At 48.2% G+C, this 72,089-nt stretch overlaps 3 protein-coding genes and 1 pseudogene across 3 annotated transcripts; 3 read left to right on the top strand and 1 right to left on the bottom strand.

Moving 5' to 3' along the window:
- Positions 1-35,943: 35,943 nt before the first annotated feature.
- On the top strand, positions 35,944-36,867 carry LOC123117559 (uncharacterized). The gene has a single exon (XM_044538287.1). The coding sequence runs from the start codon at positions 36,182-36,184 to the stop codon at positions 36,569-36,571; it is 390 nt and encodes a 129-aa protein (XP_044394222.1). The 5' UTR covers positions 35,944-36,181; the 3' UTR covers positions 36,572-36,867.
- Positions 36,868-45,018: 8,151 nt separating this feature from the next.
- On the top strand, positions 45,019-45,384 carry LOC123117558 (uncharacterized; annotated as a pseudogene).
- Positions 45,385-58,014: 12,630 nt separating this feature from the next.
- On the top strand, positions 58,015-59,009 carry LOC123117556 (uncharacterized). Its single transcript, XM_044538286.1, has one exon. The coding sequence runs from the start codon at positions 58,296-58,298 to the stop codon at positions 58,692-58,694; it is 399 nt and encodes a 132-aa protein (XP_044394221.1). The 5' UTR covers positions 58,015-58,295; the 3' UTR covers positions 58,695-59,009.
- A 7,232-nt stretch (positions 59,010-66,241) lies between these two features.
- Positions 66,242-68,671, bottom strand: LOC123115234 (uncharacterized). Its single transcript, XM_044536451.1, has 5 exons — positions 68,653-68,671; positions 68,276-68,405; positions 66,737-66,961; positions 66,500-66,618; positions 66,242-66,330 (listed from the first exon to the last, which is right to left on the bottom strand). Exons 1-5 carry the CDS (start codon positions 68,669-68,671, stop codon positions 66,242-66,244), a joined length of 582 nt encoding a protein of 193 aa, XP_044392386.1.
- Positions 68,672-72,089: the final 3,418 nt, after the last annotated feature.

Here is a 72,089-nt window from a genome sequence, read left to right as displayed (position 1 = left end):
CTAAGTTTGTCAAAATCCTACCGAGTGAAGAGCAACCATCTCACTCGGGGGCTTAGCTGCAGTCCAAGCACTCGCCTAAGTTATAAAAATCCTACCGAGTGAAGAGCAACCCTCTCACTCGGGGGCTTAGCTGCAGTCCAAGCACTTGCCTAAGTTATAAAAATCCTACAGAGCGAAGAGCAACCCTCTCACTCGGGGGCTTAGCTGCAGTCCAAGCACTCGCCTAAGTTTATCAAAATCCTACCGAGTGGTAAGCCAGACTTCCACTCGGAGGCTTAGCTGCAGTCCAAGGACTCGCCTAAGTTTGTCAAAATCCTACCGAGTGAAGAGCAACCCTCTCACTCGGGGGCTTAGCTGCAGTCCAAGCACTCGCCTAAGTTATAAAAATCCTACCGAGTGAAGAGCAACCCTCTCACTCGGGGGCTTAGCTACAGTCCAAGCACTCGCCTAAGTTATAAAAATCCTACCGAGTGAAGAGCAACCCTTTCACTCGGGGGCTTAGCTGCAGTCCAAGCACTCGCCTAAGTTATAAAAATCCTACCGAGTGAAGAGCAACCCTCTCACTCGGGGGCTTAGCTGCAGTCCAAGCACTCGCCTAAGTTATAAAAATCCTACCGAGTGAAGAGCAACCCTCTCACTCGGGGGCTTAGCTGCAGTCCAAGCACTCGCCTAAGTTATAAAAATCCTACCGAGCGAAGAGCAACCCTCTCACTCGGGGGCTTAGCTGCAGTCCAAGCACTCGCCTAAGTTACAAAAATCCTACCGAGTGAAGAGCAACCTCTCACTCGGGGGCTTAGCTGTAGTCCAAGCACTCGCCTAAGTTACAAAAATCCTATCGAGTGAAGAGCAAACCTCTCACTCGGGGGCTTAGCTGCAGCCCAGTGCTCGCCTAAGTTATAGAAATCCTACCGAGTGGTAAGCCGGGCTTCCACTCGGAGGCTTGGCCGCAGCCCAGTGCTCGCCTAAGTGGACTAAAGAATAAGTCGATTGCAGTAAAGGCGCCTTGCTTTGAACCTGCAAAAGACATTTCGAGCCAAAGGCAATCTTATCAAGCACCAAATTCAAGTTTGAATCGATATCTAAAGGAACCGAAAGTGCTCAGGCGTTAAGCCTGTTAAGGTTTATCGGTTACAATTCCACTCGGCATACCGAGGCAAATTTAAAGCGTCGAGCCAGAAGAAGTTTTTTACCCCTCCTGTGGAGGGCTGGAAGGTGCAACGAATTCATCAAGCTCGATTCCGTCGGCGATCCGAGTGGCAGCTGCAAGGAAAGTTTCCATAAAGGACCTGAAGTCGTGTTTCTTGGTGTTGGCCACCCGAAGAGCCGCCAGCTTCTCTTCTCGCGCATCTTTACAGTGGACTCGGGCCAGACACAGAGCAACATCTGCACCACACCGAGCCGAGGACTTCTTCCATTCCTGCACTCGACCAGGGATCGTGTTCAAGCGGGCCATCAGCGACTCAAGGTAATTCTGAAGTGTCTCCTCAGGCCAGAGCGTCGAGTCGATGCGAGATGTGGCGGCCTTCAGCCTTGCGAGATAGTCCACGACAGCTGCAACACGGGACTCCAATCGGAAAACTTCCATGGCAACTTCGTCGTTCACCGGAGAATTGACGGGGTCGAGGTTCAGCTCCAGCCGACTAGTTTCTTCTTCAAAGTTTTGACAAAATTCTGCAAGGGTGATCACTAAGTCAAAGGGATGGTCGAATGGAAAAACCACAATTGGAAATGTTTGCCAAGCATAAAGGTTTACCTTCAAGCATAAGAAACAGCCTCTTGGCAAGACCACTCAGGAAGGCCTCCAGATCGTTTTTCTTCCCAGTCAACTTATTGACTTGGTCGGTCAGGGCAGCTTTATCAGTTTTTAGTCGACTGACCTCCTTGTTGGCGATCCCAAGAGCAGCTTTCAGATTGGTATTGTCTTGTTCAAGCTTGGTGACTGAAGCTAACTTCTCGTCAGCAAGCTTGATCTTCTCAGCTAGTTCGAGGTCTTTCTTCTGCTGGGCCTCCCTTACCTTACCTGCAAGTTACAGCAAGATCAGATTTTGAAACAAGCAAGGGGAAAAGCAGTCGTCAGGGTCTCACCAAACATACCTTCGGTATCCTCCTTTGCCTTCGTTAGCTTCTCCTGAACCAGCTTCAAGCTCAGCTCGAGTTGAGTGTGCTTGTGTTCCAGCTCAGAGTAGCGAGCCACAAGATCACAAGAGTTCTGCGAAGAACCAATCGACTAAATGTCAAATATAATTCACTTCCGAGTGAAAAAGGAAAAAACACACGTTTCTAAGACTACAGCCGAATACAAGCATTCGACCGTAGTCTCGGGGACTACACCCAGTGGGTGCACTCAGCGTGCCCTCACTAATTCTGTTGAAGACAAAGTCGACCAGTCGACCTCAAAAAAAAAGAGATGTATTCTTTAAGACTGTGATCAACTGCAAGCAGTCGACCACAGTCTCGGGGACTACACCCAGTGGGTGCACTCAGCGTGCCCCCACCGGTTCGTGAAATCCAGTCGACATAGTCGACTGACAGAAAGATTGACATCATAAAGCCTAAGGCCGACTGCCAGCAGTCGACCTTAGCCTTGGGGACTACACCCAGCGGGTGCACTCAGCGTGCCCCCGCTAATACGGAGTTTAATCGACAACACCCAGTGGGTGACTACTATAAATTCCGGAATGGAAAAGTTTTTGGCAGCATATCCAACAGAACAAACTGTGGTCGACTGACCTGAACATTGCTCTGGAGGGCAGAACTGGCGTCATAAGCTGCCTGGCTCGCGTCCCGGATGGTCTTCAACTGCTCCATCATGATTCCCGCCTAGCGTATGGCTTCCTTCGCCGCGCCAGCTTGGTCCTCTGGGACGTGGTGCGTCGTGAAGAGGGAGGGCTGCGGAGCACTCAACAATGGATCTGCGAAGGACACTGTGTGTCGAGTGGTGTTCTCTTCCTCCGCAATCAGAATCTCAGGCGCCGTCACATCCTGGGGCACCTTACTGGCGGACGCTTTCCTACTCCTCCTGCGCTTCAGTGGTTCTTCATCCTCATCATCATCAGGGAGATTGATAACAGTATTGGGTGGAGCTACGGAGAAGAATCAGGATCAGAGATCGCGAGTCAGTCGACTAAGAACGGCGTTAAGAATAAAGTACCTGGGTTCGAAGTTGCTGCGTCCTCCATCTCGTGATCATCAACCCGGGCTGAGGTTTCAGAAGTAGCAGCACTGCAACTCCAAAGGATCAGTCGACTAACTTCAGCGTCGACCAGAGACAAAGTTCACACAAAATAAGAAGACTTAAGCAGCACGATTACCCTGATATGGTGGGGATGGACACCTTCATCTTCGGCAGGAGCTTGATCGGCTTCGACAAGGCCGCCCTGGGCTGCTTCGGCGCCTTTTCAGTCGGCACCGGAGAGGTGGTCCGAGGGCGCTTGGTCGACTGAACAACGGTCGCAACCCCCTTGCCACGTTCAGACGAAGGGTCGTGGACAAGCTTCGACCGCCTTTCTGAGCGCGGTGGTACGACCTCCTCCTCCTCTTCTTCCTCGTCCTCAACGTCATCGTCATCGCCGTCGTCATCATCATCGTCGTCGTCATCCTCTGCAACGTCCGAGTCCCATTCCTCCTCTTCCTGGCTCTCACCCCCGCTCGCCTCACCCTCCTCAGTCGGAGCTTGTGCCCCATTGGGCATCGAGTACAGCTCGGTGAGAGCCTAGCAGATATCAAGACAAGGATCAGTCGACCAATCGGCAGGATAAACGGAAATGAATGCGACAAGAACACAGTGGAGAGCAGAGCAAGTGTACCTTGTTTGGATCGCTGTTGTGGTCGAGTGGAGGAATCCTTCTGGCTCCGCGTGGGTTATCCTTATTCCCGGTAACGGCTACCATCCATCTTTCCAGAGTGACATCGTCGACTGCTTCTGGATGGACTCTAGTCTCATCTTCAGTCCCACAGTACAACCACATGTAGTGGCTCCGGAACTGAAGGGGCTGGATGCGACGCCTAAGGAAGACCTCCAGGAGATCCATGCCCGTCACTCCCTCCCGAACCAACTGCACCACGCGCTCCATCAACATCTTCACGTCAGCTTTCTCCTCCGGAATCAACTTCAGAGGGGAGGGCTTGTTCACTCGGTCCATGGTAAACGGAGGGAGTCCACTCGACTGCCCTGGCATCGACTGGACCTGGCAGTAGAACCAAGTCGACTGCCAGATTCTAACGGACTCGGGAAAGGTCATGGGCGGGAAGGTGCTCTTATTCCTCACCTGGATCCCCAGACCCCCACACATTTGGACAACTCGGGTTTTCTCATCACCTGGGCTCGCCTTCTTCACGGTCTGAGAGCGACACGTGAATATATGCTTGAACAAACCCCAGTGCGGTCGACAGCCCAGGAAACCCTCACACATGGACACGAACGCGGCAAGATAGGCAATAGAGTTTGGGGTAAAGTGGTGGAGCTACGCTCCAAAGAAATTCAAGAAGCCACGGAAGAAAACACTCGGCGGCAAGGAAAATCCACGATCAACATGGGTGGCCAAGAGCACACACTCACCCTCTTCTGGCTGGGGCTGCCACTCCTTCCCCGGAAGCCTCGCAGCTCCATGAGGGATCAAGCCCTCGTTGGCCATGTCGAGGAGGTCATTCTCTGTGATGGTCGACTGGATCCAGTCTCCTTGGACCCAGCCCTTCGGCAGGCGGGATCTGGACGAGGACCCGCCGCGGCTGGTGGATCTCCCCTTTGCCTTCTCCGACGCTGACGCCTTCTTCGCACGTTCCAGCGCCGCCGTCTTCTCCTTGGCCATGGTTGTCGGCGAGATGCGCGAAAGGAAGTGGTGCGGGGGCGAGAGCGAGCACGCTGGGCGGGGAAGAAGGAAGCAGAGAGAGAGAGAGAATGCTGAGGCACAGTACAGAAACCCTCGCCGGGCGCATTTATAAGGTCCCTTCCGAGTGGATGACAGGTGGGCTCGGTCAATCTAATCATATCAGGAACAGTTATGCAGACGGGATACATGGCGAAGAAAGCGGCGCGGAGATCGAGGCGTCTATGTCCCGTCCCATCCGAACACCGCGGTCCGTTCCGCTTCGCGCGCGTCCCCAAATTTCGCATCTCGCGGAATCCGCGAACAGCAGATCAGACTGTCAGACACGGGGTTTCCCGCGATCCGTCGGTCGGAGATCGTCGAAGCCCGAAAGATCACTCGACGAAAGAAGAGAATGGATCGAGTCGACCGAAGACAAGTTGCTCACTATCGACGAAGAAATTCTTTGGCCCAGAACAACGCACGACCAGTGTGCAAAGGTTAATCGGAAACGACATCAACTCCTTCCTCACTCGAAGCCTCAATCCATTCGGGGGCTAATGATGGGGACATGTACCTAGGGTAGGGTCATGGACCTGATCTAAGTACCTTACTCAAGGACACCCTTAGAAGAGGTCGCCTTCCAGTCGACCAACGAAGGACTCACTCGACTGACTGAAGGACTCGACCACGAAGATTCACTCGACCACCAGGAGGTCAAGAGGCACTCTGCACTGCAACGGCCTGTAATTAAGTAGGCTTTATGATAGTAAAGACACTTTATGTGGGGCGTTACCAGTAACGCCCCAGACTTAACTCACCTTAAACCCTCTCCTACGTGGGCTGGCTGGGGTCCTGGCACACTCTATGTAAGCCACCCCCCTCCACAGGCAGAAGGGTTCGGCATCTTGTAACTCATATACTCATAATCCACTCGACCGCCTCCGGGCTCCGAGACGTAGGGCTATTACTTCCTTCGAGAAGGGCCTGAACTCGTACATCCTTTGTGTTTACAACCTCTCCATAGCTAGGACCTTGCCTCTCCATACCTACCCCCCACTCTACTGTCAGGCTTAGAACCACGACAGACATCCCTCCAGTCATCTAAGTATTACATGATCCGAGTTAAACTAGACCGTGTCCGATCATCACGTGAGACGGACTAGTCAACATCGGTGAACATCTTCATGTTGATCGTATCTTCTATACGACTCATGCTCAACCTTTCGGTCTTCTGTGTTCCGAGGCCATGTCTGTACATGCTAGGCTCGTCAAGTCAACCTAAGTGTTTGCATGTGTAAATCTGTCTTACACCCGTTGTATGTGAACGTCTGAATAAAACACCCGATCATCACGTGGTGTTTTGAAACAGCGAACTGTCGCAACGGTGCACAGTTAGGGGGAACACTTCTTGAAATTATTGTGAGGGATCATCTTATTTACTACCGTCGTTCTAAGTAAACAAGAAGCAAAACATGATAAACATCACATGCAATCAAATAATAAACGTGACATGATATGGCCAATATCACATAGCTCCTTTGATCTCCATCTTGGGGCTCCATGATCATCTTGTCACCGGCTTGACACCATGATCTCCATCATCATGATCTCCATCATCGTGTCTCCATGAAGTTGCTCGCCAACTATTACTTCTACTACTATGGCTAACGCGTTTAGCAATAAAGTAAAGTAATTTACATGGCATTTCTCGATGACACGCAGGTCATAAAAAGAATAAAGACAACTCCTATGGCTCCTGCCGGTTGTCATACTCATCGACATGCAAGTCGTGAATCCTATTACAATAGCATGAACATCTCATACATCACATATAGATCATTCATCATTCATCACAACTTTGGCCATATCATATCACAAACCACTTGCTGCAAAAACAAGTTAGACGTCCTCTAATTGTTGTTGCAAGTTTTACGTGGCTGAATTAGGGTTCTAGCAAGAACGTTTTCTTACCTACGTTAAAGCCACAACGTGATTTGTCAACTTCTATTTACCCTTCATAAGGACCCTGTTCATCGATTCCGCTCCAACTAAAGTGAGAGAGACAGACACCCGCCAGCCACCTTATGCAACTAGTGCATGTTAGTCGGTGGAACCTGTCTCACGTAAGCGTACGTGTAAGGTTGGTCCGGGCCGCTTCATCCCACAATACCGCTGAAGCAAGAAAGGACTAGTAACGGCAAGAAAGTTGACAAATCTACGCCCACAAGAAATTATGTTCTACTCGCGCAAGAAGAACTACGCATAGACCTAGCTCATGATGCCACTGTTGGGGAACGTTGCAGAAAACAAAAAAATTTCCTACTCGTTTCACCAAGATCATCTAGGAGTTCATCTAGCAACGAGTGATTAGATGCATCTACATACCTTTGTAGATCGTGCACGGAAGTGTTCAAAAGAACGGTGATGATTTAGTCGTACTCGACGTGATCCAAATCACCGATGACCAGCGCCGAACGGACGACACCTCCGCGTTCAACACACGTACGGGACGGGAGACGTCTCCTCCTTCTTGATCCAGCAAGGGGGAAGGAGAGGTTGATGAAGATCCAGCAGCACGACGGCGTGGTGGTGGATGCAGGGCATCACAGCAGCAGGGCTTCGCCAAGACTACGAGGGAGAGACGTAACGGGGGGAGATGGAGGCGCCAGGGGCTGGTATGAAATCCCTCCTCTCCCCCCCACTATATATAGGGGTGCCATGGGGGGGGCGCCGGCCCTAGTAGATGAGATCTACTAGGGGGGGCGGCGGCCAAGGGGAGGTTTCCCTCCCCCCCAAGGCACCTAGGGGTGCCTTCCACCACATGGACTCTTCCATGGTGGAAACCCTAGGCGCATGGGCCTATAGGGGCTGGTGCCCTTGGCCCATCTAGGCCAAGGCGCACCCCCTACAGCCCATGTGGCCCCCCGGGACAGGTGGCCCCACCCGGTGGACCCCCGGGACCCTTCCGGTGGTCCCGGTACAATACCGATAACCCCGAAACTTGTCCCGATGCCCGAAATAGCACTTCCTATATATAATTCTTTACCTCCGGACCATTCCGGAACTCCTCGTGACGTCCGGGATCTCATCCGGGACTCCGAACAACATTCGGGTTTCTGCATATACATATCTTCATAACCCTAGCGTCACCGAACCTTAAGTGTGTAGACCCTACGGGTTCGGGAGACAAGCAGACATGACCGAGACGACTCTCCGGTCAATAACCAACAGCGGGATCTGGATACCCATGTTGGCTCCCACATGCTCCACGATGATCTCATCGGATGAACCACGATGTCGAGGATTCAATCAATCCCGTACGCTATTCCCTTTGTCTATCGATATGTTACTTGCCCGAGATTCGATCGTCGGTATCCCAATACCTCGTTCAATCTCGTTACCGGCAAGTCACTTTACTCGTACCGTAATGCATGATCCCGTGACCAGACACTTGGTCACTCTGAGCTCATTACGATGATGCATTACCGAGTGGGCTCAGTGATACCTCTCCGTCATACGGAGTGACAAATCCCAGTCTTGATCCATGTCACCCAACAGACACTTTCGGAGATACCCGTATTCTACCTTTATAGTCACCCAGTTACGTTGTGACGTTTGGCATACCCAAAGCACTCCTACGGTATCCGGGAGTTACATGATCTCATGGTCTAAGGAAAAGATACTTTGACATTGGAAAACTCTAGCAAACGAACTATACGATCTTGTGCTATGTTTAGGATTGGGTCTTGTCCATCACATCATTCTCCTAATGATGTGATCTCGTTATCAATGACATCCAGTGTCCATAGTCAGGAAACCATGACTATCTGTTGATCAACGAGCTAGTCTACTAGAGGCTCACTAGGGACATGTTGGTGTCTATTATTCACACATGTATTACGATTTCCGGATAACACAATTATAGCATGAATAAAGACAATTATCATGAACAAGGAAATATAATAATAATGCTTTTATTATTGCCTCTAGGGCATATTTCCAACACCGCGACGTTTCGAAAACGTCTTTGGTGCCTCTACTTAAACCATTTAACTGAACTATCACGTAGTTATCAAAACGTGTATGTCCGATGTTCGCAACATCAACAAACGACGTTTGGGGTTCAGCACATTGAGCGGTGCATTAAGGACATAAGCTTTCTACTGATCGCATAATCGCTACTATCAACTTTCAACTATATTTTCTCTAGGAACATATCTAAACAGTGGAACTAAAGCGCGAGCTTACGACATAATTTGCAAAGATCTTTTGACTATGTTCAGGATAATCAAGTTCATCTTATGAACTCCCACTCAGATAGACATCCCTCTAGTCATCTAAGTGATTACATGATCCGAGTCAACTAGGCCGTGTCCGATCATCACGTAAGATGGACTAGTCATCATCGGTGAACATCTTCATGTTGATCATATCTACTATACGACTCATGCTCGACCTTTCGATCTCTTGTGTTCCGAGGCCATGTCTGTACATGCTAGGCTCGTCAAGTTAACCTAAGTGTTTCGCGTGTGTAAAACTGTCTTACACCCGTTGTATGTGAACGTAGGAATCTATCACACCCGATCATCACGTGGTGCTTCGAAACGACGAACTTTCGCAACGGTGCATAGTTAGGGGGAACACTTTCTTGAAATTTCAATGAGGGATCATCTTATTTACTACCGTCGTTCTAAGCAAACAAGATGCATAAACATGATAAACATCACATGCAATCAAATAGTGACATGATATGGCCAATATCATTTTGCTCCTTTTGATCTCCATCTTCTGGGCTCCATGATCATCATCGTCACCGGCATGACACCATGATCTCCATCATCATGATCTCCATCATTGTGTCTTCATGAAGTTGTCTCGCCAACTATTACTTCTACTACTATGGCTACCGGTTAGCAATAAAGTAAAGTAATTACATGGCGTTGTTTAATGACACGCAGGTCATACAATAAATTAAGACAACTCCTATGGCTCCTGCCGGTTGTCATACTCATCGACATGCAAGTCGTGATTCCTATTACAAGAACATGATCAATCTCATACATCACATATCATTCATCACATTCTTCTTGGCCATATCACATCACATAGCATACCCTGCAAAAACAAGTTAGACGTCCTCTAATTGTTGTTTGCATGTTTTACGTGGCTGCTATGGGTTTCTAGCAAGAACGTTTCTTACCTACGCAAAACCACAACGTGATATGCCAATTGCTATTTACCCTTCATAAGGACCCTTTTCATCGAATCCGTTCCGACTAAAGTGGGAGAGACTGGCACCCGCTAGCCACCTTATGCACAAAGTGCATGTCAGTCGGTGGAACCTGTCTCACATAAGTGTACGTGTAAGGTCGGTCCGGGCCGCTTCATCCCACAATACCGTCGAAACAAGATTGGACTAGTAACGATAAGCATATTGAACAAAATCAACGCCCACAACTACTTTGTGTTCTACTCGTGCAAAGAATCTACGCAATAGACCTAGCTCATGATGCCACTGTTGGGGAACGTAGCAGAAATTCAAAATTTTCCTACGTGTCACCAAGATCTATCTATGGAGAAACCAGCAACGAGGGGAAGGAGAGTGCATCTACATACCCTTGTATATCGCTAAGCGTAAGCGTTCAAGAGAACGGGGTTGAAGGAGTCGTACTCGTCGTGATCCAAATCACCGGAGATCCTAGTGCCGAACGGACGGCACCTCCGCGTTCAACACACGTACAGCCCGGTGACGTCTCCCACGCCTTGATCCAGCAAGGAGAAAGGGAGAGGTTGAGGAAGAGTCCATCCAGCAGCAGCACAACGGCGTGGTGGTGGTGGAGGAGCGTGGCAATCCTGCAGGGCTTCGCCAAGCACCTGCGGGAGAGGAGGAGGTGTCACGGGAGGGAGGGAGGCGCCAGGGCTTCAGGTGCGGCTGCCCTTCCCTCCCCTCCCTTTATATAGGGGCAAGGGAGAGGGGGGAGGCGCAGCCTTGCCCCTTCCTCCAAGGAAGGGGTGCGGCCAAGGGGGGGGAGGAGTCCATCCTCCCCAAGGCACCTCGGAGGTGCCTTCCCCTTTGAGGACTCTCCCCTTTTTCTTATATCTTGGTGCATGGGCCTCTTGGGGCTGGTGCCCTTGGCCCATATAGGCCAAGGTGCACCCCCTACAGCCCATGTGGCCCCCCGGGGCAGGTGGACCCCCCGGTGGACCCCCGGATCCCTTTCGGCACTCCCGATACAATACCGATAAAGTGCGAAACTTTTCTGGCAACCAAAATAAGACTTCCCATATATAAATCTTTACCTCCGGACCATTCCGGAACTCCTCGTGACGTCCGGGATCTCATCCGGGACTCCGAACAACATTCGGTAACCACATACAAACTTCCTTTATAACCCTAGCGTCATCGAACCTTAAGTGTGTAGACCCTACGGGTTCGGGAGACATGTAGACATGACCGAGACGTTCTCCGGTCAATAACCAACAGCGGGATCTGGATACCCATGTTGGTTCCCACATGTTCCACGATGATTTCATCGGATGAACCACGATGTCAAGGACTCAATCAATCCCGTATACAATTCCCTTTGTCTAGCGGTATGGTACTTGCCCGAGATTCAATCGCCGGTATACCGATACCTTGTTCAATCTCGTTACCGGCAAGTCTCTTTACTCGTTCTGTAACACATCATCCCGTGATCAACTCTTTGATCACATTGTGCACATTATGATGATGTCCTACCGAGTGGGCCCAGAGATACCTCTCCGTTTACACGGAGTGACAAATCCCAGTCTCGATTCGTGCCAACCCAACAGACACTTTCGGAGATACCTGTAGTGCACCTTTATAGCCACCCAGTTAGGTTGTGACGTTTGGTACACCCAAAGCATTCTTACGGTATCCGGGAGTTGCACAATCTCATGGTCTAAGGAAATGATACTTGACATTAGAAAAGCTTTAGCATACGAACTACGATCTTTGTGCTAGGCTTAGGATTGGGTCTTGTCCATCACATCATTCTCCTAATGATGTGATCCCGTTATCAACGACATCCAATGTCCATGGTCAGGAAACCGTGACCATCTGTTGATCAACGAGCTAGTCAATTAGAGGCTTACTAGGGACATGGTGTTGTCTATGTACCCACACATGTATCTGAGTTTCCTATCAATACAATTATAGCATGGATAATAAACGATTATCGTGAACAAGGAAATATAATAATAACTGATTTATTATTGCCTCTAGGGCATATTTCCAACAGTGTGTTCCTCAGGAGATGCTCTGCAGGACAACATCTCTGCTTACTCAAATAAGCCACTTGGAACACATTAAGATAGATATCAACCTGCCATGCAGATCAGGAGAGTAGTGCATCTTCACGGAGTGGGATAATTAAAAATAAGGATACTCTCCTCTCAGCTGACCAACAGCTTGTCTCCCACTTCTACTTCACGGGATCTCCGATCACATAGAGTGGGTTACCACTATGGACAACTCATGCGCTGGGTCTCAAACCCATCTCCATCGATGCATTATCTATCACATTACGTGATAGACCCTTTGTGAAGGGATCTGCCAAGTTTTTCGATGTTTGGATATAATCCAACGTAATAACTCCGTAGTTCCTCAGTTTCCTGACAGATTTTAATCTCCTCTTCACATGCCTTGAGGACTTCATATTGTCCTTAGAACTATTTATCTTGACGATCACAGTTTGATTATCACAGTTCATCAGGATAGGGGATATTGGTTTTTCAACCATAGGTAATTCCATCAATAGCTCACGAAGCCACTCTGCTTCAACAGTGGCAATGTCTAATGATGTGAGTTCTGCTTCCATAGTTGACCTCGTTAAGATGGTCTTCTTGCAAGACTTTCAGGAAACAGTGCCACCACCAAGTGTATAAACATAACCACTTGTGGCCTTAATCTCATCAGCATCAGATATCCAGTTTGAGTCGCTATAACCCTCCAGTACCCTTGGATACCCAGTGTAGAGAATCCCATAGCTCGTAGTGCCCTTCAAGTAGCGCATAACTCTCTCAAGCGCACGCCAATGATCATCTCCCGGTTTAGACACAAACCGACTCAGCTTGCTCACAGCAAAAGAGATGTCAGGCCTCGTGGCACTCGCCAAATACATAAGCGAGCCAATAATCTGAGAATACCTCAGTTGATCTCTAGCAATCCGTCGATTCTTTCGAAGCAACACACTAGCATCATATAGAGTTGGTGAAGGTGTGCAGTCGCTATACCCAAAACGACTCAAGACCTTCTCCACATAGTGAGACTGAAGTAGTGTGATCCCACCATTCTCATCTCTCAACAGCTTGATGTTTAAGATAACATCATCTACTCCTAGATCCTTCATCTCAAAACAGTGAGATAAGAAATCCTTAACCTCCTTGATTAAATCAAGTTTGGTTCCAAAGATCAATATGTCGTCGACATACAGACAAAGAATAACTCCTTCGCCCCCACCATGGCAATAGTACACACACTTGTCACCATCATTTACTACAAAGCCGGCAGCAGTTAATGTTCTTTCGAACTTCTCATGCCACTCCTTAGGAGCTTGTTTAAGGCCATATAAAGACTTTAATAACTTGCACACCTTTCCTTCCTGACCAGGTACTACAAAACCATTTGGCTGATCCATGTAAATTTCCTCCTTCAACTCTCCATTGAGGAAAGCCGTCTTAACGTCCATTTGATGAACGAGAAGACCATGTGAGGCAGCCAGTGATAGCAGCACCCGAATTGTGGTCAGTCTAGCCACGGGTGAGTAAGTATCAAAGAAGTCTTCACCTTCTTTCTGGGTATAACCCTTAGACACAAGTCGTGCCTTGTACTTTTCAATCGTACCATCAGGTCTAAGCTTTTTCTTGAACACCCACTTACATCCTACAGGTTTGCACCCATAAGGACGATCAGTGATCTCCCAGGTTCTGTTAGCCAAGATGGAATCCATCTCGCTACGAACAGCTTCCTTCCAGTAATCAGCATCAGGAGATGCATAGGCTTCTGAAATAGTCCTAGGTGTGTCATCCACAAGGTACACAATGAAATCATCACCAAAGGACTTTGCAGTCCTCTGTCTCTTACTCCTTACAGGAGTTTCATTGTCACCCTCAACAGGATTCTCAACGTGTTCCATCGCAATGGTGGGTTCAGGAGATGGAGTAGGTATCTCCTGATTTGATGAACTTGACATATCCTTCATAGGAAATACGTCCTCAAAGAAAGTTGCATCATTAGACTCCATAATCGTACCAACATGCATGTCGGATACCTCATATTTTATTATCAAAAATCTATAGCCAATGCTATGAAAAGCATAGCCCAAAAGAACACAATCCACGGTTTTTGGTCCAAGCTTGCGCTTCTTGGGAATTGGTATATTGACTTTCGCCAAACAACCCCAAGAACGTAGGTAAGAGAGTTTCAACCTTTTCCTTTCCCATTCCTCAAATGGAGTCATGGTCTTATGCTTTGTGGGAACTCGGTTTAGGACATGACACGCGGTCATTAGTGCCTCCCCCCACCATTCCTTGGAAAGACCCGATGTGTCTAACATGGCGTTAACCAAATCAGTTAGAGTTTGGTTCTTTCTTTCGGCCACCCCATTAGACTGAGGTGAGTAGGGAGGCGTCCCCTCATGGATTATACCATGTTCCGCACAAAACAGATCAAATTCATTGGAAAAATACTCTCCACCACGATCGGACCTAAGCCGTTTAATTGTTTGATCAAGTTGGTTCTCTGCCTCAGCTTTATAGTTTTTTGAAGAAAGTTAAAGCTTCATCTTTTGATTTTAGAAGATACACATAACAATATCTAGTGGAGTCATCAATCAACGTCATGAAATATCTCTTTCCACCTTTTGTCAACACGCCATTCATCTCACAAAGATCAGAATGTACAAGCTCTAGTGGCGCCAAGTCTCTTGCCTCTGCAGTCTTATGGGACTTGCGAGGTTGTTTAGCTTGCACACATACTTGGCACTTAGAGCCTTTGACAGTAGAGATTTTCGGAATTAAATTCATATTGGCTAGCCGCGTCATGCAACCAAAGTTAATATGACAAAGTCGTGAATGCCAAATATCCAACTCATTATTGTGGCAAACATTATTAATAACTTTAGTGCAGATATCTGACAAAGATAGGCGGAACAAGCCTCCGCACTCATAGCCCTTTCCAACAAATTGTCCACACTTGGAAATTACAACTTTATTGGACTCAAAAACCAACTTAAAACCATCTCGACATAAACGTGAACCGCTAATGAGATTTTTACTGATGGACGGCACATGATGAACGTTCTTCAGACGCACGGTCTTCCCCGAAGTAAACTTCAGATCGACCGTACCAACACCTCGAACGATGGCATGTGACTCATTCCCCATCAGCACGGGAGAAGTCCCTGTGGCCTGGTAAGAAGAAAACATGGAGGCGTCAGCACAAACATGCACATTGACACCGGTGTCAATTAACCAATCAGGGAATTGAAATATTGAAAGGATGGTAGGAAAAATACCGTACCCTGATTCCTTCATATCAGTATCACCGATGACAACATTAGCGGACTTGCCGCCCTTCTCATGTTCGCGCTCCTCAAAGCGGTTAGGACACTTCGGAGCCCAGTGATTAGGATCACCGCAAACATGGCAAAGTCCCTTTCCCTTCTTAGGAGAATTCTTCTTGAAATTGGTAGAATGTGATGGCTTGTTCTTTGTATCAAACTTGCCTTTCCCCTGAGTTTTGTTCTTGTTGTTTTTGAACTTATTGGGCTGGAAGTTCTTCTTCTGTACCATGTGGGCACTAGAAGCTCCCTCGGCAACTCGAGCACGTGTGTCCTTTGCTCTCGCCTTCTCTTCAACATCAAGAGTACCAATGAGATCCGCAACGGAAAACTTCTGTCTCTTGTGTTTCAGAGAAGTAGCAAAATTGTTCCACGAAGGTGGAAGCTTGGCAATAATGCCTCCGGCAACAAATTTGTCCGGCAACACACACTTGAAGTGCTCAAGTTCTTTTGCGAGCGACTGTATCTCATGAGCCTGTTGTACAACAGAGCGTTCATCAGTCATCTTGTAGTCATAGAATTGCTCCATGGCGTACAACTCGCTACCAGCCTCCGAGGCACCAAACTTGGCCTCGAGTGCAGCCCACATGTCCTTACCATTGTCAAACGACATATACGAATCCACAATGGAATCATCAAGAACACCCAGAAGAGCGCCTTTAAAAAGAGTATCGATCTTCTCAAAAGCTTCCAGCTGTGCTCGATTAAGATCGCCCTCAGGCTTGCCCTTAGTGGCGTCATAGCAGCCCATGGTCTGAAACCAGTAGACTGCTCTCGTGCGCCACCTCTTATATTGCACCCTCTTAAAGGCAGGCGGCTTCAGATGCGCAGCAAAACCACTCGGAGTAAATTGCCTATAATCAGGTTTTTGGATTGTTGGAAATATGAGCAAATTACTACGGGTTTTAAACCGAATAACCAGAAGATAAATCATGACAGCACTAGCAGAGATTAAACTAATCATGCGAACTAGCATAGCAGATGAACAGATCAGATCTAGGGCACATACTAGAAACATGATTTCTACCATGATCTCGAACACGAAAGATAGAATCACATACGGTGCAGCGGGAGCAGCACCGCCGGCGTTGACGTTGTCGCCCATGTCGTCGAGGATGAGGTTGCCGAGGTCGGAGAAGAAGTCGTCGTTTGCGAAGTCGTCGCTACCAGCAGTCGCGCGGGTGCGCTCCCCAAAAACCTGATCGCCCCTCTCCCATACAGGATCACGAGAGGCGGGGTTCCGGAGGCCTGCTGTCCCTTCTCCCGGTGCACGCCGAAAGGAGGGATGGAGAAGACTTGTTTGGCGTGCAATGATCTGGAACGGTGGTGAGAAATCATACGAAGCGGCGGCGGCTAGCGTAGACATCTGCCTGACTATATAGTGCGGGCCGGATAGATCGTGGGAGTAAACCCCGCGTCCGAGTCGTCACGATCCAAAATAATTGGAAACTGTTTAGTAATTAATGTGTCCGTTAATTATTAATTAATGACTCATTAATTTTTCCCGAGCAGCAAAAATATAGACAACACGTGCATAGCTTTGTCCTCGGCTCGGCTCAATCCCGCAACCCGCGACGCGGCGCGGCGCGGCGTGACGAGGCGTGGCGAGGCGGAGGAGCGCGCGTGTAGGTCTCCTCTTCTCATGCTCATACAAGTGGTAGAATAGCTAACCTTATAAAGAGATGCAACTCTCTCTCAACTTATGAGATGAGACTAAACTTTAGCCTCACTTACTCCACTCACATATATGCATGAATGGGCAAAGAGAATTTCAAAATTTTAGGTGGGCTTTGGACCAAAGGCCTACTAGCAAATTCCAACAATATCAGGCTTTCGGCATGGACCTCAGTCAAAGCTTCAAATCGACCGAGAACTGATGAACAACTCTAGGGTTGACAAGGTCAAACCTTGTCCACGGTCAGTGCTCGTCCACTCGGCCTGTACCCACCGTGACATAAAGACCCTGTTCCTGTTGACCATTACCGTTACAGTAAATTAACAGCACAACGGGACGCAGCCACGTACGAACCAAGAAGGAGCTTTAGTTTTTTTTTCTGATCTGAAGAGAACGTCGTACGAACATGGAGCTTAGCTTGTCTTCACACCAATGTCGTTTCCTCCGCTTGTTCTACTAAAATCAAAATATGCGGTTCCATGTTCGGATTGGCACGCATGTTCAATTTCAGCATGCTTTCACGCGCTACTTTCAGGTTTTATGCGTGCACAAGGACGAGCTCTGAGATGGAGCTTACTGACATGTGCCCTCTTTGTGGTCTCGAGCGCGAGGACACGTTTCTATGTGTTTTGCAGGTGCCCAAGAGCTGTTGATCTGTGGCAAGCCATGGCGCAAGTTTGGCGGATACCTGATGTTAAATCAATCCGCAATACAAGACCGGAGTGGTTCCTGAATCTCATCGCGGAGTGCGACGAGGGTGACCGCCTCAGAGTCCTCATGCTTATGTGGAGATGCTGGCACGTGCGTAACGAGATCCAACATGACAAGGCACCGCCACCCATGGAGGTGCCCCGACGGTTCCTTCAAAGCTACGTCACCTCACTGTTGGGGATCCAACAATACCCGGCCGGGGCCTGGGACAAAGGAAAGATGGTCATTCAACTAGAGGGAGCGGAGCAGCCAATATCAAATGTGGACGTAAGCTGGAAGTCTCAGCGCAAGTGGAGCCCGCCTCCGGAAGGTTGGGCGAAGCTCAACGTGGATGGGTCATTCTCACACGAGGATGGAAGCGCCGGTGCCGGCATGATCTTGCGCGGGCACGACGGTGCCATCATTTTCTCTGCATGCCGTTCGCTTCGGTCATGCCCGGACCCATTGCACGCTGAGTTGGCCGGGTGCACGGAGGGACTCGGCCTAGCTTTGCAGTGGACGGAGTTGCCGATTATCCTGGAGTGTGACAGTATGCAGGCCGTGCAGATGATCAAGGCAAAAGGACCGGATCGTTCCCAGCATGCGATGGTGGTCTCAGAAGTAAAGAGTCTTATGGGTACAAGGGAGTGTTGTGTTACTCACATCTCTAGAGAGCAAAATAATGTTAGTCATATGTTAGCAAACTTTGGTCGAACGGAGAACCGTACTGTGGTCTGGCTCCGCTCTGGACCTGCTAATGTCCCTAGTCTGTGTAGGGATGAATTAGTGTGCTCTTGAGTAATACAATCCTTTTACCCCCGCATAAAAAGGACGAGCTAAACAGTTAAAGCCTGCCGATCCAAAAAGGTCAAAGCCTGCCGATCCAACGGTTATAAGGCAGACCAATTGGTGGTTCACCCCACCCCAACATTGCAGTACCGCTCTATCGCTCTTTCTGGAATAGATATCTGCACGCACACATGCCATGGGCATGCTCTGATATATCCGATAGTCAATTAGCCAAAGAAATGTTTTGTGCTAAGAGCATCTCTTTAGCCTTATCCCTAAAAATAGAGAAGTAAACAACCGAGTTTATTGGAGTATTTTTTATTACAGTCAGTTTTGGTCGGTTCTAGCCGATTCCGTAAATTTAACGAAGTAAAACTTATACTATATGACTTAAGCATCTTGTTGAAAACCTGCTATGCGCCTCCATGGCTAGTGCGTCAATGGTGACCACGCCGGCAACGTTGTGGCCTCTTCAAGTGAATTGCAAAAAACATAAACACTTTAGGCAAGGTTTGCAGGAATCACACATTTACGGAATTGTGTCAAAAAACACTAATTTTTTTCATAATTTTTTACAAAAAACACTAATTGACTGCTTTAGCTCATTTAATGACGATTATAACATGTGGAGCCCACCTTACTTGACGTGGCGTAACGGTTCGAGACAAACGTCGTTATGCTTGTTTTTTTGCCAAAAACTCCTCCTTAAAAAACAAAACAGCCAGCCACCCCTCCCAACACTGATGTCTCTTTCCTCCCGGCCTCGCAAGCTACGCCGCCGCCAGCCGCCGCCATTGACTGATGTTCGATCCGGTGAATCACGAGCGCGCCGAGGCCGTCGGGTCAGCTTGGAGCGGTGGAGGCCGACGTGCGCACGGGCAGCAGCGGCGACGGGCGCGAGTAGCAGCCGCGTCGGACACGCACGGGCACGAGCTGGTCAGCTCGGAGCTCTGAGTGGTGGAGGCCGAGGTGCGCACGGGCAGCAGCGGCGCCGGCCGCGACGGGCACAAGCAGCAGCCGCGCCGGCCGCGCCGGCCATGCGTGGGCGAGAGCACTAGCTCGGGCCGCAAGCAGCAGGCGGGATGGGAACGAGCAGCAGCTTCTGCCCCGGCCGCGTGTGGGCGCGTGCCGCGACGCCATGAGCGAGCGGCAGCGGGGACGGGAATGAGCAGCAGCCGCCGCCGCACCGGCCGCGTGCTGCAACGCCGTGCGCGAGCAGCAGCGGGGACGGGAACGAGCAAGAGAAGCTGCGCCGGCCACTTGTGGGCGTGAGCAGAGGCGCCGGCGGCCATGCTCCAGGTGAGCTGCTCAGGTGGCTCGAGCTCGAGCTCCATCGGCCCAGGCGACAGGAGTCAACGCTGAGACAAATATAGGAGCCGATTGCTTTTTTGATTTTTGAATAAGGGGGTCTTTGTAAAATTACAGGGTCTATTTTGTAAATCTAGAAAAACCCTCACCTAACGGTGTCTATCCTGAACCGTTACGCCACATCATCAATTGCGGGACCCGCATGTCATAATCATGCTCAAAACGATCTAAGCAGTCAACTAGTGTTTTTTTGCAAAAATTAAGAAAAAAATTAGTGTTTTTAGCACAATTTCGTAAATGCGTGGTTCCTGCAAATCTTGTCCGAAGTGTCGATGTTTTTTGCAATTCACTCGGCCTCTTCCGCTATGGTGAGAAAGATCCATCAAAACCACCGGCTCGAACAAATGGGCGCCTTTGGGGAGAACATGTACCGGTCATCTTCGTCGGCGTGGATGCGGACGGGCGGTCGATGAAGGCGAGTGCTGCCGGCGACACACAACGCGCACACTGTGACGCCCCCGATTCAATCGTACACTAATCATGCACGCAAATGTGTACGATCAAGATCAGGGACTCACGGGAAGATATCACAACACAACTCTACAAATAAAATAAGTCATACAAGCATCATAATACAAGCCAGGGGCCTCGAGGGCTCGAATACAAGTGCTCGATCATAGACGAGTCAGCGGAAGCAACAATATCTGAGTACAGACATAAGTTAAACAAGTTTGCCTTAAGAAGGCTAGCACAAACTGGGATACAGATCGAAAGAGGCGCAGGCCTCCTGCCTGGGATCCTCCTAACTACTCCAGGACGTCGTCAACCGGCTGCACGTAGTAGTAGGCACCTCCGGTGTAGTAGGGGTCGTCGTCGACGGTGGCGTCTGGCTCCTGGACTCCAGCATCTGGTTGCGACAACCAGAAAGAAAGGAAAGGGGAAAAAGGGGGGAGAAAGCAACCGTGAGTACTCATCCAAAGTACTCGCAAGCAAGGAACTACACTACATATGCATGGGTATATGTGTAAGGAGGCCATATCAGTGGACTGAACTGCAGAATGCCAGAATAAAAGGGGGATAGCTAATCCTGTCGAAGACTACGCTTCTGGCAGCCTCCGTCTTACAGCATGTAGAAGAGAGTAGACTGAAGTCCTCCAAGTAGCATCTCCAAGTAGCATATCCAGGTAGCATCTCCAAGCGCATCTCCAGTCGCATCGCATAGCATAATCCTACCCGGCGATCCTCTCCTCGTCGCCCTGTAGAAAAGCGATCACCGGGTTGTCTGTGCAACTTGGAAGGGTGTGTTTTATTAAGTATCCGGTTCTAGTTGTCATAAAGTCAAGGTACAACTCCAAGTCGTCCTGTTACCGAAGATCACGGCTATTCGAATAGATTAATTTCCCTGCAGGGGTGCACCACATAGCCCAACACGCTCGATCCCATTTGGCCGGACACACTTTCCTGGGTCATGCCCGGCCTCGGAAGATCAACACGTCGCAGCCCCACCTAGGCTCAACAGAGAGGCCAGCACGCCGGTCTAAACCTAAGCGCACAGGGGTCTGGGCCCATCGCCCATAGCACACCTGCACGTTGCGTACGCGGCCGAAAGCAGACCTAGCCTAGTGGCGTTCCAGTCCAATTCGGCGCGCGCCGCTCCGTCGCTGACGTCTGAAGTGCTTCGGCTGATACCACGACGTCGGGATACCCATAACTACTCCCACGTAGATGGTTAGTGCGTATAGGCTCGTAGCCAGACTCAGATCAAATACCAAGATCTCGTTAAGCGTGTTAAGTATCCGCGAACGCCGAACAAGGCCAGGCCCACCTGTCTCCTAGGTGGTCTCAACCTGCCCTGTCGCTCCGCCACAAAGTAACAGTCGGGGGCCGTCGGGAACTCAGGCCCACCACTACCTGGATGGAGCCACCTGCCCCTTCAGCCCCCATCTCCAAGCAGTATCACCAGTAATGTAACAGTGTAAAGTATATAGTATATGCCCGTGATCACCTCCCGAAGTGATCACAGCCCAGTAGTATAGCATGGCAGACGGACAAGAGTGTAGGGCCACTGATGGAACACTAGCATCCTATACTAAGCATTTAGGATTGCGGGTAAGGTATCAATGATTGTAGCAGCAATGACAGGCTATGCATCAGAATAGGATTAATGGAAAGCAGTAACATGCTACACTACTCTAATGCAAGCAGTATAGAGAAGAGTAGGCGATATCTGGTGATCAAAGGGGGGGCTTGCCTGGTTGCTCTGGCAAGAGAGAGGGGTCGTCAACTCCGTAGTCGTACTGGGTAGCAGCGGTGTCGGTCTCGGTGTCTAGCGAGAGAAGAGGGGGAAGAAACAATAAATATAATGCAAACAAATGCAAGACGATGCATGACATGACAAAGCGTGGTGCTAGGTGTGCCCTAACGCGGTACGAGGTGGTACCGGTGAAGGGGGGAAACATCCGGGAAATTATCCCAGGTGTTTCGTGTTTTCGGGCAGAGGAGCCGGAGGGGAAAAGTTGCATGTTTGCTATGCTAGGGAGGTGTGGCGGACGAACGGGCTGCGTAACCGGAATCGTCTCGTCGTTCTGAGCAACTTTCATGTACAAAGTTTTTTCATCTGAGCTACGGTTTATTTTATATTAATTTTAAAAGATTAAAATCATTTTTAGCATTTATTTTAAATATTTTAATCCAACATTATCCAGAACAGTGCACGCTGACGTCAGCATGACGTCAGCATGACGTCAGCAGTCAACAGAGGCGTTGACTGGTCAACTGACGTGTGGGTCCCGTTTGTCATTGACTATTTAGTCTAATTAATGTTTAACTAATCTAATTACTGTTTAATTAAACTAATTAGTTAATTAGGTTAATCTAATTATGATTAATTAACTTAATTAATTCCTTAATTAATTAATTAATTTAATTATTATTTAATTATTTAATTATTTTTATTAATATTTTTTTTAACGTTTCTGGGGCTGGGCCCCACTTGTCATACTCCAAGGGGCCCCAGTTGCCAGTGGCACATAGGCCACTGGAGCGGGCTTAACAGGCGCGGTCGGGGGCGCTCGCCCGAACCGGCACGGGCGAGGGGAAACACCGGGGCACCGGCGCCGGAGGTGGCCGCAGGGGGGGTGCGCGGGCGGGAGCGCTGGGGGCCAGCACCGCTTGGTAGGGGCGGCACGAGCGGCCGGTGCAGGACGTGGGGCGCGCGCGGCCAACGGCCAGTGGTGACGCCAGGAGAGGGGCGAGGCCATGGCCGAGACGGCCGGAGCAGGGGAGTTAATGGCGCAAGGCGGGGCCGGAGGCCACGGCGCCGGCCAGGCGGCCGGGACGGCAAGCTGCGGTGGCGGGGACGCACGGCGACGTGGTCGGGGGCAACAGGCGCGGGTCGGGCGAGCCCAGTGCGCAGCCGGAGCGCGGTGGTTGTGCGCGGGCGTCGGGACGGCCGAGGTGAGCGCGAGGGAGAGGGGGGAGCTCACGGTGGGGGAGTAGGGACTAGGGCAGTGGGCTCGGGGCGGTCCGACGAGGTAGATCGACGACGGGGGCGAGGTGGCAGCGACGGCAAATGGCGTCGGGTCGACGACGAGGCGAGGCCGCGGCTTCACCTTGGCGCCGCGTGAGGGAGAGCAGGGGCGAGGAGTCCGGGAGGGGCGGCGCCGACGCCGGCTTGCATCGGGCGCAGGGGTGAGGCGGCGGGGCCGAGGCGGAGATGAGGAGGACGGCAGCGACGGAGGGGTGGCTCCGGGCGGCGGCGTCGGGATGGTGGTGATGGCCGTCGACGGCGACAGGGTCGAGGGGGGTGACAGGGATGTCGTGCGTAGAATGGGAAGTCCGGCGGCGTCCGGGACGCTTCGGGCGACGTTGTCGGGGTCGAGGCGGCGATGGCAGGGCGGCGCCGGGAGGAAGCAGAGGCCGGCCGGGGAGGAGGGGTGGACGGGGCGGCGTCGGGCGGCGTCGGCCTCCTCTGGATCCCGATCCAGACCGGGAGAGAGGAGGGGGCGTCGTGGGGAGAGTGGGGTGTGGGTGCAGGGAGTGCGGGAGGGGCGGCGTCGGCGTCGGGCCCGATCCCGATTGGATCGGGGGGGAGAGGGAGAAAGCGAGTGGGGGGCGAGTGGGTGGCTGTCGGTTAGGGTTTGGGGGAGGGAGTGGATAAGGAGGGGGGGTAGCGGGGTGGGCCGGCCGGGCTAGGTGGGTTGGCCCAGTTGGATGGCCAGCTGGGCCGAGGCCCAGTGAGGGGGGGAGGGGCTTTTAATTTCTTTTGTTTTCTTCTGTTTTTATTATTTTCCTTTTCTATTTTATTTATTTTAGTTAGCGAAACAGCTTTACAAAAATATAACTCCTACTCCTAAATTAGCATAACAACATAGGCCACCTACTCCAAAAGTTTGGTGATTATATAAACTAGATTAACATTTGTTTAGTATTTAAAAGCATTTAAAATAATTGTTATGCTGCTGTTTTATTTTCTTTTGAGCATTTAAACTTTTTATAAAAATGTGGTTTCATCACCATAATTACCTATGTATTATTTGGTTCACTCCGAACATTTAAATTTTAATATTTGAAAACTTTTATTGTTTGCTCGATTTTGAATTTGAAATTCGAACTAGGTTCCGAACCAACGCGAGTTTATCCACAGTAACCGAGGTGACGTGGCATCATTAGCGGGGATTACTGTAGCTTAATTACCCGGGCGTCACAATTCTCCTCCACTACAAGAAATCTCGTCCCGAGATTTTAGAGGGGAATAAGGGGGAAAGGTCTGGTTACGAAATCCTAACGAATCCTCTCAGTCTTGGTTGTCCTTCTTGAAGAGGTCGATCCATTACCTTGACATCATCATTTCTCTGCTACAGGTAATCATGGTGATGCCGCCCTTTTCTCGGGAACTCCAACGTACTTACGAATAGGTAAGGGGTATTCCGGCAGAACGAACCTATGCAAGGTTGACTATCTGGTAGCTAACATAGGGGAAGGTGGCGGAAAGTAACTCTCGAACTGGAACTCAAGAAAATATCGAGAGCAAGTAAGAAGGTACCATGAGAAGTTTCAAGCGGGTAGGCAATCATCTGATGCCTGGAACAAAGTGTAAAAGGGGTCCAGAGCAATGGTAATAAGTTTTGTGTCTGATACCAGAATAGATCAACAGGCAAGTGGCTCGTGATCTTTCATACGAAGCCAAGCGTGAGGATTAACTTTAGTAACAGGGGTGCAGGAGAGTCAGGTTTCGATCCTGTGGAACTGTGGGTTATGGGCCCACCATGTGGTTGAAAGTAGGAAGGGGGCCGACATTTTGCACGGTCATGATAGTATGGTGCGTCAAAGGGTAGCCTGTCAGATATGTCGGCAACAACATCGATACCAAGGGCGAGGGACGAAGAGAACCATTTTCCTGCTCGTTGAACGAGGCGGGCCAATAGGCAAAGTTCTCGTCCATCGGTGGTTACCGGAATGTTTTCAACAATAGTAACAGGGTCTTGCTGACAGAGTTGTACACCGAGGTGTTTTCATAAGCAGGAGAACATTACTGCTTAGATCATATAGATCACAAGAAAGGTTAAACAAAACAATGGAAAGGAAAAGGTGATCATCAGATCAAATAGAACAATGGAATGGAAAATATGTTTATACACCTATTTCAGGGGTATATCCTTCCCAAGGACAAGCAGAACATGATAACCATGACATGATATCTAGTAGAAAAGCCTCTAGGTGAGGGGAGAGAAATTTTCATGACATTATCCATACAGTGTGGTTTGGATAATTGAGCAAGAAACGTTTAGCATTGGGCTTCAAATGTTCTTGTTGAAACATCGGAGTACCATAGACATGCTTCGAGATAGAATTGACATGGTCTTCAGGTGAAGATCAAACTTTGGAAACACGAAGGATCCATCAGGAATAACTTGTAGAATAAGTCTTACAATTTCCCCATGGATGAACGGATAACCTTGCTGAAAAGGAATCTATAGTGATAGGTCCTCCAGCCGAGGGGGGGGGGTGCTAGGCATGACATCATGTTACCGGGTCAGCAAAGGATCAACTTCATGACTCTTGGAAAATTGTCCCAACCATCATATCTGACCGAGATTCAGATCCGATTGGTGTCAGGATACCTCAGACTTAGGATACCTGAGAAGAAAAGGTGCAACGCAAATTGACAAGATGACATTGTAAGATTCTTGGGGAAATGAACTATGAAGTGAATTCCGTTATCAAGAGTCCATCATTAACCCAAGGAGAGGACAAGGAGGTGTCTGGTGAACTCAACGGCAATTCACCGAGATTCCTAAAAGATGGGTGTCCACAATTAGTGAACAAGGAGATAACATTTGTCAGATCAAATGATATAAGGAAGTATGCTCGAGGAAAACATACACAATTAAACATTGGTTGAAAGGTGCGCCCGAAATATGGGTTGGGTTGCATGACCAATGTCAGAATGGTGATGCAATAATCAATAGCCTAAGAATGAACTTTCGACCATTAACTTCAAAGAGATAGGGTTGCTAGAAGGAAAGAATCCAAACAACACCGTTCACTTGTTGGTATTAACACGGGGACCAAGAAAGAATGGTGATGGTGAGAAGTATTTCTATGTCAAGAATTCTCAAGAGGTGGAACAAATCTCAGAACATTCTTAACATAAAGGATGGTAATACTCCAAGGTAAAGAAGAACAATTGCTGGATAGCAAGGAACTCAAGGTATAACACCAAACATGAACAAGCTTGTGTTGGTGGGAGGGCAATAAAGTGGTCGACGATAATACAATTCATCGAGGGCAAGGATGGTATTTCTCATCATGAATTCAATTGATATCCTGGATGAGCTCAGAATGTTGATGATCATCACGACACATTTGTCGAGAGATTTCATGCAGATGTAGTCAATCAGCGACGACATCAAGTCAAGTAATGATGAAGTGAAAGGTTATTGGAACCAAAGGTACGACACAAACTCGAAACCGAGCTTGTTGTTCAAGGCGAATTGATATGACGAGGAAAAATCGACGTAAGGTTAGTTCATCGTCGAAAATTGGTGCTCCGAGAATAAGGACCAGGTAGCACCGTTAGAATCGTCACGACAATGATATAGCCAAACAGGCTAGGAATGGCGTGATCGGGTACAAACTCGTACTTATAGAAGCTTACCGAAGAGTTGTTGAACCGTAGTGCGGACTCAGTTCAGTTATCGGTGTCTTTGATTGTTCAATAACTCAGAGCCTGCGAAAAATTGGAATCGGTGGGAAGGTAGCACTTGATGAAGAACTCATAAAAAGTTATGCAGTTCCATGATAATCTCGAGATACCAGGGGGGTAATACTCGACACAAGATCAAAGTAAAGGTTGGACTGGTGTATTGATCCATAGAAGACAATTGTTTTAACTTGTCCGAGAAATGAGATCAAAGAAGAACAATCATGGTCGGAACCACGGTTGCAAAAGGCCAGATCCTAGATATAAGATGAACTTATACCAAAGGAATAATTTATTTAAGAGAAGCTTTAATGATAAGATCTACATCGTGTCCATGGGCATGAACACAAGTTCAAGGTCGACTCCCACTTCTCCAATGCATAACCTTTCATTCACTTCTCACGTTCGATGAAGTTGCAGTGTTGAAATTTTATCTGGTGAAGCACCAGAAGAGTATGACTCGTGAAAACTTTCGGGTTCACACGGTTTAGAGAAGGCATATGTTCAACCCATAGGGGCTTCTTAGAAACATATACCAAATCTTCAGAAGTAATTAACTCAAGCTCAAAGGCAGAGCATGGTTGAGAAAGCAGAGGATACAATTTACCAAAGGCATTGTGTATCGGAGAAAGAACTCACAAGGTGATCAAATGTGAAGGACACTGTCGGATAACAATCCAACAAAGGACTTGATGGTCCACAAAGGATCTGATACGAGTATCGGTACTCAACTAGAGGGAGAAGAATGCAAGGAGATCAGATTATAGAAACAACTGACTAACTCAATTGTCAAATGCAAAGGAATTATGATTTCCAAATCAAGGGATCAGAAGCAATGCTCTGATTAGGGATGGATAAGTTGAATAGCCTTAGGGTATAATCAACGACAATTGGATTGGTCGAGAACCAATTCCAGTTAAAAGAATGGAAGCTCAGCCGGAAAAGTAATTTATAAGGATCAATGATGATTGCGTGTATTCGCAAACATATTGAGTCAACAGACTCAAAATGATAATGACAAGGAATGTCATTAAGACTACGAGACTTATGGGATTAACCATAATGTGAGCAAACAAGAATCTCAAGAGCCAAAGGCTCCACAGGATATTCGGAAGATCGAATATTATTTTGAAGACTTTTGTGAAACACAAGAACAACTGGGGATGAGCGGATACTCGGCAAGCACGAGTAATTATCCGTAGGGGTATTCATGCAGCAAAGAACTGCTAGGCAGTAGGCACAAAGTTTTTTCGGAACAGTAAAGAAACTTCGGGGTATCTTGTAATAACAAGATCAATGGGGGATGACCGTATGAATGGCAAGTGTAAGTAGTTATTCATACGGATTTATCGGTGGTCAGGAATAGCAAAAGTGATGGGCACAAAGTCTCGAGAGAACATCAGAGAGTATCTTCGAAATCTTCTGATGTAGCAGGCGATCATCTGAAGTGAGGGGCTCTCCGGGAAAGTACTTGCGAGAACCTAAAGTTAGTTTTGTTTTTAGCAAAATCGTTTAACCCGAATAGAAGAGAGTTCAGAATCCCAGAGTAAAGGTCGAGGAGTAAAAGATCCTACTACCACCCAATGGCGACGTGGGCCCATGGGCCGCACAGCCATGTTAGTAAAAGCTTTGTAAAGTTTAGACTCGACTTCGGCCAAGGAGTTGGAAGGGGGATTCCTACAGGCAGTCGGCTCTGATACCAACTTGTGACGCCCCCGATTCAATCGTACACTAATCATGCACGCAAATGTGTACGATCAAGATCAGGGACTCACGGGAAGATATCACAACACAACTCTACAAATAAAATAAGTCATACAAGCATCATAATACAAGCCAGGGGCCTCGAGGGCTCGAATACAAGTGCTCGATCATAGACGAGTCAGTGGAAGCAACAATATCTGAGTACAGACATAAGTTAAACAAGTTTGCCTTAAGAAGGCTAGCACAAACTGGGATACAGATCGAAAGAGGCGCAGGCCTCCTGCCTGGGATCCTCCTAACTACTCCTGGACGTCGTCAACCGGCTGCACGTAGTAGTAGGCACCTCCGGTGTAGTAGGGGTCGTCGTCGACGGTGGCGTCTGGCTCCTGGACTCCAGCATCTGGTTGCGACAACCAGAAAGAAAGGAAAGGGGGGAAAGGGGGGAGAAAGCAACCGTGAGTACTCATCCAAAGTACTCGCAAGCAAGGAACTACACTACATATGCATGGGTATATGTGTAAGGAGGCCATATCAGTGGACTGAACTGCAGAATGCCAGAATAAAAGGGGGATAGCTAATCCTGTCGAAGACTACGCTTCTGGCAGCCTCCGTCTTACAGCATGTAGAAGAGAGTAGACTGAAGTCCTCCAAGTAGCATCTCCAAGTAGCATATCCAGGTAGCATCTCCAAGCGCATCTCCAGTCGCATCGCATAGCATAATCCTACCCGGCGATCCTCTCCTCGTCGCCCTGTAGAAAAGCGATCACCGGGTTGTCTGTGGAACTTGGAAGGGTGTGTTTTATTAAGTATCCGGTTCTAGTTGTCATAAGGTCAAGGTACAACTCCAAGTCGTCCTGTTACCGAAGATCACGGCTATTCGAATAGATTAACTTCCCTGCAGGGGTGCACCATATAGCCCAACACGCTCGATCCCATTTGGCCGGACACACTTTCCTGGGTCATGCCCGGCCTCGGAAGATCAACACGTCGCAGCCCCACCTAGGCTCAACAGAGAGGCCAGCACGCCGGTCTAAACCTAAGCGCACAGGGGTCTGGGCCCATCGCCCATAGCACACCTGCACGTTGCGTACGCGGCCGAAAGCAGACCTAGCCTAGTGGCGTTCCAGTCCAATTCGGCGCGCGCCGCTCCGTCGCTGACGTCTGAAGTGCTTCGGCTGATACCACGACGTCGGGATACCCATAACTACTCCCACGTAGATGGTTAGTGCGTATAGGCTCGTAGCCAGACTCAGATCAAATACCAAGATCTCGTTAAGCGTGTTAAGTATCCGCGAACGCCGAACAAGGCCAGGCCCACCTGTCTCCTAGGTGGTCTCAACCTGCCCTGTCGCTCCGCCACAAAGTAACAGTCGGGGGCCGTCGGGAACTCAGGCCCACCACTACCTGGATGGAGCCACCTGCCCCTTCAGCCCCCATCTCCAAGCAGTATCACCAGTAATGTAACAGTGTAAAGTATATAGTATATGCCCGTGATCACCTCCCGAAGTGATCACAGCCCAGTAGTATAGCATGGCAGACGGACAAGAGTGTAGGGCCACTGATGGAACACTAGCATCCTATACTAAGCATTTAGGATTGCGGGTAAGGTATCAATGATTGTAGCAGCAATGACAGGCTATGCATCAGAATAGGATTAATGGAAAGCAGTAACATGCTACACTACTCTAATGCAAGCAGTATAGAGAAGAGTAGGCGATATCTGGTGATCAAAGGGGGGGCTTGCCTGGTTGCTCTGGCAAGAGAGAGGGGTCGTCAACTCCGTAGTCGTACTGGGTAGCAGCGGTGTCGGTCTCGGTGTCTAGCGAGAGAAGAGGGGGAAGAAACAATAAATATAATGCAAACAAATGCAAGACGATGCATGACATGACAAAGCGTGGTGCTAGGTGTGCCCTAACGCGGTACGAGGTGGTACCGGTGAAGGGGGGAAACATCCGGGAAATTATCCCAGGTGTTTCGTGTTTTCGGGCAGAGGAGCCGGAGGGGAAAAGTTGCATGTTTGCTATGCTAGGGAGGTGTGGCGGACGAACGGGCTGCGTAACCGGAATCGTCTCGTCGTTCTGAGCAACTTTCATGTACAAAGTTTTTTCATCTGAGCTACGGTTTATTTTATATTAATTTTAAAAGATTAAAATCATTTTTAGCATTTATTTTAAATATTTTAATCCAACATTATCCAGAACAGTGCACGCTGACGTCAGCATGACGTCAGCATGACGTCAGCAGTCAACAGAGGCGTTGACTGGTCAACTGACGTGTGGGTCCCGCTTGTCATTGACTATTTAGTCTAATTAATGTTTAACTAATCTAATTACTGTTTAATTAAACTAATTAGTTAATTAGGTTAATCTAATTATGATTAATTAACTTAATTAATTCCTTAATTAATTAATTAATTTAATTATTATTTAATTATTTAATTATTTTTATTAATATTTCTTTTAACGTTTCTGGGGCTGGGCCCCACTTGTCATACTCCAAGGGGCCCCAGTTGCCAGTGGCACATAGGCCACTGGAGCGGGCTTAACAGGCGCGGTCGGGGGCGCTCGCCCGAACCGGCACGGGCGAGGGGAAACACCGGGGCACCGGCGCCGGAGGTGGCCGCAGGGGGGGTGCGCGGGCGGGAGCGCTGGGGGCCAGCGCCGCTTGGTAGGGGCGGCACGAGCGGCCGGTGCAGGACGTGGGGCGCGCGCGGCCAACGGCCAGTGGTGACGCCAGGAGAGGGGCGAGGCCATGGCCGAGACGGCCGGAGCAGGGGAGTTAATGGCGCAAGGCGGGGCCGGAGGCCACGGCGCCGGCCAGGCGGCCGGGACGGCAAGCTGCGGTGGCGGGGACGCACGGCGACGTGGTCGGGGGCAACAGGCGCGAGTCGGGCGAGCCCAGTGCGCAGCCGGAGCGCGGTGGTCGTGCGCGGGCGTCGGGACGGCCGAGGTGAGCGCGAGGGAGAGGGGGGGAGCTCACGGTGGGGGAGTAGGGACTAGGGCAGTGGGCTCGGGGCGGTCCGACGAGGTAGATCGACGACGGGGGCGAGGTGGCAGCGACGGCAAATGGCGTCGGGTCGACGACGAGGCGAGGCCGCGGCTTCACCTGGGCGCCGCGTGAGGGAGAGCAGGGGCGAGGAGTCCGGGAGGGGCGGCGCCGACGCCGGCTTGCATCGGGCGCAGGGGTGAGGCGGCGGGGCCGAGGCGGAGATGAGGAGGACGGCAGCGACGGAGGGGTGGCTCCGGGCGGCGGCGTCGGGATGGTGGTGATGGCCGTCGACGGCGACAGGGTCGAGGGGGGTGACAGGGACGTCGTGCGTAGAATGGGAAGTTCGGCGGCGTCCGGGACGCTTCGGGCGACGTTGTCGGGGTCGAGGCGGCGATGGCAGGGCGGCGCCGGGAGGAAGCAGAGGCCGGCCGGGGAGGAGGGGTGGACGGGGCGGCGTCGGGCGGCGTCGGCCTCCTCTGGATCCCGATCCAGACCGGGAGAGAGGAGGGGGCGTCGTGGGGAGAGTGGGTGTGGGTGCGGGGAGTGCGGGAGGGGCGGCGTCGGCGTCGGGCCCGATCCCGATTGGATCGGGGGGGAGAGGGAGAAAGCGAGTGGGGGGGCGAGTGGGTGGCTGTCGGTTAGGGTTTGGGGGAGGGAGTGGATAAGGAGGGGGGGTAGCGGGGTGGGCCGGCCGGGCTAGGTGGGTTGGCCCAGTTGGATGGCCAGCTGGGCCGAGGCCCAGTGAGGGGGGGAGGGGCTTTTAATTTCTTTTGTTTTCTTTTGTTTTTATTATTTTCCTTTTCTATTTTATTTATTTTAGTTAGCGAAACAGCTTTACAAAAATATAACTCCTACTCCTAAATTAGCATAACAACATAGGCCACCTACTCCAAAAAGTTTGGTGATTATATAAACTAGATTAACATTTGTTTAGTATTTAAAAGCATTTAAAATAATTGTTATGCTGCTGTTTTATTTTCTTTTGAGCATTTAAACTTTTTATAAAAATGTGGTTTCATCACCATAATTACCTATGTATTATTTGGTTCACTCCGAACATTTAAATTTTAATATTTGAAAACTTTTATTGTTTGCTCGATTTTGAATTTGAAATTCGAACTAGGTTCCGAACCAACGCGAGTTTATCCACAGTAACCGAGCTGACGTGGCATCATTAGCGGGGATTACTGTAGCTTAATTACCCGGGCGTCACACACACCGGCTCAAGCTCACCATCGCGCTGCTGGTTGTGGCCATGGCGGGGGGCAAGAGCAACGACTCGGAGGCCGGCGGCGGGGAGTTGGGGTGGCCATGGCAGTTCACGCCTCCAATGCCACAAGCATGAAGTAGAGGAAGAGGCCGGAGAGAATGACGAGTGGAGGAGGCCGCCGTCGACGTGAAGGTATTGTGTCCGCAATAACAAGGATAGGAATGCGGTGCTGGTATTGCTGGCCCTGTTGTTGGCGCGTGAGGCTATTGGCGCCAACCACCTCGCTGCCGCCCCGTTCGCCCGCGGCATCGTCGTGTTCTGCTTCGAGGCCTCGCCAGGGTGGGTGCGGAGGCGCTGGCATGGCAGCTTCATCGAGCGGGCGGGTAGGTTCTCGCCGTCGTTGGGAGAGGTGGGGGACGTGGTCGTGCGATAAAAAATTTACTCCGCACAATCGCGGCTGAGTATTTTTAGGTCCCCGTTTGAAGGGGTGTAATTTTTTTATTTTCTTGTACGGTTTAGGAGTTCGGTTAGGTCTCGCTTGAATTTTACTCCTCGATAGCACTTTTAGGGGATTGAGGCTGAGATGCTCTAAGTCAGAACTTGATTTTGTTGAGACCAATTGCTTGGTGAAAACGGTCGACTTTATGCAGAGTCATCTGGTCGCCCAATTCTATAACATGTGTGTTGTTTATACGGTGACTTCCATGGACACGCCCCACAGAGAGATATAACAATTCTACTCATCACAAGAGAAGAGAAAATTAAACTACTAAAATAAAGGAAGTGCGGACTAGAAGGAAGCTACAAATGGAGGCCTCGTTAGGGTGGGTGCGGAGGCCTCGCTGCCGTCCCGTTCGCCCGCGGCATCGTCGTGTTCTGCTTCGAGGCCTCGTTAGGGTGGGTGCGGAGGTGCTGGCATGGCAGCTTCATCGAGCGGGCAGATAGGTTCTCGCCGCCGTTGGAAGGGGTGGGGAATGTGGTTCTGCGACAAAAAATTTACTCCGCACAATCGCGGCTGAGTATTTTTAGGTCCCCGTTTGAAGGGGAGTAATTTTTTTATTTCCTTGTATGGTTTAGGAGTTCGGTTAGGTCTCACTTAAATTTTACTCCTCGATAGCACTTTTAGGGGATTGAGGCTGAGATGCTCTAAGTCAGAACTTGATTTTGTTGAGACCAATTCCTTGGTGAAAACGGTCGTCTTTATGCAGAGTCATCTGGTCGCCCAATTCTATAACATGTGTGTTGTTTATACGGTGACTTCCATGGACACGCCCCACAGAGAGATATGACAATGGGAAACGTTCCCAGCCGGCAGACCGGCGGAAACTTGAGCCGGACGCGCGTGTGTCGTTGGATCTAACTTGATCCAACAGACCACGTGTCCTCCCGCAGGTCCAGAGGCCATGGGGCCACGAACCGTTTACCCCCCCCCCCCCCCCCCCCCCCCTCCTCCTTATCTTCTTCCTCCAGCGTTTCTTCCAGGCGTTCTCGATCGAATTCTTCGTCCATGCACCTCCGCACGAGGAGCTCGCCCCGCCGGACGGCGCCAGCACCTGTTTCTGTTTGCTGCGAGCACATCACCCCCACCCCACTAGCAGATCCAAGCCTCCCCCGTGCTGCCGATGCCATGGCCGTGCGCCACCCACCCCTCGTGCCCTTCCTGCTGCGACTATGGCCGCGCTACAAGCTCTAGAGCGCCATGGTGGAACCGGGCTTTGCGACATGTGGGGCACAAGCGGCATTTTTGCTGGAACCAGCTCCATGTCGGTACACATGCATCCCTGCCGGCGACATTTTGTTGCCATTGTTGATCTGTATTGCTGGAACCGCATGTAAAGGATGGTACAAACAACTGCACCATGCATCCTGCTGGCGCAATGTTTTGCTTCAACCGATGATCTCATTTGCTGGAACCAGAGATTGTTTTTGCTGTGTCCGTAGAACATTTTTGTTGGGGACCGGCTACTACAGAGAGCTGCGGCAGGTGATGCGGATGCTGGAAGTAGCAAGCAATTTTGCTGGAAGCGGCAAACCTTTTTGCTGGAACCAGCTACACTGGAGCTACAACCAGGTTGCGGGATGTTAGAACTTAGAACCTTTGCTGACAAATCTGTCACCGGAGGTGATTTTTGCTGGGACCGCCTACCACCGGAGCTGCAACCAGGATGCGGGATGCTGGAACTATTCTTTTTGCCGATGAAGCTGCCACCCGCAAATGATTTTTATTGGGGTCAACTAGTACTAGAGCTGCAAGCAAGTTAAAGGATGCTGGATCCGACATTTTTTTTTGCTACAATGGCGTAGCAGCCGCAGGTGAAGGAGCTGGCACCACTGACGACGGAGCTGCACCGTCGGCGGAGTGGCAGGGAGCATTTCTCCTGTGCGTGCTGCAACTCGCATCGATGGAGTTGCGACGGCTTTCATCAGCAAGTTCTCGCACCTGCCATGGCCAACACGAGGCAGCAGGAAGGAAGGGTGGAGGGTGCGGCGGGTGGCCAGCTATGACATGCGGGGCGAGGGCGGCGAGGTGCGATCGACGGAGAGGTCATCGGCAGGCAAGTGCGGCCCGTGAGGGGCGGCGCCCCGCATTGGATGCGTGAGCGAGCGATGAAGCGCCATTATTGACGGTGTGGAGAAGATGACTCTGTTGGAAAGGAGACTGGATCGTAGCCGCGCATATGCACTGGATCGAACGACTGCGCGGGGACCGGCCCAATTTGGGCCGGTCGACCGGCGCCTATTACCGCCCTATGACAATTCTACTCATCACAAGAGAAGAGAAAATTAAACTACTAAAATAAAGGAAATGCGGACTAGAAGGAAGCTACAAATGGCAGTGTCATTTTCCAATCAAGCACAAAGTGTTCGTATGATTTGTGGATGTAAAGCGAAGTGAATTAGCCCGCCAAGCGCAAGCAAAGACGTCCACGGTTAGGATAAATCCGGCCACCCTCCCGCTCCCACTCCAACCATCTCCCCTCTTCTCTTCTCTCCCTTCGCCGCGAAGCTGCCTGCAGCTAGCGCCGCCGCCGCCGCTCGCCAGCCGCCACGTCTAGCCTATAAATCCTCCGTCTCGCTGTATCTTTCCTCAGATCACAAACCGTTGCCGAAACTACTCGTCCTTAGGCGCACGCGCTTGAACTTCTTCTTTCTTCTAGCTTCTTGCTTGAACAAAGAGACCGAGAGCAGAGCCAACCAGCAGGCAAGAACCTGTCCGAGCCCATGGCTGTGCAAGTGGCTTCGCCGGCGATGGCGGCGGAGAAGACTTTGGCGACGACGGCGTGGTCGTACCCGTACGTGGAGTACATGGCGCAGTGGGAGCGGCAGGTGGAGCGGCGGCAGCTGTTCCTCCGGAGCTACCACTTCTCCCGCGACGCCGAGGTCTCGCCGCGCGCGCGCACGCGCCGCGTCGTCTGGGCCGGGGCTCGTCGCCTGCGCCGCGCCGCCGCCAAGGGGCTCCGACGCCTCCGGGCGCGCATCCGCCTCTACTTCGGCTGGGCCGCGCCCGCGCTCCGCCGCCGCTCCTCCCCACGCCGGGGCGCCGTCCACGGGTTCCGGTACGGCCGCCTCCCCCGGAAGGCGCCGCCGGCCGCGTCCGTCTGCTTCTGGTAGCCATGTCGCGAGCGGCGGCGTGGAGAGCTAGGATAGAATCGTAGAAAGAAAGCCAACACGGCAGCACACTTGTTGGCTTCTACTGTATGTATGTCCCAATTTGGGACGCTGTGAACATCACTGACAGTCTAGCATTTTTGTTTCTTTGGCGCCGGAGCAGAGCCTGGAGTTACAGCTAGTTCAGTATACAGGCTAGTGTGCCAAAAACAAGTGAAATTTCGTGGTGCTAACTGCATTTGCAAAACGCCGGTAAACATTTTTATTTGATTGGATATTAAGTACAGAATTTGGACATCTGATCGCGGAGTCCGGCATGGTATTAAAGACCACATGTGCAAATGCTTTCTCTGTTCACACGAGGAAGATACAACGCATCCAATTTGTATGCTAGACAGACTTGCCATATGTTTGCGTGCTTAATCTATTCACGATAGTTACGTGTCAGTCGATTGAATTTTGAAGTTGGATCAGCCGATTTTGGTTGAAGAGAGAAACAGACGGATGTGAGGAAGAAACTCACTGGAGGGGGGAAAGAAGCTCGCTGTGCAGGCTACCCCATCATCTATCCTAGGGTAGGGGTGGGGGAGGCAGCACGGCGGCGGTGGGAGGTGGCAGCACGGCGGCGACGCAAGTTCGCCTGGGGAAAATCTCGTCGGCCCCAGAGCTAGAGGGATGACCGGGGGTGATGGGAGGAGGTTCCCGATAGGGCGGGGTAGCGAGGTTGCACGGGAGCGCCGCCGACCGCGGGCGGTGGTGGCCACGGTTCGGCTGGTGGCCCGTGGCGGCGGTTGGAAGAACTTGCGTCAGCAAGTGGAAGATGATTTGGCAGTCGCTAGATCACAGAATCGAGGGTGAAGAACGATCGACTGGTCCAATTTGGGATTTCAATCGAGTGGCAATAGCCAGTCCCTAACCTATTTCCCTCTGCTAATGATCCAAGCTCGCCGGACAACCTGGAGAATTCAGAAGTGGTGGTTACCTACTAGAGGAGTGATGAGTCCAAAAGGAGGTCTGAAGATGGGTTGACACTCGGATGATTCTGATTTCCTGGAGTTTATGGACGCTCGTGTGTGCCTTGAATTGGCTGAACTTCTTCAGTGTTTGCTCTGTGGCTCTATCCTACCATCACAATAGGAGATAATGGCATATGCCATTGGCTGACCTTCTTTGTAATAAATCTTTCTGCTGTCGTATACAGCTCCAGTGTGCAACAATATCAGACGAACGGTGTGTCTGTCGACGAACGGGGGTGGTTGGCAACAATATCAGACGGTAGCGCAGCACGCCGAACCACATGACATCAGGAAGGGGGCAGGTTTGAACCTGGGGACGAAAGGAGTCACGTCACTTAGGTTTTGTGCTAATCCCATCATGACACAAACACGCTATTTCTCTCTTGGGAATCCATAACGAGCACGCTATTGACCACGAGGAAGAAAAACGAGATCGTCTGTGAAACTAACCGGAAGGTGGTGTCTTCAGTGAATGTATGAAGCTGCTGCACACCACACGGCACGTATCCAATGCACCAAGTGTGACGTGAAACGCACAGCACATGCCCTGTCCGGATCTGCCGAGAGAATAAGGGTTTGTCTAGGTCTCAGTCGGCTGACGTCATCTTTTTTTTTTGCTTTATTGTCCAGCCCATACCATGTCATCTCTGGTTGCTTTTTGGGCTGCCCTGTTTGTCTTTGCTTTGTGTGTGTTTTAGCTGAGTTGGGCTAGAGATTGGGCAGTATTTTTGTTCCGTGCTGCTGCTCCATTGACTACGTGTGGTGCACCGGCCGGATGTATTAGCTTGTTGTTCGTGCAAAAAAATTAACATGCGGTTACTATCAATTTTGTCCGGTTTTACTTTTTATTTTTCTCCTTCCATTCTTATTTATACTATTTTTGTTTCTAGAAAATGTAAGCATTAGTCGTGATATTTTTTTAAGAAATATGTTCATGCATTTTCACAAATATTAATCATGTATTTAAAAAATTAGAGTGCCATTAGAAAATGTACAATATTGTTTAAAAATATTCATCGTGAAATTAGAAAAATGTTTAGCATTATTTTATTATGGTTTTTCCTTGCATTTTTTCTTAGATTGGGTCTCATCTATTTGTAATTTTGCTATCATCCACAAATTGACAATTGTACTACTAACAAAATAAGAGAGCCAATCATATTCAGTTACACATGCGATGCGGAGGTGCAACTGGATTGGTGTGTCACGTTTAAAAAAAATCAAAACACCTATATTTAGAGAAACAGAGGAATAAAAATAAAAAGATATTAAATAAGAAAAAAAAGTAAATAATGGGGTGTGGATACGGTCCAGTCGATTGAGATTTAAATAAGTCTTAGTTAGCAGGCATCAGGGCAACATGCAGGTGTAGTCCGAGATGACATTTGCAATTGTAGGCCTAGGTGCGACACTTGCAGTTGCATTCCTAGTGTCGGACGTGCAACTGGCCCATTCCCTCTCCCACCGCCCCCTCCAACAAAACAAAGATCCAGTTGCAACCATGTTGGGGGACATGCAGTTGCAGTCGGGGTGCGGCGCTTGCAGTTGCGGGGCTGTTGTCGAGCTTGCAACTGACCAGCCCCCTCTCCCGGCATCCCCTCTGACAGAACAAAAAAGTCCAGCTGCGGTCGGGTTAAAAGACATGCAGTTGCGGTCGAATGCGGCACTTAGAGTTGCAGGGCTGTTGTCGGGCTTGCAACTGGCCCATCCCCTCTCCCAACGCCCCCTCCGACAAAACAAAAGTCGAGTTGCAACCATGTTGAGGGACATGTAGTTGCGGTCGGGTGCGACACTTGCAGTTGCGGGGCTATTGTCGGGCTGGCAAGTGGCCGGCCTCTCTCCCGGCGCCCCCTTCGACAAAACAAAAATCGAGTTGCAACCATGTTGGGGGGCACGCAGTTGCGGGGCTGTTGTCAAGCTTGCAACTGGTCCGCCCCCTCTCCCGGCGCCCCCTCTTACAAAACAAAAGTAGAGTTGCAACCATGTTGGGGGGCATGCAATTGCGGTCGGGTGCGGCACTTGCAGTTGCGGTGCTGTTGTCGGGCTTGCAACTGGCCTGCCCCCTCTCCGGCGCCCCCTCCGACAAAACAAAAGTTGAGTTGCAACCATGTTGGGGGACATGCAGTTGCGGGACTGTTGTCGGGATTGCAACTGGCCCGCCCCCTCTCCCGGCGCCCCCTTTGACAAAACAAAAGAAGAGTTGCAACCATGTTGGGGACATGCAGTTGTGGTGCTGTTGTCGTGCTTGCAACTGGCCCGCCCCCTCTCCCGGCGCCCCCTCTGACATAACAAAAAAGTCCAGTTGCGGTCGGGTTAGAAGACATGCACTTGCGGCCGGGTGTAGAAAAAAATATATGCTAATATTCTTTTACGCATAAACAGGAAAAATAATATGAAAATGCCGGTCCTATACAAAACAAAAGTCATGGTTTAAAAACCCGCTAACAACCAACATAGCCACTAACATTTATGTCTACATGGTTCAAAAATCCCCAGTCATCGAAGAAAAAGCATTTCCTACCTTATGCAAGCATAAAAAATCTAAATGCATACATAAATAAATTCACAAATAGAGATCTGGCATAAAAGAGGGGAAAACAGAAGAAAGAAATGCAACTGAAGAACCCCGAGGGACGAAGACCCCCTCCCCTGAGACAAGTACTCCACGGTGGATATGGTGTGTACATGGCAATTGAAAAGTCCAACAAAAACAATGAAAAACGCCTCTCACAACCAGCACATCGCGCATCAATACCAAACACGAGAAAAGTAAAGAAAGAAGAAGCGGGTGCTAAATAAGTCGGGGTAACACTAGACAAGCAGTGTTGCGTGAATCTTACGGAAACTGTGATCTAACAGCCATATATGTGTACTGGGACTTCGGTTAAACTCTATCGACTAAATTTTAGCAATCCAGGTAATAAAATTTCAACTACCGCGACCAACATTTACTTACAAAGCATCTGATGGATGTGCAACTAAAAATGATTAACAAAAAATTGGTATGAAATTTCGTTGCTAAAATAGGGCTGCTCGATATTTAGAAAATATTCTAAAATCAAATAGAATAAAACACAACATTAATAAGCAAGGACAAAAGGAAAAATTAAATTAAATAAACAAAACGAAAAAAATGAAACGGGATAAGAAAATAATAAGTAAAAATAAATAAAAGAAAAGTTACAGACTTATAAAAAGTAAATGAAAAGTAAAACAATAAAAAGAAGAAAAGGTAAAGAAAAAAAGAAAAATGAAAATTTCTTTCGGGAAAAAGGGAAGCCATTGTGACTTCCTCTCCGACAGGCAAAACTCACTTGTGTAGGGCGAGAAAAAGAAACAAAACAAAGTACTTTTCTTGTAGGCTGACAAAAATAACTAAAAAACACACTCGGGAAACATGGGCTGCACAGCAAAGGGAACAAGGCCCAGAAGAAAAATAAAAGAAAGGCTCTCTCATTTCCACCGGCCCGTGCAGCGACAAAGAAAAGAGCTGGTTCGAGCCAACGTACACGTACACAGGGATTGTTATCGACTGAGACTTCGCCAAAAATCAGTCGACTAACGTGTCGGTAAGACGAATGGAAGTCAACACCGGGTCGAGACACATCAGCATGGTTGAGAGTGACAATAGAAATAGTATTTCGGCAGTAACTGCTTTAGACGTGGACACGTGTGAAGTACGCGTTACAGTACATCTCAGCAGTGAGAGTGCAAAGAAAGCTACTGGTTGTAGTACTATAATTTACAGCAGTTGTCCACGGTCATACTCCAGATGGTAGAGACGGAGAGGGTAAGGGCTTGTTAATTCGGAGAAAAGAGGGGTTGACATGGATATTCAGCAAGTTCCCTTTGTTTGCAAGACATTTGGAATCGAGTTTTTGTGGAGGTTCTACTACGTGACGGTACACGCATATACTCCAAGAGTATACACTTGAGTGCAGCAGATTGTATTGACTCGTGATCACTCACGGGTTTGACGGCACTGCCCATTCTGAAACCTGAAAATGTAGTAAATCATGCATCGACATGTTCTTTTTCAGTGGGAGTAACGTTACGGCGGTGCGCTACACCACATGACAAGTATACAGCTCCAGTCTCGTGAATTCTTACTCGTGAATCATCGTTCCTTCCTCGCTCCCGGATATGCACACTGAATCTATCTATCTGCGTATATAGTATTTGTTGAGACTCATGCACACTCAATGTACGTACATACATTAAGCAAGCAATTGACTGACGCTGGGTAGGGTGCTTCCGATGGAGGCGATAATACGCCATGCGACGCCGTACGCACAAGCGACCCATCAATCAAGCAACACAAAGGACCTCCCCTCCGCCGGCGAGCTGTCTGACCCGTTAAATTACCCGATCCAGACGCCGCCGCCACAACAACAAGGGCAGCAGAACATGCAGCTTCGCATGCACGGGAGAGCACAAATTATCTGCATATATAAGAGCGAGCGAGAGGGAGCGGCCGGCATGGCTTACACGCGCCAATTTCAGGCTTCCGGCGTGCAGCTCCGGCCGTGGTTTGGTTACAAAGCCATCGGGAACCTTCAAATCATCGAGCCTAACTAAACTCGAGCGAGTAGCAATATACTACGAGTAGCATTGACAAGGTCAGACCTCGGCGAGCACCGCCCGTCCGTCGTACCCACCGTGACATAATGACTTCCATTGACCATCGTCGTTAGCAGGACAAGTTAATTAACAGCACAACGGGACGCAACCACGTACGAACCATCGACGTTCCCTTTCTGTTAAAGAACAAACAGAACGTCGTACCAAGCCAGAGCTTAGCTTGTCTTCACACCAATGGCGTTTCCTCCGCTTGCTCTACTAGAATCTAAATCTGCCTATTCTCAAAAAAAAAAAAAAGAATCTAAATCTGCCTTCCATTTATGTTGGGATTGACACGCACGGTCTGACGGACAGTTTCAGCATGCGGTCACGCGCTACTTTCAGGCTTTAAACATGCACAGAGGCGAAACAGTAAATAAGTGCAAAAAGGTCAAAGCCTGCCGATCCAACGGTCACAAGAGCAGAAAAGGGTTGGGCCCGCCTTCCCGGTACATCTCGCTGCTCCTGCAATATGCAATCGTTTGGAACGGAAATTTTCACCGACACATGCAATGGTCATGTTCTGGTAGTGTTTTGTGCCAAGTTGTAACTTGATTTTGCTCTGGACCATTCCTTTGTGAAAATGGTCGAGTTTATGCAGAGTCATCTGACTGTCCAATTTTTTTTATTTTTTTTGAATTTCTGACTGTCCAATTTCTGGAACGTGTAGAGACTAGAGACTGACTTCCATGTACGCACCACACACGTAGATAAAGACAACTCTGCTCAAGCACCAGAAGAAAAAATATACTATCAGGCAGAAAGTCTATTATTTGTGGACTAGTAAATATGCACGTGCAACGCACGTCTATTTGGACTAATAAGTGTGCACGTGCAACACGCGTCTATTTGGATTAACACATTATAGTATACTTAATACAAGACAATTTATTCATAAATTTGAAATTTCCCTATAAAGTACACAATCTCTTATTCCCAACTCATACAAATAATTTGAAATTTCGTTTCTCCTTAATCAACATGTCTCCTGTATTAAAAGACCACCCACTTTTCCCAATGTCTAAAACTCAAAATTATTTAGAAGATTCATCATGATTCTCCATATGCACACATTTATGCAAGTATAATCACACATGAAAAAGTCACTTAGGACAAGCTAAGGAACCGTTTCAGTGCTAACAAACTCCAGTCAAGAATTATTATTACAATTGAGTGTCAACCACACAATAGCGGGAAGAGACCTCTATGATTTGTTGAAAAGAGGAAGCCATTGTCACATAGAGAAGTGTAGAGATGTCTTGACTGCATAGAATCAGCTGTGAAACAAGACAAAAAAATGCTAGTTGGACCATCCGATTCTACTATTACACCACAAGTGTTGTAATGTCTGGAAGCAAGAAAAGTGGCTTACTTTATTATGAAAATAGAACATGTAAACCAAATAAAAATTACATTGATAAATTGCGTAATTATACTTGTTAATCACGGGACAAAAGCATTAATATGACAACTTGGAACAGTTACTTGAGTACTACACATTTCTTTAAGGGCTCAACATTCTAAAATTTTGACAATATAACAAATATCCTCTCAGTTTGTAGTAATAATGATACGTAGGCTACCACTTGTAAGAATAACAGTGGCAAAAAAGGGCCAACAAATGCCGGTTTAGAAAGAAAAAACTGCAGATATGCTTCCAATTTTAGCAACTCTAGTGGATAAAACATACCTTACCTCCCAAGTCGGGAAAACAGTCAAATGAAAAAATGTACTTCTTATAAGTAGTAGAGATGAAGTCATAAGGATCATGGTTCAAGATATTCGGAGAAACATGGTTGGTCTCTCTGTATGATGCGAAGTCGTTGCAGTCAGTAGAAGAGTGACCTGCCCTCCAGGCAGAAGACGAAGGCGGCGACGGCATGTGTGCGTGTTCGGAGGAAGTCGCAGCTCCTCTTCGCATGTCTCCCATTGTGGCTCGCGTGGGTGGTGGGCTGGTGACGACAGGCGACTCGCGATCGCGATACCCTCATAGGAGACGATAGGATGCACTCGCGATTAGTTTCCTAATAATTAGATGCGTTCGTGATTAGTTATCTAATAGAATGCGTCCGTGATTAGTTTCCTAATAATTAGATGTGTTCATGATTAACTTCCTAATAGGATGCGCTCGTGATTATTTTCCTAATAATAGGATGCACCCGTGATTAGTTTCCTAATAATAGGATGCGTTTGTGATTAATTTCCTAATAATTAGATGCGTCCGTGATTAGTTTCTTAATAGGATGTGTCCGTGATTATAGTTTCCTAATTGACCAGGCGTGGACTTCATATTTTCCTCCACGGTGGAGTACGGTCAGTCAATGTAAATTGCTAAGTGCACACAGAGAACAGATTAGGTTAAGGCTAGCCGTTAGATTGAGTTTAGTGGGATAATCATGCGGTGGTAATGTATCCATGTACGTTTTGTGGGGTGCACTTAAAGAAAATTATGTTTGCTCTTTTATAAGTAGTATAGATGTAAAACAAAGTGAATTAGCCCGCCAAGCGCAGGCAAAACCGCCCACCCTCAAACCATCCCCCACCCCCCCCCCCACACCCCTCCCCCCACACACACCAAGCCCTCTTCCTCCCGCGGCCGCCGCTCGCCAAGCCACCACCCGTCCCCTATAAATCCTCCGTCTCGCCGCACCCTTCCTCAGATCTCCACGCAAACCGCCGCTACCGCTACTCGTCCTCCTCACGCGCGCGCTTGAACATCTTGTCCTACCACCTTCTTGCTTCCACCAAGAGACCAAGAGCCGAGCAGAGTTAGCCAGCCAGCCAACAGCCAAGGACCAGCCCGCGCCCATGTCCATGCAACTGGCTTCTTCGCCGGCGACGGCGGGAGAGAAGACCATGGCAACGGCGTGGCCGTACGTGGAGTACATGGCGCGGTGGGAGAGGCAGGTGGAGCGGCGGCAGCTGTTCCTCCGGAGCTACCACTTCTCCCGCGACTCCAGGTCTCGCCGCGCGCGCTCACGCGCCGCATCGTCTGGGCCAAGGCGCGACGCCTGCGCCGCGCCGCCGCCAAGGGGCTCCGCCGGCTCCGGGCGCGCATCCGCCTCTGCTTCGGCTGGGCTGCGCCCGCGCCGTGGCGGCGTCCACGGGTTCCGCTACGGCCGCCTCCCCCAGAAGGCGCCGCCGGCGGCCGCGAATGCCGCGTCCGTGTGCCTCTGGTAGCCGCCAGGTTGCGAGCGGCGGCGTGGAGCTAGAATGGAAAGAAAGCCAAGACGGCAGCACACTTGTTGGCTTCTACTGTATGTATGTCCGACCTCCGGACGCTGTGAGCACGACTGATAGTCTAGGATTTTCGTTCCTTTGGCGCCGAAGCAGAGCCATGAGTTGTTGGAATTATGTGTCCTGCAACTATATTCAAATTGCTTGGAATTGTTAATATTCGGAATATCTCATTATGGAACTGTACATGTATTTATACATGGAATTGATCTACATGTTTAGCATGGAATTGATACTTGCTGGAATGTACTTAAGTAATATATGCTTAAGGAAGCTGGTCGATTATCAGTGGAATACAATATACTATTTATATTGGAATGACTACCCGGGTACACTGATGATTGAAAGGAGCTAGATCATATAGTTAGATTACAACCCTAATGTTGATCTACATAATTAGAGGAATTTACACTTTATTATGACGCGTTGCTCACAAGCGCGTGCTCCGGGGACATAACGGGTAGAATCCGTTAACAGACAAATATGATCGTGGTTGGTAATTTGATCTGGACTCTATCCCGGAAACTAGTGGAAAAGACTAGGAATCTTATATCTGTATAAGAGGTGGACTCTTTGGAAAGACAGTATAAGAAGGTCCCTACCTCCTAGCCTCAGGGATGTGAATTGTGAGCGGCACCACGGATAAGCGCAAAGGAAATAGGGGGTAGACCACAAATTTATTTTCAACATGAGTTACTCAGGTAGTTCAGTATACAAGCTATTGTGTCAAGGACAAGTGAGATTCAGTGGTGCTAACTGCATTTGCAGAAGCTGGGTTCCACTAAGATGTAAAGATTTTTATTTGGTTGGCTATTCAGTACAGAATTTGGACATCTGATCGGGGAGTCGGGCATGCTAGTCAAGGGCTCAAGGCCACATGTGCCCTGCATTCTCCGTCTACATCAGGAGCAGACCACGTCCTCAGCCAGACAGCCAGTTTGTATGCTAGACAGACTTTGCCATATGTTTGCCGGATCAACCCATTTCCCTCTCCTAATGATCCAAGCTCGCTGGACACCCTGAAGAAACGAGAACTGGTGGTTAAGTACTGGAGGAGTGATCCCTAATCGCACTTCAACGCGCCGACACAAACTGTTTGTGAGCGTTCTGTTTTGGTCAAAACAGACACAAATCGCGGCCTAACGAGCCGACGCAAACGGACAAGCGTCTGTTTTTTGTCCACGAACCGATCCATTTTAGGCCTAAATTTGAGTCGTGTTTGCGTCGAGGCGCACGTGTGCAATGCCTGCCCTTGTTCTCCCCCTTACCCGCCAGTCGGTGGCGCATTGGCCATCCCCCCTCCCATCGAGAGCCAACACACCCGGCCACCCCGCCCTCGCCATCTCCGCCCAGTTTCGGTTGCACGCTACTCAGGCCGCCGCCCACGCTCACATGCCTCCACCACTAGCACGCCACACCCAGACACAACATGACTGTAGAGGATGAGCGTGAGGATGAAATCTTTGATCAGAGGTCTCAATTCCAGGGTGAAAGTGTTGTGCCTGAGCATGGAGGCGCAGCAATATTTCCACAGTTCACCCAATTTCATTATAAAATGCGTGATTGGAAAACTCACATTCAACTATAAGATGATTTGGTTCATATGTGGGCTCACCTTGGCAATCAATGGAAGTATCGGCTATTTTTTTTCTTTCAAATGTATTTGTGACAATTTAAATTTTATTTCGTTTGTAAACTATAAGATTTTATTTAGTTGTCAAACTATGATATTTGTATTTGATTGAATTATGCTAACTTTGGGCATTGTTTTTGAAATGTATGAAAAAAGAGCAAAAATATCGCCGCATACCGGTTGCACAGATGAAAATGCGTCGGCGTGTTGGGTGCAGTGCCCACCCAAACATGGACAGACAATGCCCAAAACACCGACCCAAACGGACAAAAGGTGAACAAAATCCACGCCCGTTTGCTTCGGCGTGTTGGAGTTGCCCTAAATATAACAGAGGATGCATGGGTTGACACTCCCGTGATTTAGATTCCCTGTAGTTTATAGACGCTCGTGGCTTCGACAATGTGGCACTTAAGGGGTATGCGAGTGTTGTGGTGTCTCTTATCTTAGCTGAATTTCATCGGTGGAATTAGGTGGTGGGTGTTTGCTCTACGCTTCCATCCTATCATTCACAATAGAGATGAGCGTCTTGTAATAAATCTTGCTGCTATCTTCTAAAAGACTAAAAGGGTTGGACGCGCTTTGTTGTGCCATTGGTATTGTTGAGATTCTTAAAAAAAGTTTACTCATTTTAAAATTTGTAATATCAAACTGGTGTTATTAGATTCATCATGAAATGAATTTTCATAATTTTTTGGCTTAATATTGTGGATGTCGATATTTTCGGCTCTAAACTTGGTAAAGTTAAAGAAATTTGACTTTTCAATGAACTAATACCCTTTGTATTTTGGAACTGATGGAATATTTAATTTGGCAGATGGTGGAGACGATGGAGTGTGTTTTATGTTTATTTATAATACGGTTATTTGGTGGGCATTTCATGGTGTGATTATGTGTTATGCGCTAATCAACCCATACTTTTGTGGGTAAATTTATGAGTCAATGACTACATCTACACGTACTATATTGGTGTTATAGTATCATCACATGATGGCTCTTTTTTCTAGGTGGTAAGAAGGTGCACGGGGTTGATATGTTTTCCTAGTCGGTTAGTGTTGATTGATTTGGAAAAATTGTTGGCCCGATCAAAATCGTAAACCAAATTTAAAATTAAATATCTTAATCGAATAAAAGAGCTTCAAAATTAGGGAATATGGTGGATTAAAATAACTAAATGGGAGAGCTACTTGAAAAATTATTGACCCGGTTAAAATCAGGTGACCACATTCTAAACTGAAGACCTCAATTAATTGCGAAGACCTAAAATAAAGAAGCATGTATATAGTATAAAAGAATTGAATGGGAGCTTTGAGAAATTGTTGACTTGGCCAAAATCTGATGACCCAATTTTAATTGGACACCTCAATTGATTGTGGGGCATTTTACCCTAGGAAGCTTAGTGATAAGTAGATATGGTACACGTCATTGGCATACTCTCAGATAAGAAAAGTTTGTCGCGGAAAGGTCTGCACCGGTCGTTCCTGCCTGTTCATACTTTTAATCCTGTGAGATGAAAATATATATGTGAGTGTTTGGTCAAATGCAGTGCACGAATAGTTGAGTTCAACATGGTTGGTGAGTGAGGCCGAACTACTGGACCATAGGAGGACGGAAAAAACTTGGTGCTTGGGATGCGATGCAGGGACGACGATGATGTCGCGCATGGTGATTGGTGATGTGTGGAGATAGGGACGGCGGGTCGATGGGGGTGGTTGTCAACAGTATCATGACATGAGGGCCAAGTCTGAAACGGGGATATAAAAGGGGTCGATCACGTCACTTGCTCATGTTTCGTGCTAATCCCATCATGGAAAACACGCTATTTTTCTCTTTCGACTGATCACAAACACGCTGTTGACCACGAGGAAGAAAACGAGATTCTCTGTGAAGCCTGTGGGTAGGGGGCCGAATTTCGTGTTTTGACCCTTTTTAGAAAGGATTTCAGGATCTGACCCCTGTTTGAATTTTTTTCGAGATTTGACCCTTTTGCTACCGCCAGGGCCTATGGCGGTAGGGTTAGATAGCCTACCGCCATGGCCCATGGCGGTAGGGGTGCGACGGAGGGGGACGGCGGCCGTTTGACTGCGCTGACGTGGATAAGTACCTACCGCCAGGAGGTCTGGCGGTAGGCTGTCCAAACCTAACGCCAGCGGTAGGGTCCTGTCTCAGTGTAACGATTCTGTAACGAAGAATTGAGTTGCCCTGGCGGTAGGCTGTCTGACCCTACCGCCAGGGGCCTTGGCGGTAGGGTCTTGTTTTTTCAGTGTAACGATTCTGTAACGAAGAATTGAGTTGCCCTGGCGGTAGGCTGTCTGACTCTACCGCCAGGGGCCCTGGCGGTAGGATCCTGTGTTTTATGAATTTAAGTTCATTTGCTTGCTTCTTTTCAAATTCAATATGACAATAATATTATAGCAATTTTCACAAATATGACAACAATATCACAGATCTCAAACAGTTAAACTTGGGCATCACATACACATTAACAAATTTGAAGTGCATAGAACATTTCAAACGAACTTCAACTAATTAGTAAACGGAGTTCCACATAGTTTCACAAATAGCAAACACATAGATTCACAAATAGCAAACACATAGTTCCACGTAGCTTCATAACCACCCGAATAGTTCAATCAAACGAAGTTCAACGAAACTAAAAGAGCCAACTATCGAAGAGCATAATCAGTTGCTCCTTCCCCTCTTGGAGGTACAGTCCTCGTTACTCTTTGAACGATGCTCTTCGGTCTTCTTCTTGGGCCGTCGAGGAACCGGTCTCTGGAAAGGGTCTGGACTCAGCAAATCCTTCTTCTTCGGATTCCTCTTCTTCGGCAGCTGAGATGCTTGAGACGTTTGAGTTGCTGGAGGTCCATAATCTTCATCGTACTCCTCCTCCCCGTTGCTCTCATCCTCCTCCTCCCCTTCTTCATATATGGCCTCCTCCTCCTCCTCCTCCTCCTCCTCTCCAACCAGCCTAGACGACGAGGGAGCATGGCTCGATGAGCCGATGATACCCTGTGTGGCTATAGGCTAATGAGCTTCAACTGACCCAGCTCCAGCACACCCAAGCAGCCCTACCAGCTTGCGACAACGCTGCACGAACTTCTGCACTCACAATGAAGCAAGGTCATAATAAGTTCAGATCAACTGACTGCAAGTGAACAAGATGCATCTGTTCCGAGGAGACTGAAATTGTACCTTCATCGTCCCCCTGACTCTGGTCTCAGATTGTACGCTCCCGGGAAGATGACCTAGTGCATCTGAGGCTTCAAAGATGCATCTGTTCAGCTCACCGGACTGCAACGGCATAAGTCAGTCACGTTGACGAATAAAATATTTTAAATACGACCGTCGGTTCAAACGTACCACTCTGTTGATGAGGGGTGCAAACTCCCTAAATCCACTGTGCATGTCTCTGATGCCGGTCTGGTATGCCTGTTCATCGGGGTCAGCCCACTCCAGCTCCGCGATGTCTTCCGCCGTCCATCGAGGCCTGAGACGAAGACGGTGCTTCTGGCCATCATCGTACCACCTCATGTGTCGGCCCAGGTAATCATCCCAGTTAGTCACTCTCCTCTCCACGTCTTTACGCCACCTCCATCGGTTCCACTCGGTCGCATGAGTCTTATGCTCCTCTCCCCAGTTTGTGATCGACTGATTCTTCTGCCGGCTCATCCTGCAAGGCATAAGCAACAAGAATCATCATAAGCGCAATGAGATCATCATAAGCAACAAGAAACATGATAATCTCACGGAGAACAAAGAGCTCACAGGTGCAGCGCGTGGCCGCCGGTATCGGTGGGCTGGCCCGATGGGGTATGCTGATAAATCCCAAACTGCGTGGCCACGCGTTGTGGCAAATGCCACTCGACGGCGTACACACAGATTATGGGCACGATGCACTGCTAGATACCATGGTCCGCATCGCACATCACGTTCAGATCAAAGGCCCACTCTCGTTCTTGTCGATATGGGCACCAGATTACCTATTACATATACCTTGGTATGTTCGCACTCTCAGTCAATAGCGGAATCAAAGAGAAAGGTGTTGTGTGAGTTCATATACCTGCGTATGCGTCAAAGCGTCCAACTCGTTGGTGTCGGTCTTGTACGAAGTCTTGTTTAGGCCCGTGTAGAGTTTGACAACGTCCCACTCGTAAGCTACGGTGGGGTTTCGAGTCTCGCCGCCTTCTTCGCCATAGTGTTCCCATGGGCGTCTTGGCAACTTCTCCGGACGCCCCACCGGCAGCCGCTCCCACATCCAAATGGAGAAGGCCCAGACAAAGCCACCCATATTGGACTTGTCTCCCGTCCTCTGCGTTGCGTCGTCAAGCTGCAAAACATCAAATGAGGATCAGATATAAGAAAATTTCATGGACACACTTTCGTAGGTTGGTACGCAATTAGACACTCTCTTACCGAACGGTATAGGTAGGCGAGAGATGCCGTCCCCCAACTGTACCCTGCATCCCAGTCCGCTAGGAAGAACAGATACGCCCAGTTGGCAGAGTTCCCGGAGCTGTCTGGAAACACGACCTCCGAGAGAATATACCACAGATAGGACCTCGCGTACAACTCCACAGTCGCCTCATCTGCGCCTTGGGGGCATGTCCTTCGGTGCTCCGAGAGCCAGGGCAACGGCACACCGGATGTACGGTTACTCTTGGCACCGGGGCAGTCGCCGATGAGGGTGGTGACCCTCTCCTGCCAGTTGGCCCTCTCCACTCGACCGGTGAGTGCATGACCTCGATCGGCATTGCAGTAATCATCCCCCAGTCCTCTAGGGTCACCGTCATCTCCCCGCATGGCAGATGGAAAGAATGGGTCTCCGGTCTCCAACGGTCAATCAGAGCTGTGAGAGCCGCGTGGACAAGCGTCGGCGGCTGACGCTTGAACTACAGCACGAAACCCAACAGACGGGCTCTCTTGAAGAACGGCGCGTAGCGCTCGTCATAGTCCATATGCCCATGAACCCCGTGACCCCTCATGCGCAGTGGCTGGAGCGTCTGTTAAAAAGTGAACGCCAAAAAGTTAGGAAATCATTTTCATCAATCCGAGAACTTTGATCAAAATTTCTTTCATATCACTTACCTCTCCGTTCTCTATGAAACGGGCACGATGACCCTTGTCGAATGCCCAGTCCAGCATGCAGTACCGTGGGCCGATGTTGTCCGCAAGAGGTGTCCGCCTTAATAGAGTTTCATAAACAAAAGCACCATAAGCATAAGCATACATAAACAAACAATGAACTCAAATCATATCAAGATCAAATTTTAAGCATATTCCTCCAACAACATCTACTACACATGATGGATCAAATCATATCAACATGCATCATATAAAAAAAACCCTCCAACATACATCATAGCTTCATATTTTTAAACAAAATTTTCCAAACAATATCTTCATATCATCATATCAACATGCATCATCAAACTAGGGTTCATCTTCACACTAGAGCATATCATCATATCAACATGCATCATCAAACTAGGGTTCATCCCTTTATCAACAATACATCATAATTTTTTTAACAAAAAAAATTATGAACTAGGGTTCATCTTCACACTAACATATGAGCTATTGATTAGAGTACATATCCAATACCACTACTTACTAAAGAACTAAGAACTACAACTACAATCAATCTTAGGTGGAAAAAATCAATCTAAGTTCAAAAACATGAGGGATTTCAAGCAAATAATGCGTCGAATCGGTAGCAAGTTTGCAAAAACTAATTGGAGGGATCGGAGGAGCTTACGGTTCTCTCCTCGGGGCCATCTCGATCCGCCAAAATGGTGAAGAATCGGTGAAGATCCAAGGGGGGGAGTGCAGGAGATGAGAGAGGGAGAGAGGGGCGACTTGGGGGAGAAAGAAAGGAGAAACTGCCGACTTGGGGGAGGGGAGGGGTGGGGAAAAGGGAAGGTGCGCGGTCTCGGGCGAAATAACTGCCCCGCACCCTACCGCCAGGGCCCCTGGCGGTAAGGTTAGATAGCCTACCGCCAGGGCCCATGACGGTAGGGTGCGACGGAGGGGGACGGCGCCGTCTCCGCGTGCTAACGTGGATAAGTTTTCTACCGCCATGGGACCTGGCGGTAGGCTATCTAACCCTATCGCCAGATGCCCTGGCGGTAGGCAAAATGGTCAAATCTCGAAATTTTTTCAAACCGGGACCAGATCCTAAAATACTTTCTAAAAAGGGTCAAAACACGAAATTCGGCCTGGGTAGGGCAACCTGAACCAAAGCACCGGTGTCTCTACTGAATGTCTGAACCCATGCGGTCATTACACGTCATCGTGGTGTAGTTGTAGACGTGCTTGGCTGCAGTGGCGGCTCCAGGAATTTACAAATGGGTATTCATGTGTATTAATTTTGTTAAAATTGTTGTTGTTTTTCAAAAATTGTCACTCTTTTATCAAAATCAACACTGTTTTGTAAAAATCATGTGTATTCATATGAAGATCCAAGAATACCCCTAGGGCCGCCCCTGCTCAACCAGGTTACAAGTGTGACGTACAGCGCACAGGACATGGTCTGTGCAGATTAGCCAGGCGAGTGACGTGTCGAGAGGAATAAATTAAACTACGGGGACACCTCATCATGGTCGAGAGTGACAATGGAAATATTTGGCAGTAACTGCTTTCGACGTGGACACGTGTGGAGTACGGGTTACATCTCAGCAGAGAGAGTATGATTTACAGCAGTTATCCGCGGTCATACTCCAGATGCCAAAAGACGGAGAAGAGGGTTTGTTAATTCGAGAGAGAAGTTGGCTTGGATCATTACTTATTCAGCAAGTTTGCTTTGTTTGCGAGACACGTGGAATCGAGTTTTTGTGGAGGTTCTACTACTTGACGGTACACACATACACCTTCTTAGTACGTAGATTGGACACGTGTGTGCAATATACTACTCCTGGGTAATTAGTTGAGTCCTAGATTGTATTGACTCGTGATCACTCACGAGTTTTGACGGCACTGCCCATTCTGAACCCTGAAAATGTACTACTAAATCATAACGTAGGTAGGGGACGAGTACTATATGGAACCGAGCAGACGGCATGACGTGAAGACCAAGTCGGCCGATTGAGCCGCCATCATCATATCATTGGCTAATCATCGTTCCTTCCTCGCTCCCGGATATGCACACACACGCTCAATCTATCTATCTATCTATCTATCTATCTATCTATCTATCTATCTAGTAGTATTTGTTGACAGTCACACATACGCAATGTACGTACATACATTAAGCAAGCAATTGACTGACGCTGGGTAGGGTGCTACCGATGGAGGCGATAATACGCCATGGGAAGCCGCGTGCACGAGCGACCCATCGAACAAACGACCTCTCCTCCTCCGCCGGCGACCAGCCTCCCCCATCGAACAAACGAACTCTCCGATTGAGACGCACGCCACAACAACAAGGGCGAGCGAGAGGGAGCGGCCGGGATGGCGAGCACAGGTGGACGTGACATGCATGCCACGGATAAGGCGGGCCGGCCGGTGCGGTGCTCCTCCACTTCTGTATCTGTCTCAGACCAACTCCACCGCGCGACCCTATCCTGTCCGTCCGTTTGGGATAAAAGAGACAAAAGAAGCGGCCCAGCGCACGGCCTCAAACGGACAAATGTCCGGATTTCGTCCGTTTTCGACCCATCCCCGGCCCAAACTTGCGCTCGGTTTGGGGCGAAACGGACGCGCGCGGACGACCGAGACGCACGCCCTTGTCCCCCCGTGGCCCGCCTGTCGGGGACACTAGCAGTCCCTCCGCTCCCAACGCTTCACCCTCTCTCCCCATCCCGCCCCGCCGCCGGCGCCGCCCCTATTCTCCGGCCGCCTCCTCACCTCGCAGCCCCCCGCCGTCCATACCAAACCACGTCTCGACATGGCCGTCACCACGCCCGCGCTTTCGCCGTAGTTTTGGTCGTTTATCGGGGGAGGTTTGGCCGTCGCCGTCCTTGTCGGTGGCGGAGGGGACACGACTGCCGGCGACGGACCACGGCGGCCGAGGCAGATTCCAGAGCGGCCAGTAGTCGGCCGGCAACCACCCCTGCTGCGTCGAGGTGATCATCGCGGCCTCTTCGCCACCGCGACCGCAAGGTGTTCGACCTTTTACCAACAAAGGTATGGACAATGGAGACGAGTTTTTCTTTCATCACTTCCTTTGTTCATCGGACGATTCGTCGTCAGATGATGAAGATCTTGTGGTGGCTGCACTGGTCGTTCACGACCAGATTCAACGGCAGCTTCCTCGGTACAGGGGGTCACTCTCTGGCTGTGCTCCCAACCTGAACCGCAACAGGGAGAGAGGCCACGCCCTGCTCTATGCCGATTACTTTGCCAACACCCCGCTCTTCAAGACGGATAAATTTCGTCGCCGTTTTCGTATGGCAAGGCATGTGTTCAACCGTATCCGAGAGGAAGTGGTTGCTCATGACCCATACTTCGAGTGCAAGACGGATGCCCTTGGCAAGCTTGGATTCTCCTCTTACCAGAAATGCACCGCGGCCATCCGCATGCTTGCATATGGTATTCCAGGCGATCTGGTGGACGAGTATGTGCGTATGAGTGAGACAACATGTCTGATGTCAATGCACAAGTTTTGCCAGGCTGTGATCGAGGTGTTTGGCCCAGAGTACTTGAGACAGCCAGCTGCCGCTGATACAGAGAGATTGTTGGCGACGAACGCAGCTAGAGGCTTTCCAGGCATTCTTGGCAGCATAGATTGTATGCATTGGGAGTGGAAGAACTATCCATTTGCTTGGCAGGGCCAGTACAAGGGGCATGTTAACGGGTGCACTGTCATATTAGAAGCGGTGGCATCGCAAGATCTTTGGATATGGCATTCTTTCTTCGGTATGGCAGGTTCTCACAATGATATCAACATGCTGCAGCGTTCTCCAGTCTTCGCGAGGCTTGCAGAAGGCCACTCCCCACCTGTCAATTTTGAGATCAACGGCCACCAGTACAACAAGGAATACTATCTAGCAGATGGTATATATCCTCAGTGGTCAACTTTTGTGAAGACAATCTCGAAACCCAAAGGTGAGAAGAGAAAGAGATTTGCCCAAATGCAAGAGAGTGTTAGAAAGGATGTGGTACGTGCTTTTGGTGTGCTTCAATCCCAGTGGGGTATCGTTCGAAACCCTGCACTGTCATGGGATGAAAGGAAGCTTTGGGAGGTGATGACTGCTTGTGTGATCATGCACAATATGATCGTCGAGGACGAGCGTGATGATAGTATCTTCGACCAAGGATTTGATTATCAAGGTGAAAATATTGAGCCCCTACACCAAGATCCGGCCACATTTGAACAGTTTGTCCAATTCTACCGTGAGATGCGTGATTGGCACACTCATTTGAATCTTCAAAATGACTTGGTTGAGCACGTCTGGGATCACATTGGCAACCAAAAGATGTATTGGTCCAATTTATGTTCAGTCAAGATAATTTCGATTTGGTTGTAAAACTATTTTATTAAAGACAATTTCAATTGGGTTGAAAACTAGTTTGATGCAAATTTGGGCATTTTTGGCCCTCGCGGACAGGATGGGGCAAATGGATGCGGTCGCGCGCTGGGTGCACGGCCACCGCATCCCAGGACAGGCCCGGACACGACCCCAAATCCTTACCCAAACGGACAGAAAACCGGACCAACGGACGTCCATTTGGGGTCGTGCGGTGGAGTTGGCCTCACGGTCTGTCGTCCATTGTCGCGGTGCCATTGAAGAGACCTCCAAACGTACTGTACTAGGTACACCCGCCGGGCCCGATCCAGAACAAAGTAAAGGACTCGTTCGTTCGTTCGTCTGGTGGAACGCTCGCTCGCTCCCACGCTGGGATTTAATTACGCACAAGGGAATGCACGCAGACGCAGACGCAGACGCACGCACGAACGGACACCTGACCTCTATTCTCTTGATCCAGTCCAGGTCCAGCCCGTGCATGAGATGACGAGTCTCGCGTTCGATTTGTTTATTTTTACTTGGGCGCCAATTTCAGGCTTCCGGCATGCACGATGTTCGTCGGTCATTGCTGCCACTCCAGCCGTGGTTTGGTTACACTCGACCGAGTAGCAATGAGGCACTGACAAGGTCAGACCAGACCTCGGCGAGCACCGCCCGTCCGTCGTACCCACCGTGACATAATGACTTCCATTGACCATCGTCGTTAGCAGGACAAGTTAATTAACAGCACAACGGGACGCAACCACGTACGAACCCAACCCAGGGCTTATGTTTCCTTTTAAAAGAAGAAGAAGAACGTCGTACGAAGCCACAGCTTAGCTTGTCTCCACACCAATGGCGTTTCCTCCTCTCGTTGTACTACTCATCAGTAGAACCTAAACCTGCGTTCCATTTATGTTCGGGTTGACACGCACGCACGGACGATTTCAGCATGCATTCACGCGCTAGCTTCAGGTTTAATGCGTGCACAAGGGCGAAAACAGTAAATAATTGCAAAAAGGTCAATGCCTGCCTGCCGATCCAACGGTCACAAGAGCAGAAAAGGCACACCAAATGGGTCACCGGTGTACATGGCACTGCTCCTGCAATATGCAATAGTTTTTGGGACGGAAATCTGCACTGGCACATGCCATGGGCCATGGCCATGCTCTGGTAGTAATTAGTGCCAAAGTGGAAGTGTCGATCCATCCTCAGACCAATTCCTTGGTGAAAATGATTAACTATATGCAGAGTCATCTGACTGTCCAATTTCTGGAACATGTATACACTGACTTCCATGTACACACCACACACGTAGACATGCCAATTCTCCTCAAGCACCAGATAAAAAATATACTACTACTACTACTGAAACAATGTGGCAGACTCTACAAGGAAGCTACAAATGGCAGTGTCATTTTCCAATCAAGCAGAAAGTATCCGTATGATTTGTCGATGAAAAGTAAAGTCAATTAGCCCGCCAAGCTCAGGCATAAAACCGCCCACCCGCCCGCTCCCACTCCAACCATCTCCCTTCTCCTCTCCGCTCCCTTCCCCCCGAAGCTGCCGGCAGCCTCCTCCTCCGGCCGCCACCGCTCGCCAGCCGCCTATAAATCCTCCGTCTCGCCGCACCCCTCCTCAGATCTCCACGCAAACCGCCGCTACCGATACTCGTCCTCCTCACGCACGCGCTTAATCATCTTCTTCTACCACCTTCTTGCTTCCACTACCAAGAGACCGGGAGCCGAGCAGAGCTACCCAAGAACCTGTCATCGCCCATGTCTGTGCAAGTGGCCTCGCCGGCGACGGCAGGAGAGAGGACCATGGCCACGACGGCGTGGCCGTACCTGGAGTACATGGCGCAGTGGGAGCGGCAGGTGGAGCGGCGGCAGCTGTTCCTCCGGAGCTACCACTTCTCCCGCGACGCCGAGGTCTCGCCGCGCGCGCGCACGCGCCGCGTCGTCTGGGCCGGGGCGCGACGCCTGCGCCGCGCCGCCGCGAAGGGGCTCCGCCGGCTCCGCGCGCGCATCCGCCTCTGCTTCGGCTGGGCCGCGCCCGCGCTCCGCCGCCGCTCCTCGCCCCGCCGGGGCGGCGTCCACGGGTTCCGCTACGGCCGCATCCCCCGCGGAAAGGCGCCGCCGGCCGCCGCCAGCGCCGCGTCCGTCTGCTTCTGGTAGACGCCAGGTCGCGAGCTACAAGGGAAGGCCAACGCGTCAGCGCACTTGCTGGCTTCCAAGTTAAGCTCGTGATTGCTTAGGTAAAAGAATTAGCCGGTGAATGCTAGCCAGCGGCGGCTTCTACTCCGGCTCCATGGAGTGTTCGTCGTCGCTTGCTCTGCTCGCTGTTTGACTAGAGAGAGGGGATAATTAAGTAAACAGGGCAGCTGTTGCTCAAGTGGGATTGGTTATGTGTGGATGTTTTTTCGTTCTTTTTTGGTGTCTAATTACTCCGAATGAATTAACTGTGTATCCATCTGAAATCTTCTCTGTTATTGCTGGGGTGCTTGCTTGATGCCTCTGCTAATTTCTTACTAGCTCCATATGTGATTGGTAAATCTGAAACCGCCTCTGTCCTTGCTGTGGTGTTTGACTTGCGTCTCGGCCTCTGCTCATTTTCTTACCTCCATATGTGATTTATTTGTTAGATAAAAGTGAAGAGAACATAGCGGAAAACTGAAATACAGTAGTAGTATCGTGCGTGCAGATTTGCAGCAATTCAGTGAAACCAAGCGACACTTTTCATCTGTCAAGTGACAGATGGCACATTTTACATCAAGAAAAACACAGTAAAATAATAATATTTGCCTCGGTGTGTGTGTGTGTGTGTGTGTGTCGATCATGCAAACAAGATGAGGTGGAGAAAGATGTGTGGTGTCTCCTTGGACTGCAGTTCACAATTCAGGGACCAAGTCCAAGAAAAAGAAGGAAGATTCTCCAAAGTCTCGGGTCAGTTTTGAAGGGAAAGTGGGTGAGAATGTGTGGCGAGGCGAGCCACACCGTGAACCAGCCCAGCTTTATTTCAATTTTCAAGTGCGTGTCGCGGTCAAAAGGCACGGCCGGAGCAGGAGGAGGATGCCAAATTGCCAATGCAGTGGCAGCCTCTGTCTCTCTTTTCTCTTGGCCTGTTTCCCTTTCCAGTCCATGACGACGGGTGATGCCCTCTGACTTTCTCCCATGGCCGCCCAAACTGAATTTTGACGATTTTTCTGCCAAGGCCGCCCAAGTTGAATTTCCTCTTGTCTTCGTGGTCGTCGTGAAGTTTTTATTACAGTTGCGCATGCCATTATTTACTCCTGCCTGGCAGCGTGGGTTCGTGCCATCCGCCATGATGGGTTGCTGGGGTACAGTACAATGCACGAAGAGTGCATGTCCGCTGCATGCCGATGCCGTCGTAGCGCCCAAACGGCTTTATGATCATCATACCGTGCGAGGTACTGCCGATGTACCGGCCGGAAAATAATTCGAGTAACTGACCCAAGATACTCCAAATTCAATATAGTAGGGTATATTAGCTCACAGGTACTACAAATGAAGCCATTTAATTGGGAGTAGTGGGGCACTAGTATATTGATGAGTGCACTTGAGTACTCCATGTTGCGACCCCATGCCCAGGGTCGTCGGGTCCAGTCACTGTCACAGCGCATGATTGCCCTATCCCATACGCCAACATTAACTAACAATCCCAGTCGATCGCCGGCTTAATCACGCCGACCGGGTTTGCAACCGTATATTAAAGCCGTGCGTGTGCACCGTAGGCCCCCATCCGTCGACTACATCCATTATACAATGCCACGACGATCTTAAATACTGTACTGTATATAGCAGATGATGATGGCCCCGCTCGTGATGTTTCTGTGCGTGATCCGCTTAACCAGATGTGCTACTACTACTACGTGACATGATGATGATCATCATGCCATGATTGCTCGACTCTGGAAGCCTACGGCGCCATGCATGCACAGCCGAAAAAATAATCAAGACATGATGGAGCGGTGTAGGACTGTACTGATTTCAGCACACTGTACTGATCATCCTGGGGTATAGTGTACGTGGTCGTGGTGTATGACCGTATGTTACAACTGGGGCGTGCTTTAGTTTGGAAGGGCTGCTCAGCTACCTCGTTGCCGTGGCACTCTGTTCCGCGGAACCAAACAGACAATTTTTTTGAACCAAAGAGCCTTAAAGCTGGCCCGGCCTGAGCGTGCTGCACCAAAGAGAAAGCAGCATGTCAATTTGAAATTATCGGCCTGAAGACTGAGAGAGACACAGATCTCACTTTGAGGCGAGCCAGCTGCTTTAGAATCAGAAGTTGTAAAAGGCTGGCTGGCATCGGCTAGAGGTAGTAACGCGTGGGGAAATGGGCTCGCTGCATAGGGGCTGCAGTATTTCTCGTGTCTTGGCTTCCACAAATCACCCCAAGCAAGTCCTTTGACCCCCGCCGGTTGTAAGGCCAACTGCAACACGCCGATCCATTTCATCTGTCCTCGTTCGTAAGGTCCGCGCGAAATGCAAACGAATGGATGCCTGTTTTTTTGTTCGCCCGTGATCCATTTTCAGCCTAAATTTGGGCTGGGTTTGCGTCGGCGTGGACGCCCGCGACACCCTCCTAACAGGCCTCGTCTCTCCCTCACACAGTAGATCTGAAAGAAGAAGACATGGGAGGAAGGGAAATGATTGGTTGATAGAGGAGGAAAGTGTGCCGACAAGGTCAGCTCCTGTTTAGCATCACAACAATCCACCAGGCCCCTAGACAAGACACTCTGCTCGCTTAAGTACTCGACGAGTGGGTCACGTTGGTGCCACGACTTCAGTCTTATGGTAGTCCTCATCGCCGTCAATTGGCCCCGCCTGGTCTTGGGTCCCCTTGGTCATTGGCCTTGTCGTAGTAGTGCTAACATCCCCTCGAAGCGACTTTCCCCCAAGCAAGTGTTGATGGAAAGCGTCATTGCAGGTCATCCATTTCTTCCCACGTACCTATGGATGGAGGAAGGGCCGTCCATTGCACCAACACGCGCTGTTGAAGTCCTTGCACCGTCTTGATCACGCGGTCACCAAGGATGGCCACTAGCACCTATTCTATGCCGATGATCTTGTTATCTGGAGGTAGTTCCTTCTCCACCCGAACCTCAACGCCAATCGGCCTCTTGAGATATGACTATATGAGACGTGGACCACCGAATGGATCTTACTGCCCTCGAGGAGTTGGAGCTTGCACGCCACTTTACCGACGTGCGTGATGATCCAAATATCCGTTGGGCCCCTGAAGATTGGATGAACGGTTGCAGTCGTAGGAGAAGTACATCACCCACCTCAAATTCTCGATCCGTGCATTGCTTGTCCGCCTGTTTTTCATTCGATCTTGCGCTTGCTTGAGTTGTTGTTATAGGAGTTCCTATATAACTTCTCGTTTCTCCAACCAAGCAGCCAGGTCCGATACAGTGCTCTCATAAGGTGCCCAGCCCAAGGCAGAGTGAAAGATGGTATGATATCACGACCACTTGTACCAGTATTTTGGGCAGGCAGCAACGCAGATATGTCTCCAAACACTGGTTGACACACTCCGTTTGTCCGTCAGTTTGCGGATGACAAGACGAGCTCATTCTGAGTTGAGTTTGCGCAAGCTTAAATATCTCATGAACTTTATTTTTTTTGAATTCTTGAACTTTTTTTGTATTTTCGAACATTTTTTGAATCGCAAACATTTTTTTGAATACATGATCTTTTTTGAATATCATGAACTCTTTTGTGAACATTGTTCGAATACGGGTGAACCTTTTTTTGAATTCATTACCTTTTGTTTTCGTTTTCGCTATTTTTTCAAATTATGAAATAAATCGACCAAAAAAAGAAATGAGAAAAACGAAGCGAAACAAGGTGCACAATCTGGCTGGGCGAGGCCCATCGTGCGCGGGGCTGACACGCGTGACGCATGCGTATCACTGACAACTATTGATGCACAACTTTGCCTAGAAAAAAAGTAGCCATACACAGCAGCACCGATGTCGTGACTGCATCATTTGCCAACCCAACCACAGCAACCTTTTTTTGCGTGTAGAAATTATATTACTCATCACCTAATGTCCTTACAATCAATCACAACCAGTTCCAAAGTCTCAGGAGGGCAAGAACCTAACAAAGTCATGGTTCTACCCTTAATACGAGCAAACTTAGCTAAGCTATCACTAACTTTATTTTGGCTACGACTTACATGAGTAATACAATTTTCACGTAGAGACAAAAGATATCTAATATGCTTGATGATGAACGAGTAAACGGATCTGTCAACCTCTGAAGCCTGGATCAATTTCACTACAATTATAGAATCCATCTCGATCTGCACTGGTAACTTACTTCTCTGGATGGAGAAAGATAAACCTTCCATGCATGCGCATAATTCAGCTTCCAGTGCATCCCGACAAGAGAATAACTGCCTGCAAGAAGAGAAGATGATAACTACCTTGTCGTCTCTTAACACCATTCCGGCATCAACAAATCCATCAACAGCAAATGAACCATCAGTACACAGCTTAACCTAACCGGGCTTACGAGCATACCACTTGGGATATGCTACGACCATACTCGCATGTGCCCGAACTGGAGAATATGTGATGATTGCCTTCCCTTTGCTAGGATCAGCACCCAGATCAGTTTTATTACCAATTAGATAATCCAGGTAGCTCATCAAGAACCTTCGAGAAGCCTCCATGAGTGGCGGTGATTTATTATGGACAATATCATTTCGTATGTACCACGCCCTCCATAGCATCATGAGAAGCATCGAGCGCTCAATATCTGGCAGAGAAGCAAGAACTTGCAGCACCAACTCGACACCCGTATTCTGCATAGTAGTAATATTTGAAAGAGTCCATGCTTCGGCCATCGTATCCCAGAGAACTTTCGAAAGGGTGCAGCGACATAGTGCATGGAAGCAGTCCTCAGACTATCAAACACACATGGCACAAATCACTAGTTTCCAGTCCTATTATATGCTTGTTGCTCCATGTAGGAAGAGAGCTTGTAGCGACCCGCCATGCGAAATTACAAACTGAGGGAGGAACATCAGTCGACCATATAAGTTTCCAGCAGTCCCAACGCCCATCTGGACGTGAACTAGAGCCTGTGGAAGTGCTTCTGTGAGTTTCCTCAAAACCGAACTGGTACGCACTCCTTACTGAAAAGGCGACAAACTTGCCAGGGCCCCACACCAACGTATCATTCTCTTGTCTTGGCGACACCCTGATCTTCATAATCTCCACAACATCTGCAGGCATGAAGTATCCCTGTAGCAGGCCAACCTTCCATGAACCATTCTCAAAAGCAAATCTGGGACGAAACGAATTCTGCACCTCCCTTGTAAGGTGAAGGGTTTATAGGAGAAGGGTCTGGGGATCCATCTGTCCCGCCACACTCGTATACTTCTTCCGTTCCCTACTCTCCAAACCAAGCCCTTCTTCAAGAGTTCAAGATCGTAGCTAATAGCTTGCCAAGAAGAAGAAGCATTGCCAGTGAAAACAATATCCTCAAGTTTACCCTCCGGATAGTATCTGGCTTTAAGCACTAGTGCGCATAGGCTGTCAGGCTTCAGAATTAATCTCCATGCTTTCCTAGCTAATAGTGCTTGGTTAAAGATTCTGAAATATCTAAAACCAACACCTCCTTTGCTCTTTGGTTGCATCAGATCATCCCATGCCTCCAGTGCACTTTCCTCTTTCCCTTCTCAGCACCCCAATAAAATGCTCTTACCATTCTGGTAAGTTCATCACACACCGAAAAAGGTAGTTTAAAGACCCCCATCATATAAGTGGGAAGGGCCTGAGCAACAGACTTAATGAGTGTCTCCCTCCCTGGTTGAGCAAGATGACCATCTCCCCACTGGATTAATCTTTTAGTTAAGCTTGTCTGGAGATTCTGAAATTTTCCCTTGGACATGCGACCATCAGGCATGGGAAGTCCAAGGTACTTCTCCTCAAAAACCAAACCAGTGACATTGAGAATCCTGTGATTTCCTCCTGTTTGACATAAGGGCATGCCTCACCAAAAAGAATAAAGAACTTGTTCTGTTGCCTTTCCATATTGATCCAAAGCTAGCTTTATTGATTCTGTGTGATCCCGGTTTGCTTGCAGAAATAACATAATATCATTAGCAAACAATAGATGTGAGATCCTTGGAGCTCTTCTACATACCTTAATAGGGGTGACGTCACCTCTAGACACATAATGCTTCAAAATTACAGAAAGTCCATCAACCATAAATAGGAACAAGAAGGGGGGGGGGGTAGCAGATCGCCCTACCAAAGCCCACGTGATGGTGCAAATGAATCCAAGAGGGTCCCATTAAGTTTGATAGAGTATCTCACTGATGTGACACAAGACATTATCCAGTCCACCCATCGATGAGAGAAACCCAACTTTTGCATCTCCTGCTTGAAGAACTTCCAATCCACCCTATCATATGACTTTGCGAGATCAAGTTTGTAAGCGCAAAAACTTTTTGTAGGGTCCTTTTCTTGCTTAATGTTACACTGCAATCTTATGGACTGCTAAATGAACATCTATAGGTTCTTAAGCGAGTGTAGAAAAACACTTTTGATTCAACACAGGTTTTTAGGATATTACGGAAATACTCCAGCATGTCACTATCACCATAGGTTCTAATTTACCGTTTTCCCAAACACTTGTCCACTTTAACAACAAGTTACTACAGACCAAGCATACACAGTTAAGATGACAAGCAAAAAGGATAACAGTGACCCATACACTGACAAGGCAGTCCACAAAAGACAAAATTATCACTGCTATCGTGAATTCGAGCTTCCTTCAGTAGTGAGCTCGTGTGGATCAACCTAATCCGATGCCTCTACGACATAATGTGAGTGTTGCTAACATATAGTGGAGAGTCCTCAGCCGTCTCTAGAATTGACTGTCTGCCCGCATAAGATAAATTCAATGATTAAGAAAAAAATGGCATGGTTCACATAATTAGAGACAAATGAGCTGCACGCCCAGAGAACACAACAATTTCGCATGTCTAAACTTAAAATCTCAATCAGAACCCTGGTATCACACAATATTATTCATAAAGATATGCAATTGAATGAATGGTTCTCAAGCTTTTCATTGTCAATTTAACATTGTAGATTATGTGCTTCCATACTACAAAAAATATTCCAGGGAACCCTCTTCTTTCTTAATGAATTCGAGATCCTTTGGGGCCGACTAAAAAAACAATACATAACTCAAATTTCAGGATGCTGGGGAAAATTAAAGCAAGAGCATTACTTTCTAAACTCAATATGTTTTACATTGAATTGAAAATAGTACATCTAGATAAAACCCCTTAGTAGGTTATATAACATGCTATTCTTTTTTAAGTTATTAGAGAATCAAATCAAATTAAAAAAGTATCAAAAGTTCTCACTGCTACACATGGCTAGTTTTTTCCTTTTATTTTCATAATACAAAGACAATTCATTGATGTAGTGCAGGAATGGAAAAAAGCTCACGCAACTTAAAAAGATAACAAAATATTAAATTCTAAGAACATGCAGGTCTACTAGGCAACAAGGACAAATGCAACGAACATGAGAGATCCTACGGGGATTGCAGGTTCTCTAAAATAATAATGCAAACAACAAAAAAGAGAGAGCAATAGAGCTATCCAAACCGAATTAAATCTTTCATGGACACCATAATTGCAGTCGGCTCGTACCTTTTACTGCAAGAGGTCATGTAGCAATTGAACCTAACCGTGCATGATTGCTCTTTGACTTTGGCTTCACAAAAACTCCCCATAAGTAACTCTTTCCGTCTATCCGTGTTAACATGGTATGAAATTAGTACACCACTAAAAAAAAGCAGCCACTACATTTGATTTTTGTACGCAGGCATATAAGCAAAACAAAGTAGATGAGTCCATCAAATAAAAAATATTTTGGTGGTTCTATTTTTCTTAGAAAAGAAAAATATAGTGTAAGAGCACTAACACTGAAAGTCGGGTGGAAGCACTTCTGAGGAATACATCAACAACATCATGTCATCGATATATGCGTGCATGACAAAAATGCAGCGCGTATCCACGAGACGAGGATGCTTCTTGTTCCAACTTCAAATACACAGAAGGAATGAGGGAACATTGATTATATGAATGCATGCCATAAACAAGGTAAAAAATGCAGTTGTAGATAAACAAATTTATTATACTGAGACAATCATAAACCTACCAATCAACTTCAGCAGGGAAAAATAACAAGGCAATGTCTTCGTAAACTGGAGAGATTTTCTCAAATGTCTTTGGCCAGTAATTCTTTCGTGGTGATATCTTCAATTGCATATTACTAGGCATCTTCTTGGCGATATTACAAACTCTGGGTGATACTACAAATGGGTGGTATGCTTTAAATTCACCAAGATTGAAATTTTCTCCATTAGAGAGCAGAAAGCATCCCCTAAAAAGCGACGGAATGTCAAAGCATAACAAAGGTTATCACTGATTAGATCTCGGATATACCAAAATAATAAATTTAAATTATGATACTAGAAAATAGACAATACTAGACAAAAATACATGTTGATGATAAGAGACCAGTAGCATTTATTCTTATGAAGCCGAAATATGAAAACCCAATGTTACAGGTAGCATATTAAGATGTATACTCTCAGTTTAGTAATCAACTTGGCATGGTCGCATAGTAATAAAGTAAGGAGTTCACAAGGACATAATTTATGCAATCATGTGGTCAGGCTTAGATGGATATGCTTGCATAAATGAGGGTGTTATGTGACTTGGTCTCTTCTACAACAATAAAGAAGGTATAGTGAGTGGATATATTGCACTAAGAACACTCTTACTGTATCAAATACACAAGCATCCTGAATCCTAAAATGGCAATTTCCCATAAAATGAATATATATCCAATTGGCTAATATATGATTTTTTTCAAGTTAAGAATTATTTACTTATGAAGCAGAACCACTCTTGTAGCTTTTGCTAATCTTACTTCATATAAAAGAATAACCAACTCCATTTGGGCTATTTTTGAGCAACCAACAGGAGCTCTGGCTATTGCCAAGAAAGTATTTGTTTGTTCCCATCGCCTCAAAACATAAAATTAAAATGTAATTTGCATTTTTTTCTTTCCTTTCATAAGGTGAATGTTTATTCACCTACGGTTTGATTGAATTTAATTCTGAGATTGATTTAGAACATTTTTTGTGTTGGAACCAGGGAACTCCTGCTCTATTTTATTTTACCTACCAGGAACAATCAGAATAAAAGACAGAATGATTGAGGTTATCTAGCCCGCAAAGCAAGTTTTTCTAGCACCTACCTAGTTTTTTCCAAATATCAATCGTTGTTAAGCAAGCTAATATACCCTAGCATAGAATCCAAATACAACCACACTGTTCCATTCATGTGTTTTAGAAGTTATAGTTGTACTTGGGATTTTTTTATGAGATCAACTAATTTTTGGTGAATCAAAACTAAAGGTGTGGATAAACTAGGCCTACCCATGGAGACGCAGATCCAGTGTAGTTATGAAGTGACTTCATTATCATGAGATCATTGGTGCAATAGTAAATGAAAACCAGAGCTGCAAGTTCAGTGTTTTTTCATACTAGACTTTTTAATATGCGTAGATTTCTATGTTCTCATATTTGTTTTATTAAGCAACCATGGTTGATCATTACAAGTTGAAATGATCGATACTTGTTGAGATAAAAAATTGTAAACTAATTAAGGGAGCAAATTAATTACTCACGTCCAACAGATTGGTTCTGGTGGAGGGCGTCTTGCATACTCTGCACTTGAGTTGATGATCACTGGCATGTCTATATTGTTGTTCGGACTCTTTATTCCAGATTCGCATCCAATGTCAGTATTTGTAGGCACTTTAAAAATGGAATATAATTTGTTAGCACTTCAAAAATGGACTGTAATAACCATCGGATTAGTCCTCTTAATTTCTGAAATCCAATCTCATGTAAGACCAATACATATATTTCGTGTAAATCAAGAATAACAATATATGCATGCTAGGTTTTGAATGCTTGCCAATAGTAATCATTCTACTTTGACACAAAATAATTATTTTATCGAGAAGTTTAATATTAAATATTGAGCTATTACAAATTATACCTGAAGCACTGAATGCCATTTTTTAGTAGGATGACCGTCTACCCAGGAGTTGGATTTTCTTTTATCTGTTGCACTGGCTACCTTCTCTTCTTAGGCTGATCTTGAAGCTGATGGTCATTGTTTTTAACTTTTTCTTTTCTGTTGTATGTAATCATAGGAATCGTTGCACCTGTTTTTTGAAACTTGATGTCTTCATGGACTATAACATTTGGTAAAGAGAACAACTATATGTTCTAAACAAGGAAATATATGGTACTAGATGCGTGGAAATACCTGATTGTACTTTCTATATCTTGTTCATATCCTCAACTTTTATCTGGTTTTGACTTGGAATAGCACATCGTTTGAAGGCAAATGCTTGATTTTCACTCCTATTTGGAGATACACACTTCATCTTTCGTGAAGTGTGTTTATGTCGCACAACAAGCCTTGGCCAATTATGAGTGGTTGGCATACTCAACAGTGCCACCTCTTGAGAGGGAATGGGTTTCACTTCAGAATTTTCACCTACACCAAGATTAGGGAGGAGATAATCTTAGTAATAGGATGAAACAAGTGATGATGTTTGTAAAATTTTATTTTTACCTTCAATAGGTTTTGTGTCCCTGTTATCCTTTTTTTGGCATTCATCACAACACCATTCATGTATCATTTCAAGTTCCACCATAACCAAGCAGTAACTAGAAAAGGAAAACATAAAAGGGGGAAACTTTGAGAGAGGTAAATAGAAGTTCCCCGTTCAATGAGCTTCGCCTCACAATTGTAAAAGATAATTCACTTCAACATATTTTTTTGGAGCAAAAGAAATGGATATACTAACTCTTGGATCATCTTGGAATGCTTTGAGTTTTAGGGGCTGTTTGGTTATAAGTATAGCATTGCCACAATTTGCCACACATTTTTTTGCCAAGCTTCCAAAGGTTAGTTCAACAAAATGAGAGCCACAAGTTGGTAAGCCTAAGAGAATATTGCCATATTTTTTGAGTATGTGATATGGTGCCTAATTATGACAGAAAACATCTTACCGAAGGTGAGGCTTGAACCAAACACACTCCTAAGATGGTCAAACTTGCCTAACCTTAGGTATGGCAATCCAAGGCTACCTTAGTAACAAACCAAACAACCCCTAAATTAATAGTTTTGGCTCTTTGCGTTGGGTTTTTATTGCCAAATCCATCAAAGTATCATATAGAAAATACCCTCTAATTCTCCTATCCCCTCTAGGCATTCATACATAGAAACTAAGCAATGGTGGTAAAAGCAGCACAATTTTTGAGTGCTTAACATAGAGATGGAAGCTAAACAGGGTTAAGAAAGAGGAATACCGATGTCGATAGCCATTGCACTAGGTGCAGTTTACCAAAAGCTCTTGGTATGCCCCACTGCCACATTCCTCACACACTGCTGCTGGGCGTTTCTGGTCCTGGTGCAAGGTAAGCAAAACTATTATCATGAAGGAAGTCGGATCCATAACCGTACAAACCTTGTAAGAACTAAAACATGAAGAAACCTCCTGGTCTGAATCGGGTTGAGATAAACAATCGCAGACAACTGATGAACCACACCCGAAGTCCGACCCTACCGTCTCGTGGTCCTTCCCGGCGGCGGTGTTGTGGAGACCGTGTGCAAAGCACCTCTCATGCATAGCCGCTTTTATCCGGTGACACGTGTCCTTCCATTGCATCCGACGAAATCCCGTTGTCACATATTTCTAGCTTCCTTGATAAAAAATTCTAGGAACAATCCAATGCGGCACTCTTGTCGTTCCCCGACTTCTGGTGAGCCACGCTGGTGGAAAGCCTCGGTTACAGTGGAGCTAGGACGCATAATTGCAATATGAGCCAATGGGAACCAACAATGTAGGATAGAGGTATTCCATCGGATTCATTAGAGGAACGCATGTCACCAGATCAAAGAGGGTACGCACGGGGTGCTCTTTGCACACTGACTCCATGCAATTTTTTAACTCGCTAACAATAGAAATTTCTTTTTCTCTTCTCCGGATAACCTTCCCCTCTCTCCTTGCCCTCCATTCTCCAACCTAGCACCGCCATGAGCAGCCCGCGTCATGCGCCATCAAGACACCGCATCAAGCTGGTCGCCTCACCTCCTCGACCTCCGCCTTCCCCTCCCTCCGCCTCTTTCACGCGTGGCACGCAGGCTTCTCTATCGCTCCCGATCAAGATTGACAAGGGAGACAAGAATACACAACCCATAGGGAGGAGTGCGATACTCAACCATGTCCACAGAGTGATTGCAGGAGGGGTGGGGGAGGGCTACACTAGAGAGGAGAAACACACAATTAGGTTCCTTACCATTTGCGCTGGCGACTGCGCCGAGATACAATAAATTATGTGTATGGGAGCGGCGGCGGAGGTTGTAGACAAGGGGGGAAGGAGACGAAGGAGACTATATATATATGGCAAGAAAGGAGTGGGGGTGCGAGCATTTAGGGTTATGTACGCCTATCCCTGAGAGGGGAGGGGCGGCCACCCCGGGCCCCAAATTGTCAATGCTAGGCCTGCACATTTGTAATCTGAAGGTGAAAAACGGTAGTGCTTTACCTGGCTGGGCCAAACCCAAGCAATAGACTAATGGCAGTGCAGGAGTTGGGCCTGTGGTAACTGGGCTATAGCCCTAGGTGTCAACTAGAGGGCTATATATCCATCATAAATTTCCCTAAGTTCACTAATTAATGAGAGCAACTAACTAAGGGGCATCCCTTGCGGGAGCCTCGCAAGGGTCATTTTTAGTGGGCTCAAAGCGGGCCACTTGACACGCTCTCAGCAGTCGCTATGTGTTGCGTGATGGGCGCTCTTTCGAGTTTTTTTACATGTTTTGGGGTTTTAGATGGTATTCTTTAGTTTTTTTGGATTTTTGATTTTTGCCTGGTTTTAAATTGTTTTTTCGCGTGAAAAAACCTTTTTTACTATCTTCCGCAAGAGGCACATACTTGCTTCTCATGGAGGTAAAGATTTGCTTCCGTGAGAGGCACCGTTGCGCCTCTTGGAAAGTGAGAACACACTTTGTTTTTCTTTCACGAGAGGCACAGGTTGGCTTCTCATGGAAGCACATATTTTCTTCGCGAGAGGCACCCTCAGAAATGGAGAAAAAGGCGTTCTTTTTTTTGCGAGAGGCGCAGATTTGCTTCTCAAGGAGGCACATGTTTGCTTCCGTGAGATGCACAGTTATGCCTCTCGGAAAGGGAAAAAAGTGTAAAAAACAATGCTTTTGGTTTAGTTTTGTCTTTCGATTTTTCTAGGTATTTTTGTGAAAAAAATGATTGTTGAAACCTATTAACAAAGGATCTAGCTTCAAAGATCTCGACGTGAGGGAAATCCAACGGTGAAAACAATTCATGATCTCGGCGCACGGTTTAAGGCTGTGTTTGTTTGGGCTTATGTTTCTACTTTGGCTTAAAGCCAATAAAGCTCTTA

Source organism: Triticum aestivum, chromosome 5B, assembly GCF_018294505.1.
Source record: "Triticum aestivum cultivar Chinese Spring chromosome 5B, IWGSC CS RefSeq v2.1, whole genome shotgun sequence".
Lineage (NCBI taxonomy): Eukaryota > Viridiplantae > Streptophyta > Magnoliopsida > Poales > Poaceae > Triticum > Triticum aestivum.
The sequence above is the reverse complement of the archived record's forward strand: the minus strand, read 5'-3'. Positions and strand labels throughout refer to the sequence as shown.

Coding starts and splice junctions, on each gene's coding strand:
- LOC123115234 (XM_044536451.1), bottom strand. Junction 66,962..68,275: donor CCAGAACCAATCTGTTGGAC/GTGAGTAATTAA, acceptor GTCGCTTTTTAG/GGGATGCTTTCTGCTCTCTA. Junction 66,331..66,499: donor GCTTCCACCCGACTTTCAGT/GTTAGTGCTCTT, acceptor CCATGTTAACAC/GGATAGACGGAAAGAGTTAC.
- LOC123117556 (XM_044538286.1), top strand. CDS start 58,296: ATGTCTGTGCAAGTGGCCTCGCCGGCGACGGCAGGAGAGAGGACCATG.
- LOC123117559 (XM_044538287.1), top strand. CDS start 36,182: ATGGCTGTGCAAGTGGCTTCGCCGGCGATGGCGGCGGAGAAGACTTTG.